Source organism: Lates calcarifer, linkage group LG2, assembly GCF_001640805.2.
Source record: "Lates calcarifer isolate ASB-BC8 linkage group LG2, TLL_Latcal_v3, whole genome shotgun sequence".
NCBI lineage: Eukaryota > Metazoa > Chordata > Actinopteri > Centropomidae > Lates > Lates calcarifer.
The window spans coordinates 15,918,688-15,988,741 of record NC_066834.1 but is presented as its reverse complement, the minus strand read 5'-3'; the positions used below and the strand labels follow the sequence as shown (position 1 = coordinate 15,988,741).

Sequence of the window (70,054 nt, the reverse complement as noted above, 5' to 3'; positions counted from 1 at the left end):
CTAAAAAAGATTTTTTTTATCCCCCCAACACACACACACAAACATTTTATATTGCTCTTGTGTTAATATTTTTTATTACATTGTCATGTTCATACTGTTGTGTATATTTTTTAGAACCTTATCTTGTTTTTATTTTTGCCCTTACTTGTATTTATGTCTTTCTAACTTTTTCAATCACTTATGCTGCTGCAACAATGTAAATTTCCCCATTGTGGGACTAATAAAGGATTATCTTATCTTATCTTATCTTATCTTATCTTATCTTATCTTATCTTATCTTATCTTATCTTATATTTGCCTCTTTATGTAACCTGTGGTTGTATTACATCATACCATATTTTTGATAAAATATAATGAGCTCCAAATGGTAATTGTTTCGATTTTCTGACTTCTAGATTCAGTTTATCATCATTTATTTATAGTATTTACTTCATTTATGTGAATGCAGTCATGCTGGTCGTGTTTCTCTCTAAAACCAAAAATGACAGACAACCCCCCCACCCACCCCCCACCCCCAAATGCTGGTTTCCTCTCATCTTCCTCAGCTCTGGCTCTTTCTGGTGTTTGCCCTCTGTCTGGCCTAGTGTTTTTAATTGTACAAATAATTGATCATTCTTCAGTCCTGGCAACATTACTATGTACTATATATCACAAATCTACATATTTGTCAGTGCAAATTAGTTGTACACAAATGTGATTTTTAAAAGAGTACATCCATTGCAGAAAACAGGATGTCATTACTGCACTATCACAGCTAAGGAGTGCAGCTCACATAAAAACAACAGAGACTCTTCAGGTTCAGTAATAGTGGAGGCACGTGTCCTTAAATAGCTGGAGCACTTCAAACCCACCAGAGAGGAGGGAGAAAATCGACTCTACACGCACATTTCAGCACCGTCTTTAATAACCATATGGAGACAGGACGCGGCTGCATTTGTCGTAGCCCGGAGGAGGAAAGCCATTACTAGATAGTCTAATGTGTTAAAATCTAACAGACTGCAGTCATGGAGTCTGGGCCAAGTTTCCCATACAAACATGGCAGGAAAACGAGCCAATCCCTCAACACCATATGTCTGATACTTGGAACAGATAGAGTAAAGTTTTGTCTTCCCAAGCATAAGTAGAATATTTATGAGTCTGACACCTAACCTAATACGTCTCATCATTACAAATGTATTCCATACCAGAGGCGGAAATGAAGCCTCTGCACAGACATGTCTCCAGGCCTGTCAAACAAAGAATTTAATTTAGAAGAAAACAAGACAATATTGGGTGATACATCTGCTAACATGAAACATCTCAAGTCTAATTAAAGTCAACCTTTCACCTTGAATGTAGAAGTGGATTGTATATTCTCTATATTGCCTGTATTCCTTTTAATGTAGCTAAATATAAAATGATTCATTAGGAAAGGCTCCTTCTTCCTTACCATGATGGACACCAGGCAAAAGTCAAACCTGATCTTCAACGTCTTGTTACTGAGTGAGAAATGGTGAGAGTGCCGCCTCTGTGAGGGGCTGTTGATGTGTTTATGGACCAAGCAGCAGCTCAGACTTCCTGACCTTCTTGGAGTCTCTGGTTGGTGTCCTGGAAGGGGTTTGGTCTGGGGACTTTAGTTCTACTGGAGGACCTTCAGTGCACACTTGGGGCATGACTGGGAGGATCTGAAGATAGGCAGTGCACTGCTATTGGATGTCTGTACTAGTCACAGACTGGCCATAACAAACACCATGTTTGAGTGTAAGGTGGTTCATAAGTGTACCTGGTACCAGAGCACCTTAGTCCAAAGATCAGTGATTGATTTTGTGTGTGTGTGTGTGGGGAGGAGTTTTCCAATTTACCAGTTTTGCAGGTGCAGTATCATTTATTTCCCCTACTCTTTAAAATACAGAGTTGTTGTTCTCTTGTTCTCCACAGTATTGTTTTCTTCCACTGTCCTTACATTGAAGTACAAGTAAGAACTGGTAAGTATTTTATTGGCTAAGCAAATATATTTATATAGCCCCAATTTAAAACTGTTAGATAGCAATAGATGTGTGTGTTTTAGCACATGTTGTGTTTTTTTAATGTGTGCAATTAATATAGGCACTGCAAGTACTTGCTATTCTGCAGCACGAATGTAGATTTTTATGTAATATTGTTATTTGTACATTATTGTATTTGTATTTGTAGTTTACGGTAAAGTCAGATTAGTCCTGCTGCTGACAGGACCACATGTTGGGATCCACAATACTGGTGACTAGAACATATCTGTTGTCTTTGTATGGTATTTTTGTTGGTGAAATAAACATTTTAAGTCTCCCAGACTGAAAATCCAGCTGCTAAATGGCTTCCCCAACAGTTAATGTAATAATATTGATTAAAGCAGTTTAAAAGTCACTGATAGACTGCTGAGAATTTTCAAAAGAACATTATCTCAGCTTCTCATTCATGATTAATTTGTATTCCCTACACCAAGTGAGCAAACAAAGGCATATTTTTGCATATTATTTTCCATTTACACACATACTGTAAGACTGGAATGAATACAAACCAATGACTATAAGAAAAATATACTGAAAACGCTTTCTCTTGGTTGGGAAAAAGCAGGGGAAAGTATTCTTGTAATCAGATTCAATAGTTCTGTGTGTTTGCTTTGCTGTTTTCATAAGATCTCAGCTCTGTCTTGAGTCACAGATCATGATCTCAATGAAACTATCTGATGATATGAAGGCTGAAATCAAGAGAAACATTCACCATATCAGATATCTGCCCAAGTGGTCATTTTGGAGCTACACACTTGATCTAAAAATCAAACACAATATTTACACATGGCTGCGTTTGAATTCCGGTTCCTCGGTCAGAGACATAGCATCGTCGTACTTGTGACACAGGAGATTTAATCTGAAATTCCATGAGCTGATACAATCAAAGCAAGCTGAAAATACTGAACATATTGACATTCCTCTATCGAACCCTTGTTCTGGAGGTGAAGTCTCAGCAGTCCTGAGTGACCATATCACAGCTGAGGGATTTCATTACAATCACAGTGTTTCTTATTATTCAGTCCTCCTGTGTGGACACATGAATTGAGGCCAACTTTAAAAAGCTAGAGCTGTGTTGATGACTCTGACATGTACATATAAATACTATGGACCACGGCTGCGGTTGATTAGCCTAAAAAATCTCCTCTCCTCACCACTTCTGAAAGATGTGAAGGAGAATTGATAAGGACTTGTTCTTACGTGATGAACTTGGAGCTACAGGCTATAGTTCAATAAAGTTTCCTGTCCAACACAGAAAGGATGTTTTCAGAGGACACAGAGGACATTAGGAAACAACAACAAAATAGCTACTGTTAAAAATAACAAACATACAGGATTGGAATGAAAGGAAAATACAAGTAGAGAAAGTTTACACACTCATGCTGCAAGGAATTGTGGGATGGTATTCTCTCCTATTCTTTTATAAAGGAAGGTCCAGTGTCTGCACTACTAAAGGAGATAAGATAGGAACACTGAAGCTCCTTTCCTGTAACAGAATTTGACCAACCCTTAGCATGGCTGCCACTGAGATACTTCCGGGTCATTTCACTCAGTTTGAAACCTTACTAAGCAAAAAGACTTTTCAACTGCAGCCCAGGTTTTCACTTGGAAGACATGGAAGAATAATGCCTGGATAAAGGAGATGATATCTCTGGTCCTGCTGCCTCGATCATCCATCGTTAACCCAACACTCTTATACGAGTGCAATGCTAAAGTTTTTACCATTTTAAACAAACATAGTCAATATCTGTTCAGAACAGCAGCAGCATCACAATATAATTATTTTATTTATTTATGGTTTTATTAAGGTTGCAAAGAGATGTAAAATTTGTGGTAAATTTCCAGAAACTTTCCATTGGAAGTTAAGATGGGGAATTTTGTTAATATTTTACAATTGATGATGGATAAATGAATAGGAGTAGGCTAGATTAATAGATGAACACTCCACAATCAGCTGCTAAATCAAACAATAACCTACAGTCTTGTAAGAACAGAAAACTGACAGAAAGCCTAAGAAACAGCATCACAGTGGAGCTAGCTAGCACCACGAGGGCTAGCTTCTTAAACTGTGAAACTGACTGAATGAAAAATATTAGCTAGCTTACATTTAGCATTTTAGCTGCTTTACTGGCTAGCTAGCACCATGATAGTTAGTATCTTGTCAATGAAATTGTGTTAGCTAGCTTACATTTGGCTGATATATGATTTACTGGATAGCTATAGCTACTGTAACAGATCTGATTTATTTTTTACAGGTAAAACTTTAATAGCACAGATATATTGAGCCCAGTAATCTGATCTGAACTGACTCAGCTGGATTTAGTCTGTGACCTCAGATGCAGTAGTGTGGCTGTAGCAGGACTATTGAAATGATGAATGCACAGTGCAGGGGAGAAATTCAACTGAATTTACATTAAATCTGGTTGTTTTGACCAAGATTATGCTGCAGGTTTTTTTTTGTTGTTGTTGCTTTTTAAACTACATTTATGTTCCCTGTCATAGGCTAACCTGCAATTTTGCAAATTTACAGTTTATTCCTGTTGATTCTCACAGAAAGCAAAACTTTGAAAATTCCCAGAATTTATAGGTTTATATAAGCCTCTGTTAGCGTTTTGTTGTTTACTTCCATGCATTAAACTGGTAGTTTTGCTCTCTTTTGGTCAGTTAGAGTGGGAGATCTGGATACTACACCCCACTATGCAGCTGGTCCATGACCTTTCCCTTCCTTATTTTGGATTATGGCTCGGGTCTCCAACTCCCTCCATCGGATTTGTGAGTTGCTTGGTTTATATTGTAATGAATGTTGCTTTTGAGTTTTTGTTATGATAAAGTCTGGATTGAGTCATGTTGAGGCTGTAACACTGCCAGCACTTGGTTAAGGTTTCAGGAAAGATCACAGTCTTGGTTTAACACAGAAAAAGTCCACTGTGACATGAACCATAACCTCAATAACAGTATTTCTCAAAATGCTGAATTGTGAGACAATCCCCTCTCAAACCTGATGACTGTTTCCCCATCATTTAGTCACAACAATGTGAGAGTAAATCAGCTTTTATTGCTCTAACCCCCAGCCTCCTGTATTAGCATAATAAGATAAAAGCTAAGTTAGCCAGACGCTGCAATAAAAACAGCTTTACATAAATGGCAGCTCTGCACTCAATGGCTTATGTTCACAATAGAGCAAGGATCACCGACTGTTTTTGTTCACAACAGTCACACACACCAATAACAGTGTTTTGTCGTCATCAGGGTGGGTTAGATCAGCAGCAGGGGAAAACAAATTTCCCTGACTCATTGATGCCGGGAAGAGGACGAGAGCTCAGTCTCTCTTCTGCATCAGACATGGACTAGTCTGTGTTTGTGTCTCCACCTGTTCTGTAACATCTCCAACATCCCTGATATTGTTTTTCTGAATGAAGGCCCAAGAAGTGTGAACCCCAGATATTGTGAGGTTGTGTGTTTGACCTGTAGTTAGGTGAAGTTTTTCTGATAAATTGATCAAGTACGAGTCCCTGGTGGCAGATGTCAGTGAGCTGGGATATACATGTAGATTAGAGGTCCTGATTTTTGGCAGCCACAACTTTATTGTCTTTTTTTCCACCCTCCTTACCTCCACTACGTCTCTATATGTTAAATCTGTGGTGAGTGGATGAGTTTAAAGCATTTAGAGGTTTGTCCTGCAGCTATAATAATCAGTAATCAGTGTAATCAGCAGTGGATTACACAACTATTAGCATGTGAAATGTGTTGCTCATAGTGATAAACCCAAAGAGAATTACAGTATCACATGGACTATGCTTTTACCTTAGTGCTACTTCCACTTCCAGTGCTCTCATCAACCTGGCTTCCAGCAGCAGCTTACAGTTAAAGCGGCCACTGCACAGTACCTGCTCAGCATCAAAGGTTTTTACTTCCTGTGTCCAGAAACATCAAAACCCTGATTCATCAAAGCTCCACAACAGAAGGTTACTAATCTATGTTATTAGTATATATACATACATAACAAAGAGTTTTGGTAGGTACAGTCCTGAAATAATCTAGAACTGATATTGTTTGGATATAATAAAATGTATACCATGGTCACCTGAGCTAATGCCAGTCACAGCTGTGACCAGCGAAACAGATTTTAGTAGATTTAGAGTTCCTCGTCCTATTCATGACTTCTCTTCTATTCATTAAGATCCACTTCAAGTCAGAATGTTGACATCCTCAGTCAAGATGAACCCAGGCTAAAAAACAAACAACAAAAAAGAGAAAATGTTACTGTGACAGTGGGAGAAACAAAACATTTACCACCAAGACTTCTCACTTAATCAGCTGGAAGAAGAAGAAGAAGAAGAAGAAGAAGAAGAAGAAGAAGAAGAAAGAAGAAGAAGAAGGAAGAGAGCCAGGCAGCCAGGCATCTGGTTTACTTTGTTTAGCCCGATGCCAACACAGCAGGATAGCTTCACATTTTTTTTCTGCTAAGTATAATATCAATACTGTTATGTCCATGTGTTTACTGGAAGTATTATTGGTTATTATTGATTGGAGAAGCATCACCTGTCAGCATCTAAAATCCTACAGAGGCGATAGAGGTTTTCAAAACCTGTGCCAATCAAACCCCAGCAAAACAATTATATCTTTTCAAACACTACAAAAATGAAAACAAAATAATTGCAAAACCCTTACTGAAATGCTGGGTGAAGGTCATAAACCCATCTGCTCTAAGAAATAAATATGGCGAGAGAACACAATATATAGTGGAAATGAAATGGCCTTTTTCATTGCCTGGAAAGGACCATTAGAGAGGCTGCTGGTAGAGACTGCTTTACAAGTTCCCTAAATGAGGAGAAAATGCAAACACAGAGCATTCATTAAAGCATTCATATGTGGGCTGTTTAGAGGAGGCTGTGAAGTGTAATTACGTGTGATCTTTGAAGTAAGTATGAGACATTAGTACTGGAAAGCCCTGGTGTTAACATTCAAGACATATGAGCTGGAGCTCTAACAGTAAATATAACAACAGGATGAGCATCATTACCTTTAATCAGCTTATCAAAGTGAGTAAGTTAGCAAATGTGATCACTTTTACTGTAACAGCTAATTAGGTTATAATTACACTGAAAGCCCATGACCCCCATCAGACAGCATGTACTGTACAGAAGCATGAGCTGCTGCTGATGATGATGATTGAAGGTTTCATACGAAGCAAGTGCCAGCGTTAGCTTTCATTATTTTTTGGGGGGGATCAACTTTTTATTGATTTTCACAACAGTTTGCAGTGATAGCATCAGCTACTCACGGTCAAAGTGTCGTTTTCAACACTAGTTGAAAACTTAAGTTTTTGTTTTTACAGTTTTACATTCTTTTCTGCCGAATATAAGAGGGGAACTTTCTCATTTCCTGGAAAGGACATACATGAATGCAACACACACACACACACACAATAAGAAGCTGTACTCAAATTATAGAGGAAGTCCGAGGCTTGTGTACTTCTGTGCAGCTACTTTTCTGAGAAGCAGCAATTTGCAAATAGTAATCTGTTTGCATGTTCAGTCATGATCTGTTCTGTTAGCAGGAAAATTTACAACTGCAAAGACATGAAATATCAGTTTCCATAGTGCAGCTGTGTAGCTGTGTAGCCCTAATATTTGGTTATGGTTTTGACTCTCAGAGTCAACATATGTAGGTACACCATAACCCCTTAAAGCACTAGAATAAATCCAGCTTCAGCTGGCCTAGTGCTGCTTATGTGGCCTTGTGTAATCCCTGACCATGAATCCCTAAATCCCAGTGTAAATGAGGGCTGAATAGTACATAGTAGCAACAAACAAAAGATATTTCCTGGCTCTCTGTTAATCTGCTTGACCTAAGACTCTTAGGTCAAGCAGATTAGTAACACAACAGAGTAAACACTGAACATCAAACTAAAACATTATAGTATAACATAACAAAGCAAATATCAATTTCACGACTATGAAATGTTGTTGAGCTTTGTCGGTGAGTAATTTCATGTCATGGAACAACACGTTCCAGAGTTCAGAACAACTCAGTCACCATCAGCAAAATAGTGGCCAAGGTTCGAACAGAGGGACAGAGGGGGACAGAGCTCTTTGTGGCTGTGCATGTACCACCTGTTCCCAGGCAGTCTAATTGGACAGAGCCAGAACACACACACACACACACACACCAGCACTGTGTGACATGGCTGAAGTACCAACCCATTATGTTGGGTCCACTCTGCCTCCAGCTGGTGTCTAAGGTGCTGACTGATGAGCCAGAACCACGACTTGATCAGCACCAATTCCACATGTGACAGTGATCGGTTTCATTAGGTGTCAGAAGCTAAATGTGACAGCCTCAGACCTCTTGGTTCAGAAAGCCAATAACAGAGTCATGCTATAATGAAGCTGATGATGGGAGTCAGTAACTCTGAGTGTAATTAGAGGCCTGAGGAGCAGGTAGCTGAACAAAAGAGTCCCATTGCTTTAAAGCAAGAGTCAGAACAAAGTGAGCCAGGTGAGGCTTTGTTGCTTTTCTTCTCAGAAACCTTCAGTCCTCTGACAAGAGGCCTGTTAATCACAGTCAATTAGTTTTTGAAGCTCTGGGGACACAGAAAGAAACAACCAACTAATGCTGTTTTATAACGACGTCAGTCTACAGGCTGACGGTTACTGCACTACATTTGCTGCACTTTGTAATAGCATAATTGCTCTCAGTCAGTCAGAGACACTCAAACCCTGCATGTGCTGTCACAGCCTTTTCATTTTCAACCACACTTTTCACTGAAGACTAATTGCAGGTGAAAGTAGAAAATACTGAGAAATACTGACAGTGTGGCCTGTGCACTATTCATTAGACCTAACAGGTTTGGACATTTGTCAAATGTCCACAATAAAACTAAAACTATTTTTATGGTTATTTAGCCTACCACTAGAGGGAAGTGGAAAATATGTTGGTCATTTGTGTGAATCAGGCCCTTAATATCTCCTTTAACACTGATGAGGATGGCTAAACCATCATCTAACAATAATAAGCATAATATAATTCATGCAAACATGTGACAAAAAGTGTTTTACAGAAAAGAAAAAAGATTAAAGATTAGAGTTAAAAAAAGATGTGCCTTAAGATTTTGTTTAAAAACAGGTTAATTCGAGTTCCATAAACCCTCAGGCAGACTCTCCCTACTCTCCCACTGCACATGTTATAACCAAGTCAGACACATAAGACAGGACAAGTCCATTCAAGGATTTAAAGGCCAACAAAAGAATCTTAAAATTAGCACTGTGACTGGTTTGGTCAGCACATGTACTGCTAAATTCTGCACAAGCTGTAACTGGTGGAGCTTCTGGAGGAAAGTATATTCAACAAAATCACCTCAACTCAACATTCACTTTTTAGCTTTTTCTGACCTTGCCAGTGCATCTCACAGTCTTCATCACTAAATGGAGCTGTGGAAGACCAGTCACTGGATGAGAAGGCCACTCCTGGAAAGAATCTGGGGGAAGAAAGTGAATTAACAACGAAAACAGACAAAAATATACTGACTTGGACGTCATATTCTAAAAAAGAGACATCAACCTACCAGCTTCTTGCTAACGGCTGCTTCTTTTTTGTTGTGTGTTGTTGGACCAGACCAGAGAAGCGTGTCCTACAAGGTGACAGCAGGTACAGCCAGATGTTAAATGGAAGAAGCTGCATAAAGTCAGAGGTAGTAGCACAGAGAGTCACCCTGAACGCCCCCTCTGACCTGCGGAGTTCCCCAAGGTTCCATCCTCAGTCCTCTGCTGTTCTCTAATTAAATGCTTCCACAAGATAGATATTATTGGCAAACTCAATATTCATCATCATTGTACCGATGACACTCACATCTAAACAAGACTAGGTAAAAACTGAGTACATGGCTGCATCGTATGTTGGTACACAAAATTATGAAATCGTACCACTCCGCAGTGTCCCTCCTGGCGGGAAGCTGACAGTGTTGTCAACCAGGTGTTAACCAGCAGAGCATTGGTAGTTTCTGTTTTTGTATGGTTTCCTGTAATGGGCATGCAGGTCCCAGCAGGCAGGTAGAACTCTGCAAACACCTGACACCAGACCTGAGTGCATCAGAGCAAATCACTTCGACAGAGTGATGGACATTGATGTTTACAGGCAGAGCTGAGTAATGCTGATCCTGATTTTCCTATGTAAAGCACTTTGTAATAGGGCTGCACCATATTAGGAAAACATGCGATAGCCTTGTTGAATGTTGCGATGACGATATGACTTGCAATAAATTAACAAATACTTAAGTATGCAGTGTTAATGTCTTTCTGCTTTGAGCTTGCTGCTAACATAGACACATGAAATTCATTATATCCATTCAGACAACATGCCCTTATTGAAAAAAATGCATGACATTCACTACCTAAATCTCCATGCGCTTCCACCTCAGCTACTAGCATCTACACTGGGGGCAGGTGTCTATGGCTGTAGGGCTCCATCTGATTGGTCAAACATATTGAGAAGTAGATCGTGAATGCAGAGCACATAGAAATATGCCACAGTTCAAACAGTCTTTTGCAGTATACATATCATATGTTGATATCGCGATGACGGTAAATTTTAGATATCTTGTGCAGTCCAACTTTTGAAAAGTGCACATTAAGTAAAGTTTATTATTATTATTGTTGTTTGTCAGTAGAGGTATAGTAGAAAATGCATTTTAGATGTAAATTCAGTATCAGTAGAGTCAGTAGAATTCAGTGTGTGACTATAACTTTGTGTTCTGTGAGATGGTGACACTTGTTGTTCATTTCCATCTGCCATGGTTTCAGGGGACCTGCGCTCTGTCCTGGTTTGTGGCAGCATTTCATTTCTCACAGCACCTGGTCTCCAGAGGCCCCGTGGTCAAACAGATTACACTCACCCTTCATACTCAGTCCCATATGCACAGTGTGAACACGGAGTGCTGCCTAAACCTGATGGGAATGTGAATAGAGAGATGGAGCTGGGTGGAAAATAATAAAGTTGTGTTGAATGTGTAACTGCAGGTAAACAGGCAGCAGTGTTGATGGGCACACTGGGTTTTTTTTTCTCTCTCTGTGCTGTTGTCAGTGTGTTTGGAGGAGATTCACAGCAGCATGATTTAAGATAGACCTGTCAGCATGGAGACACACTGACTGCAGACAAGCATGCAGCTATGCTCCGCCAACCACAATGCACACACACATACACATACACACACGGCATAACATCTCAGTGGCTTATGCAAATTGAACACTATCGCACGCACACACACTCTGACACACACGGCACAGCAGAGCGCCTTGGTGCTGGTTTCAGGGCCTGAGGCGAAGCTCTGTAAAGAGACCAGATGCCATTCGAATGCTATTTACAACACTTGAGTTGGGACTTTTTCAAATAAGCACCATCTCTGCAGTTATCAGCTAATGACAATCAGTCAAGAGATGTGGAGTGGAGCCAGACGAAAGCAGCATGTAGATGCAGAATGAAGACATCCTGAGAATGAAATGTTCCTCTCTCCCCTCCCTCCCAGTCCATCACAAATGCTGCAGAGCTTAGCAAATGTCAGAGGGGAATTTAAGAGGCTAATCGGAGTGCATGTCATGTCAGGAAGGAATGTGGGAAACTATTTCTTTTCAAATCACCTACCAGTTTGTTCAAGCGCCGAGACTGAGGAAAGGTGTTAAAGTGCCAAGCAGGAGAGATGCCAAGAGCTGCCAGTTAGCGTTGTGTGAAAAAAACAGATCTGAGCTTTGGCATTCCACTAATTCTTGACAGGATTTAGGAAAGTTTTCATGGCATATGTGGAGCTGATATAGGCTGAGTGGGGAGACGAAATGCTACAGAGCATTTAAAGTATGGAAGCCACGTTGTCAGAACATCTCTGATACTGTTTGCTCACAAACCAAAGTTAAGAGCTAACATCCAGTACCTCGGATAGAGATGGATCTTTTTTGCCCCCTTCACTGAATGTCAGCAGTCACTGCTGTTTGTTCGTGTATGTTTTAGGAGTCTGAATATTTAGTGGTAAAACGACATGATCCTTGTAAAGCACAGTAACGACCAGACCACAGCCCTGTATATACACTCCCTGGTCACTTTATTAGGTTCACCTATACAATCCAGTACAAGAGCTCTGCCACATATTCTCCCTTTATCAAGCTCAAAATGGACAGTTTTTGTTAAAACATTCTGTTTGGTGTTAATTAAGCTGAGGTTATAGTCAGTGGTGGTGGTGTACTGGGCTGCATTATATTGTTTTTCTAGTGTTCCTCCCCCCTCATGTTTGTATCTCTCTGTATAAAGTAGTTAATTTCTGCCCCGCAACCTACAACCTCAATAATAAAAAAAATAGAGAGAGATTAATACCTCTCTGACAGCGACATCTCGAAACTGAACACTATTATCTTTGTAAAGGTAAAATTCATGGCTGAGCTGTTGTATTGGATCGTATTAGATTTCACAGGTTTCCCTGAAAAAGTGGCCGCTGAGTGTACAGTTACTGCAATAACTACATGTAGAGTCAAGGGTGGGAGATCTCTATAGCTCTGTTTGTTCCTGTATACTTGGTCACTGCACTATTTCAAATGAATTGTTGTTGTGTCAATAAAGCTGATTCTGATAGTGGTGGATATGAACATGTTTACATCATTTACATCTCAAAGGTTATTTAGGCCACAAAATGTTATGACAACAACACACCGATACACAAGTGACACTATTTAGTTGGTATCCTGTGTTCACACTCTTCAAAGTGCAACATTAGACTCCTTCAGGGTCTTGTTTTTGCTGACCTCCAGTGATTTAACTACTCACCTTGCTGCAGTGATGGTGGATGTGATCAGAGGTGAAACAGGCCTGATGCTTTTTCAACCCCGAGACAAAGTGGAACACTGCTGCTCAGCCGCTGTTGGATCGTTATTTAATCTGTGACAATGCATGATGCAAGAGAGTGGATCAGAAACCAACCAACTTTTAACCTGAGATAAAAAAAGAAAAGAAGAAAAAACACTGTATGAAAACAGGTAGATGCACTTGTAGATGCACCTGTAGATGAAGGCTTTGTGCAGCAGGACTCTGATCAGGATCAGGTCTAGCAATCCAACCTGAGAAACTATGCCTGACATTTGTCATCAGATCAGCCAAGTGTCACATACACCAATGGTGTAATGGCTGATAACTGAGCTATTGTAACAAGTTTGTTTTGCTCTGTAACTCTTATTTGTGATTACTCTGTGTTGATTAGAGCGAGTTTATCCCAGCATCCATTGCACAGGGAGCACATGTACACATTCACTATGGGCCCTCCAGAGGACGAGGCATGTCCAAACTTCTTGTTACAATATGTTCATATGTTTACATGTATTAAGTCTGTTGTGCTTTGGCAAGGCTGCTATTAAATGACAGTGGTGAGGATAAGTTAGTTCAGTTTATGACTGATGGAAACCTCCTAAACAAAACAAATAAGAATCTGTTGTCAACCTGTCCTGACATTCTTTCTAAATTACAGCTCAAAGTTTCATCTCGGACAGACAGAATATTTCACTCTGACTGCAGCTCATTGTCTTCCTAACAAACACACCTGACTTCCTATCTGTAAAGAAGGATTATGCTTCTGTACGGCAGGGTACTCTCTCAGAGCCTGTCCTCACAAGCAGTTACTCTTTTTTTCAAATGCTGGGAACTGTTGGGTCTCTCCGTAAATACAATAATCTCAAGAGTACAGTCTAGACCTGCTCTATATGAAAAATGAGATAACTTCTGCTGGGATTCGGCGCTGAATAAATAAAATTGGAACAATTTACCTTTTCATTTTCTGTGTCATCTGCAGGTATAAAGGTTAACATATCATTAATATGTTTTTTTCTTAAAAAAAAAAACATTTCAAACAGCAGTGTTTTACATGCATATTGCATCAGTTCTTCCTCATTAAGAAGTGAAATGACACTTCAAGATGTCTCTTTGTCCAGTTTCTTCCTGTTCTTTCTGACAGATAAGCTTGAGTTTAGATTTAAGTCATAACGCTCAGTCACTTATTTCCACTTGGACAGGTTCAGCAAAGTGCTCCACGGTTGCTGTCCATCACTGGAATATGATTTCTGTTACTTTTTGGGGCAAGGAACACAGGAGCTGGGACCCAAATGCAAATTTAAAGGCCAACCTCCAGCACATCAGTGATTTATTTGACACAAAGGACAAACTAAAAACTTACAGGCTGGAGAGGCAGAATCAAGAATGAACAAAAAACCCAAAAAGGGTAGGCCAAAAGTCCAAAACACAAAAATCCACGAAGTCCAGACGGAGGGGAGACAAACATATACACAGAACAGAAAAGACAAAAAAGACCTCGACCGAACATAAAACAACACAGGAACCAAATGCATAAGCAAGACTCTCAGAAACTCAGCGGGGCAGACAGGACTATATATACTTAGACTTAGACAGACTTTTTTTTACATGGGATAATTAACACAGGTCGGGTTGAAAAAAGGATGGAAACAGAAGGAATACCAAAATATAACAAGAACACAAGAAATCATGATTTCAAAAACTAAAACCATAAACCAAAGTCACAATTTCCTTACAAACACTGATGATGCAGAATGATGAACAATTTAACAGTCCAAGTTCTCGTTATGATTTACTGTACAAGTAATTGATCCAGCATTAATGAATAATTTGATATCATAAATAAAGCCTCTCTCTCCCTCACATGCAGATATTTCCCTCAGGAGGCAGTAGAGACCAAGAGCAGATCTAAAAGAGGGAACTAAATAAATTCACCAGGTTCCCAGAATTAAATGATAATAATAATGCTGTTCCATAAATGGTGGATGTGTAAATAAGCCACTATTTGCTAACAAGTTCTCCATATCGACTTGATCAGCACACATAAGAGTACATTAAGTATTATCAGTGAAATGTGATTAAATTATCACAAATCAAGTCAAAGCACCAAATCACAGCTGAAGTTATCTGAAGGCACTCTTCATATAGAGCAGGCTTAGACTGTACTCTTTACAATATTTACAAAGAGAATACCTGACCCCATCATCAACTAATGCATCAACAGCTCTGTCAAGAACTATATATTTTGTTTCTGGTATTTACTGACAGACTAATAACTTGTTACATTAAACACAAAAAGATCCCACAAGCGATTATCAAGTGTCTTTAAAATCATAGATGGACAGACGTTTATCCTGAATGTCTGACAGTCAGGCAAAAATATCTTTTTTTTTTTCTTAATGGCAGGGAAACTAGCCCGAGTGTGAGGAAATGGGGAAGGAGAACATAACATAATGCAGATTCCAGGTAGAGATGTAAAGTGGCATTAATAATAGTAATAATAATAGTAGCAATAAGACCAGAAGTAGGACTAATAATTTTAAATGTAACAGCAGGCGTTGAGCAGGATTGTAGCAGCAGCAGGAGCCATGTTATCACAGATCAGACTCTACAGCTCGAGGGCTGAAAATAACCTGCAGAAAAAGACAGGAGGAGAGAGAGGAAAAAGAACAAAACTACAGGGAAGGGAAGATATGGAGTTAGTAATATGCATTTATCATATATGATAAATATTAGTACAGATAGAGAAACAGAGAGAGAGAGGAGCTCAGTGAACTCACAATACTCTAGTGCGTGTTATACTCACTCACACACTTTCATATACATATATATATACACTTGTGTAATTGTTTAATTGTACTTTTTTTTTCTTTTTTTTTTTTTTACTATTTTTTTAAACAGAAAGAAAAGGATTTCAAACACCCAGTTGTGAACATGAAGCAAACCTGAACAACCGGAGACTAAAACTTTGAATGGAAGCCACGTAACCAATAAGAATTTATTGTCACAAGCACAATTTGTTACACAAAAATAATGGGTCACATTTACACAATTTTGTACAGGTCTAGAACTCAATGTACAATTAACAGACTAACTAAATACCAATAGTTAAATATGTACTCACATTGCACACAATATCATTAAAACCTACACGAAAACATGTACTGTGTGAAAGTAACACGAGTCGACATAAAAATCACATTATTTACAAAAAAAACATCAATTTGAGATCTTTAGCAAAAGGACTCGATGTCTGTTCAAGGTTCTCCCATCCGTCTGTCAGAGACATTATACAATCTATCATGTAAAAGCTCCCCTACTAGAAAGTATTATTCAGTCTCTTAATAGTTGAAAAGATTATAAAGTAATTAAGTCTTGTAGCGAGAGCTGAACACCAAATACACTAGTAAATACTGCGCTTTGCTTAGACGGTATGGCGGTTTTTCCCTTTTAAAGCAGGCTGGTGAGATTAGCAGTTAGCTTCATGAAGTGCACTTTAAGCCTTAGCTTAGCAACTGTCTGCAATGAGTTTTTTTTTCTTTTTTTTTCTATTTAGTTTCATTTATACACAGAATCCTTCTGTACTCTCGTCAGGTTTTTCTCTAGAGTTCTGGACATCACTACATATAGTTTACACAATAAGGTTGATGGAGAGAGTGAGGACAGCAGCATGTGGAGATGAGAGGTGTCTTGACATCTCATCTCCTCCTGCTGTTTGGCAGAGTCAGTGATGGCGCCCAAAGAGGCTGCACCAGGCAGATGGAGGTGTACATCTTCAACACTCACAGAAAATCCCACTGTGTCTGTGCAAAACAGAGAGTGTTGGGACTTCTCGGCTTGTACATCAATAGTGTTGTCGACTGATGCTCTCTACAGTCGCTGCAGATATTAACAAAGGAGGTAACTGGTCACTTATTGGTCCTATTGTACTGCGAGGACATCGTGTCCGGACTGAAACCGGAGGCTGAACACGGGACTAAAGACTGAAAAAGCTGCTGCGTGTCCACTTTATTCTGTTCTCTCTTGGTCATTGTGAAAATATGTGTACATGCGCACACAGTCAGCACACTAACACAATAAGTCTGGACTCATATTGAACGTGATTGAGTTGAACTTCAGCTCAACATAAAGCAGACTGGTTCTGTCCATAATTTGGCACTGGTAATATCCTCTAATAACAGGAAAACAGCTTCTGTGTCACATTATATACTGATAGGTGTGAGCTGTGTCCAGCAGGTCTAATGTGTGTTACTGTCACATTGCTGTCTGCACTGGGTGACAGTGTGTTAACCTACATATATATTAACTACAATATACTGCAATTTACTGAAGTAAAGAGACTGACAGCGCACACAAAGAAACAAACAACAATGTTCAGCGTGCAGTTTCTCCTCAGTCACAATCCCAGTTGAGCAACAACTCTCATAAATTTGGGAAACTTGTCTGGAGTGGTACAGACATAAATTCCCCAACAGATAAGTAATGTTTAATTACCATGGTGTTACTTGGACTATTTACAGTTAAATGAAATATGTACTGTGGGGTAGAACTGTCAGCTCTACACCAACACATCAAATAACATATAAACAACATCTAATAACATATGTCCTGTAAAGTCAATAAATAAATATTTAGATCAGATTTCAACTGTCCAGAAACAAGCATTAGTTTTTCAACCATCATTAAAAGTTATTGCTATGTAAAAGTTCAAGAGGAATTTATATTTATGATATAATCACTCTGTGTTTTACTTCGGGTTGCAATTAATGGGAATAAACTGGAAATTTGCTAAATTATATTATTATTATCATATTACTGAGGTAAATATATGTGATCTACAGTGTTAAGGTTTAACCAGTAAATAATAAATCAAAATCTGTTTATACAGTAGCTAACTAGTCAGTACATCAGATATGCTATATATAAACTAGCTAACACCATGTTTATGTTTTTTTTTATTCAACATTCCTGTGATTTTATTGTTCAGTGAAAGAATCGATTTAAGTTCTGCTCACAAATAAATCAAAGTCAAAAATGTCAATTTTTACAGTTTGTATTAGTTTGCTGCTTCTGACAAAACAAAATGTTTGTATATGAAACAGTTTGTAGAAATTACTTTAAATTTCTAATTCAGTATTTCCTAAATTCCCCCAGCTTAACTCCCCATGGAAAGTTTCTGGAGAATTTCCAGAAATTTAGTGGGAATTTTACACCCATTTGCAACCCTAGTTTTACTACAGATGTAATTATCAACGAGCCCTAATACACTCCAAAACAGACAGCAGTGGATGCACACATGGTTCTTTACATGCTTGGCTGCAGTGTTCAGTATTTGTAGTTGGCACAGTCAAAAATTGTGCTCACCTGCATGGATGCTTGATTGAAAAGAGAGGAAGTATAAAATGTTGGATACCAGTCTCTGATAAATGCAGCTGTAATCTCTTGACTGACCTCCTCTGGTCATACTGACGCTGACTGCAGAGAGCTTCAGTTTCAATGAACGGTCAAAAAGAGCGTGAGACAATGTCCTTCATTGTGGTGACAGACAAACAGCGTCCTTCCATCTGAAGGAAGTGTTCCTCTTTAACAGCGATGAGGTATGTGTATTTTCACAGATACATACTGCAGGCATCGGAGGCCAAACTTTGTGTGGACTGTGTTTGTATGTGTGCGAATGACAAGTGCACCCAGACATTCACCGTGCTGCACGTCAGCCGTGTGTTGGTGATCCAGCAATACAGGAAAAATGAGACAGAACATGAGAGATGACAGCAAACATCAGTCCAGTTCTGGGGGGGGAGAGAGAGAGAGAGAGAGGGGGGGGGGGGAGAGAGAGAGAGAGAGAGAGAGAGAGAGAGAGAGAGGAGGAGGTGTGGGGGGAGGGGGTTTTACTCAGAGAAGGGTGGGAACATGCCAAGGTCAGCGAAGTCCTCGATGTTGTAGTTGGCTGTTCCCTGGGTGGGATCTCCAGCCATGGGTAACATGTCCTGCAGAGACACAGTGAGGGGAAGGTATCAGAGATCAGGGGTGTGCTGAGGACACGCAGCTCCTATCAGACATATCACATATCTGTGTATGTTGGTCGGCAGCCAGCGGCCCAACACACCGCTGTGACACACCACAGCAGAGCCTTTATCTGAGTGTGTGTGTGTGTTACCTGGAAGACCTCTGTCTGGCTGGGGTTGGGGTGTGTGTGCTGTTCCCCAGCCTGCTGGGAGTGATGTTGGTTCTGCCACTGGGACCAGACCTCGCTGGGACGACCCTGGAACTGGGCTCCGCTCTGACTGCTTTCCCCTGACACATCTGGAAACACACACACACAAGATTACAGTCTTGTATAAAACTACCTCTGCAAGAAAAAAGGTCCAATTAGACTTAAATAATTAAGTTTCACTAAACAGTTAAGTAAAATAATCTCAGTTAGTGTTGAACGATTAGTTGAGTAAATAATAAGAGAGCTGCAGGAATGAGTCCAAAAACCAGGAAGTAAGTTAGCATGTTAGCACTTCCTGTTCCCTTGTCCCAAAGTCAATGGGTTTTTGGTTAAATGTCTGAAATAAGGTCTGTGGTTTTAACACAAGCTCAAGACATTTTCAGGTTTTATAAAATAAATCCATAGTAGACCATGTGTGATTTTTTAAAGATTTTAGGTGTCAATTTTAAAAAGGCGGTTGCTAACGAGTGTCTAAATGAGACTACAGAGGTTGTCGGGGACGTTAACATGAAAACTGATCTACTCACCAGTCCACCTTTACAGCCTCGTTGTGTTTATACTCACACTCTTTCAAACTATCACTAACTTTCTAAGAAGAAAGGCTTTTGTAGAAGCTTTTTACTTGTGGAGATTGTGTTTAGGTTTCAAACATCAGAACAGTGGTGTTCATCTGTGAAGATTATCTGATGAACTAAACCTGTGAGGATCAGAAACTTTAGTTGGTCACAGTTTATTTTCTGTAATAATCCAAAACCCAATGAAAAAATCCCATTAGCCTTTTATTGAGGGAACCAGGGTGATGCTAACATCCGGGTTGGACATCCCTGCACCACTGTATTAGACACAAAATTAATCACCAACAATTTTGATTAACCATTGCCGTGAATTAGAAAGCAAAAATGCACTCAGCTTCTGGTGATGTTACTTATTGTAATCTTGTAATCTTATTGTAATTAGTCAGACAAAACTCATTACAGAGGGAAACCCTGTTGGGACATTATTTTCTGTCATTATACAGACTAAATTATTGATTGAGTAAATGAAAAAAATAATGAATTCATTATCTATAGCACTAATCTGTTAAGGATTGTGGGGGGGGCTGGAGCCTATCTGAGCTGACAATGGGCGAGAGGCGGGGTATTGCCAGTCCATCACAGGGCCAACACATACAGACAAACAACTATTCACACTCACATTCACACCTACGGGCAATTTAGAGTCACCAATTAACCTAATGCATGTCTTTGGACTGTGGGAGTAAGCGCTCTTTGGTGTTGACTCCTGCTGAGATTTATAATAATACTCGGATTAGAAAACGCTGCAGCAAGCCATCATCTACACATAAAGTGTTGACAGATTCTCTAATATTTCCCAGTAGAGAATCTGTGAGTATGATGATTTGTGAGATGTTGATGGAGCTCTTTCAAACTGTCACGGTTCACATTCTCAAAGAAAAACAAATGATGTTGAACTTCAAGAAGTTTTAGAACACACAGTTTTAGAGCATACAGTGTTTAATAGGTTTTTCTCCCACACTGGCAGATGCCCGAGCAGTTGTTATAGTCATAACACAAGCATTAGATAAATCCTTGTCTGAGGAGGATGACATTTCTCTTTCATGCTGTGCCGGCTGCAGAGGGCCCAGAGGCTTCACCTTACTTTTCATCTAATATGTAACACACTAACACTGTTGCTCTCGTATGATTCATGACATCCACGGTACAACTTAGGTGGGTAGAAGTGCAGAGTGCTTAACTTTGACCCAAAGTTCAAAATATCAGACATTTCATGTGGCACTTCTAACAACCTGGGGTTAATCTAACTGCCAGGGTTTTAGGAAAGACAGAACTCACCTCTCTCTACACTGTCACCCAGACAGGATCAGAGCAGAGCAGCCAGCTCCAACAGTTACAAACTGCAAGCGGGAATCTAACAATAAGTCATGTCATGGTCACCAATCTGCTGAGGACACTTTCTGTTCTCATTCACTTGATAAATCCAACTGCTTCTACTTTTCTGTTACTTTTTAACCATGTTAGTCCACTGTCAGTGAAAGTGGTGGAGAGAATATGTCTGTCTTTTAATGTGAAGTATCGGCATCAAGTGTTAAGTTTCACTGACACTAACATTAACACCCAGATCAACGTGTGGCAGAGCAGACACACCTGCAAACAATTAGTCACAAAGATAAAAGGCAACCGTGGAGGAAATTAGAGATGTCCTTAGATAAACCTGAGGACGGGCAGATCAGGGTGTATTTTAATGGATCAGTATCGGCTACATCCACCTCAGCCTGCTGCCTACAGTGGCAGCATGTTGCTCCATATGTGAATCAATATCAGAGTGTGTGAGTGTGAAGAATTATATGGGGCAGCGGTGAGAGACTCAGGATTCTGACACCTTTGTTGGTGAGAGCAACGTACAAAACATTCTTGTTTGACACTTGCTTGTCGTCAGGTTTTTTGGACAAGGGATGGGCATAATTAATCAATGATCAATTGTTGATCGCTAAGAATTTTGTCGACCCCGTGGAATTTAATCAATATGTTTGTATCAGTGAGGTTGTGTAGAGTGTCTTGAAGCAATATAGTGATTTTCACTATGTGGCAGCAACCAGCAGGAGGCGCAGTTAAAAATTAAACAGAGAAAACTGAGCTGCCTTTGAGCTGTCGTAGAAATCGAAGGTGAACATAAAGAGAGAAAGATAAAGTTTGGGAAAATTGAACTAAATAGGCTAATATTATACACATATTACTTCATTAACATTTGATATGTTTGATAACTTTTTTTTATTGTGTCTAAAAGACTCAGTTGTGTTCATATCATGCGCTGTAGTTTTGGCTTGTTAATTTGTTGAGTTTGACTCGATATCTTTGTTGTTTTGTTTTCTGTTAGTTCAACCTTAAAGGCTTTGTTTAAGAGGATTGTTGTTGGACTATAATTGGACTATAAGTAATGACTAATAAATAATTCACCATTAATTTTCCTGATGATCATTAAAGATAATTTCTTCAAATGCCCATCCCTAGTTTGGACTCTGCTGGCAGATACATATTATTAACACAGATCCGGATCAGGGCTGAAAAAGACTAAATAAATAAATACACAAATAAATAAAATAAAATAAGTAAAATAAAGCTTCTTATTTTAATTTGATCAATTATTCATATAAAAACAGGGAAATTTAAGAATAAAGTTCCGTCTCTAATACAGGCCTGAGTCAAATATGTGCCTGGTTCTCTCTTTATTAACACAGCCTAAGAACAGCAGCAGCACGAGCTTTATGACTTTTTCCTTCTATCTCTCTCCTGCTCGCACAGCAGCTCCACACTTAACTGTGCACAGGAGATATGAACACAGAGACGTGAACGCACATATCCGCACTCCGCCTGTGAGGCTGTTTTGAGAGTCGACTGAGTACATTAAAGCAGAGCAGATTGATAAGCTGTCTGCCTCCCCCTGCTGTTTCACAATAATAAACAAAATGCTCCTCTGTGCAGATACGAGCGAGAGGCTGAGCCGCTGATGAAGAGAAGAAAGATGTATAAAAAAAAAAAAAAAAAATCAAAAACACACATGAAAAAGTAATTAACCAAACACAGAGGAGGATGACTGTGTATACAAGAAGTGGAAAGCAGACAAGATAAGGGAAAACAACAGCTTATCATAAATGAACACTGAAAGCTCATGCGACGACAGAGTGATGAAATGAGCGGCACTGGCTGCAACTGGCTTCATCCTTCAAACAGTTTGACAAGCGGGAGAGAACAATGAATGAGTAAAAACGTAGGACACATAAAAATCTGCCTCAGAGGAGGTAGAAAAGACAGGAAATAAACAAACGAATGAACCTGGAGAAAGAGAGCGAGAGAGAGAGAGATCGTCCATTTGGCTGAGAATGTTTCTAAAGGCCATCAAATAGTTACATACTGGACATGCTTTATTCCTAAAGCTGAGTGGACAACAAACAGAAAGCTGGCTGATGAGCCAGTGGTGTGGCTTTAGGAAAAAAAATGCTGGTCAGTCGGTTGGTCCACATCCATTTTCAACAATAATTGCAGACATGATTTTCAATATTGATTAATCTGCTGATTATTTTCACAATGAATCATTTGGTAAAAAAATGCTCTTCACAAATCCTAGAGTCTTATCTTAACATTCCAGGACCCAGAGATATTTAGTTTATTAGCACAGAAGACAAAGAAGAAGGTGGAACCAGAAACTTTTTGGCATCCTCAAACTTGTGACTGCAGGGCCCCAGACTGTGACCATTTAGTTAGTTTTTCGGTGATTATTCACTGACAACAAACTTATGTAAACACAGATCAGCCTCAACATTTAAACCACTGACAGGTGAAGTTAATAACACTGATCATCTTGTTACAATACAATGTTCCGATGGGAATCCTTGTCCGTCATTCATCTGGATGTTACTTTGACACGTACCACCCAACTAAACAATGTTGTAGACCAAACACACATGCCTGCATGGCAACAGGAGCCTCCCCTAGCAGGAAGACAAACCCACCACAACACAAAACTGCTCAGAAATGTCTTGAAGAACACGACAAAGAGCCCAAGGCGTCGACCTGGCCTCCATAACTCCCAAGATCTGATCCAGCATCTGTAGGGCCTGACTAATATTGTGAAGTCCTTGTGCTGCCAAAGAGCTCTGACCTATCAGGGCATGGACCAGGACCTCTAGGGGTGTCCTGAGGTGTCTGGCACCAGGACATTGGCAGCAGATCCTTTGGGTCCTGTGGGTTGTGGGGCGGGTCCTCACCCAAATCACTTTGCTAGAATGATGCATTCAAATTCTCTGAGCAGAAGAACAGAAGACTTTCAAGTGTGCGCTGTCAGTGTTTACAGCACATAAACCCCTCTTCACATGCACCCTGCCGACCACAACAACCACACTCACAAACCACCATCAAACACTGCTATTGACTTTCTAAGTAGGCAGGGTCTGAGTTGGAATTTAATAATGATCAGTAGTTTGCGGTTTTCTGAGCATATTACAGCACAACTCAATGCAGAAAATCAAACACAACTTCATTAGTGTCAGAAAAAAAACTTTTTGTGTTGTTCAGGCGCACTTATCAGATGAAACCTTGCTGTGTTATTCATGGCAGTCATAAAGAGACTGGTGTGTATGAGCTGTTAACACAGTGTGAGGTGAGGAAAAAAGCTTTGAAGGCCAAAGTGAATAATCTATATTAATGGTGACTGGAACAGTTAATGAGTGATTCTGACTTCGGCTTCCACCCGTTTAATTACCTCTAGACAAAAATAAGCCACTAAGACTTGAAAGCAAGGAAATTGCTTTCTTAAAGTGGACTGAATACATGGTGATTATAACCTGGTCTCTTTTCTTTCCTCTCCCTTTGGTGAGGTGCAGTGGTTATTAATTATATTTAGATACACACTGTATAAACATCTTCTATACAATCAGACACAGATACAACAGTCAAATGGATCTCTCTGAGCTCAGCAGCACACCAAAGTTTTGAAGCTGGGGATTTTGTGGAATATCTTTGGCATCTGAAACTTTCTGACTTAAAAACATCAGTTACATCAGATTGTTCAGAGGTTACAACATGTGACATATATTCACATTTATAAAATGGTAAAGCTCATAATTGTAGCTTACTCGGTTTTCCACATGGTATCACACTTCACAGTGGAAAGAGGTCGAACTATGGAAATGATGCTCAAACTACACCACAGATGTCCGAGCATTGTCTCAGGTCGTTTCTACGATGTGACCACATGTAAAACTTTATATTCCACACAATGTGCAAAATATATTCTCTGGCACAGGGCCTATAGACTAATCCAGGTGGTAGTTACTGTGGTGACATCTCATGTGTAAATCTGTGCATTAACAGTTTAGTGAATGTAAAGGCCAGTTTTGCACAGCCTACTCCAAGAAATACGACCATGGGATCCTGCTGAAAACACGATCGCATTAATCTCAAAAACTAATATTAAAAAAAAAAAAAAAATCTAAAGTGTTAAGGTCACTGGATGGTGACTAGACTTTTCACCAGCAACAACTGACAGCACTGTCCTGACCAACAACAAACACACATAAAACAAGTGAGCTGATAACAAAGTAAAGACCTGAGAAGCTGCTTACTTCAACACTTCAACACAAGAAGCACTGGTTTCCACCACGCAAAGGCCTCTACAACAAGATAAAACCATGTCTTTAAATAATTTTATCTCTTTTCCTCCCTTTGTTTGTTGTGCTTTCTCAGCTGAGTGGTCACAGAGAAGGTGACCACTGTCTGCTCATTTATGTACAAATGAAACTAGAAAAACACCACCAGACCTTTTCAAAAAGGTTGAATGATAATTCAGTATCTTAGTTTAAAGACTTTCAGTGGTATTGTAACGTTGCTCCTCAGTTACTATGTTCATAAGATTAGTCTGCGGGGAGACACAAACCTCCACAACATAAAAGATGAAGACAAAGTCTCACCAAAAGCTGTGCTGCGGTTCGTCAGTCCTGAGTAGGCGTTGCCGCTGGGAGAGGAAGTGGCTGGTGACGACAGGGGACTGTAGGAGGCCGGGTCGGTCTGGTAGCTGTGGCCGGAGCCAATACCAAATGGACTGGACTGGGCTTTGCTGGACTGGAGAGGCACAGATAATGGTTACATAGAGAGTAAATCAGGGTTATATATAGTCAGCTCAAGGTGCAGTATGATACAAGATACAAGGTTCATAGATCAGTGTGTTTATGTTATTTTAACCAAGTTTCCTGAAAACAAAGTATAGTTATTTATTTATAACACCGTTGGAAATGGAACGTGCAAAAAAAACTTTCAAGTTTGAATATTCTTTGTAATTAAGGTAAATTACTTAATACACATTTTTTATACCAATGAAAAACAATCTGACACATCTATATTGTTCCCATTACTTGGACAAAAAACAAAATTAATCTATTTTGCTGTTTGATAAATGTGTTCTGCCAAATGAGTTTGATCCAGCTGCTGTTTACATGTAACACAGCAGGGAATGTTTTTTGCAAACAATGTAAAAGGCCACTTTATGTTCAGGCATAAAATGGTTAATTCCTACAATAATGAATCCAGGGGACTAATTTCTGGGTTTGCTGTTGCTTAGAAACAAGAAACAAGCATTTGGAAAGATTTATTTAAAATTAAATCTTAATTGGAACGCTTAGGGAGGGTTTTTTTTTTTTTTGATGAACTGTATTTCCTGATTCTCTAACATCTAACAGAGGTTTGTAAGTGCAAAGTTAGCTTGACCCATGAGTGGGTGTTCAAGGTTTCTGGCCAAAACACTAGGCAGCGTGTGGGATTACAATACTTCAAGGAAGGATTTTACAGCTTTGGAAAGTTAAAACCAGCAATTATTTTTTCACTTTTCTGATCTGTGATGGCATGCCTCCTGCTGCCCATATGATCCTGCTCAATACCTGCTGTTACATTTAAAATGTATAAGTCTTAATGCTTGTCTTATTACTATTGTTACTATAATAATCGTCATTACTATTTTTATAGCTATCATTCCCCCTGTCTTCTCTCTCCCTCTTAATCTCATCCTACCCCGAGTCTGATTCTGCTCAAGGTTTCTGCCTATTAAATGGAAGTTTTTCCTCTCTACTGTCGCCTAGTGCTGCTCATGATGGGAACTGTTGTAAATATTATAATATAAGATAAGATAAGATAAGATAGACTTTATTTATCCCACTTGTAGGAAATTTACAAGAGAGGGAGAGTATAGTCTAGATCTGCTCTATATGAAAAGTGCATTGAGATAACTCCTGTTGTGATTTGGTGCCTTGACTTGATTTGTGATAATTTAATCACATGTCACTGATAATACTTTGGCGCTATAAAAATAAAAACTGACTTGATTTGACTTTCATTACTGCAATCACAAGATATACAGTAGCAAGTGTTCACGTTACAAAGTCATCTACCAGAAATGGATGGTCCAAACACATGCCCCTCTTTCGAGTACCGTGCTTTTATGGTGACTGCTGCAGCTGGTTGTGGTTCAAAAACAACCTGATGGTTTCATGGCACAGTCAAAAATTCTTCCAAGACCACTCATTGTTTTTGAGAACAGCCTGGGCAAATGGGCTTTTCCAACATTGGGTAACTGCACTGAGGAGCTGCAGGTTATCCAGGTTTTCCAAGGCACATGGAAACCACGTATGATCTTAGTTCTTGATGTCTGCTGTGTTTAGAGGTGGTGAAAACATTCAACCCTCTTTTCCCCTCATATCATCTGGCTCTAGTTATTGTGATGCATTTAGAGGTTACTGAAAAACAAAGAATTCAGTCCAGTGGAATGACCTGACAAGTGCAGCAGAGTGTGTGTGTAAGACAGATGAGCCTGTTAAGAAACATATGCTGAGCACATTCCCTTAGTGAGATTGTGAATCTCTCTCTCTCTCTCACACACACACACACACACACACGAAACATGGCAGTAAGACAAGTCCATCTGTTAACAGGCACCAGACACAGGAGTCTGGGGTACAGGGGGAGCAGAGAAAATTAGTTTGGCAATCATCAGACACGGAGATTGCTAACTTTATTATTGATATAATGGTTTACTTCAGCAACAAACACTGTTTGTGTGAGTATTTGTGTGTGTTACCTGTCCAGAGAAGGGGGGCCGGTTGCCTGACCATGCCACCTGGCCGGGGTTGAGCTGTCTGGAAATCTGAGCTAGATTCTGATTGGATGAGCCTGATGGCTGGATGTCATTCACACCAGGGACATGGATCACAGAGGAACTGTGTGTGCACAAAAACACAAACAAAAACACAAAAAAGTCAAGCTACACTTTCCTCCAGAGAGAGACACACTGCTATCACACCAGCTGCCTAATCAAGTGAGCTACGGCTGCATCCTCCTGAGCGCTACATGAACTAACACACATCACAGTAGCACGTACCTGAAGCTTTTGCCAGAGTGTCCCTGCTGGAAAGGAGAGCTCTGGGAGTAGAGCTGCTGTCCTCCAGCTGTAGAGGAGGGGACCATCATCTTCTTATCTCCCGCTACACACACACACACAGGTGATGAAAAGAAATGCAAAGCTAAACCAACAGCTATCAGGATGTGGGTATGAGGTTTGTGTTTGTGTGTGTGTTTGTGTCGTACAGCCAGAGATGCCAGTGTACATCTCAGCAAAGCGTGGGTCTCTCTCCTGGGAGAACAGGGCTTCTGTCTTGTCGATGTTTTTCCCTGCCTCGTGGACTCCACTGCTGACGCTGGCCACAGGCACCTGAGGGTGAAGGAGGGCATATGAGTTGTTTGGGTTGACTTGATTTAGCGTATAAAAAACAATAACACAATCAATCCACAGGCACAAGCAAGTACAAACAGATGTCTCACACGCTGGGATTCCTTCCACTGTTTCATGCAAATGAATATGTTCAGTTTTTTTGCTGAGTGGGCAAACAAGAGGGAAAAGATGCTTTGTCAAACATTGCTAAAGCCGTGATTACAGGACAATTCCTGTTTTTTTTTTAAGCCTGGGACTTCAAACCATGCAGTAAAAATCCTCTCTTGTATAAAACCTGTGTATCAAGCAAATAAATTACACAAAGTCACATCCAAGTACAAAGAAATGTGTTATTTTCGTATACAGTTTCATACTGTTATATGTTAATTCAATATAATATGCAATATAATACAAGGCACATCTCTTCACATGAAGGTGTATGATGCATCACCTTTACATTTAGATTATTTAGTGATTACTCCACTCATTTCAACTAAAATTCAAAAGAATCAGGAGGCATCTTCCTGAGTAGTTTTAGAGCAGAGGGGTCACCTGGGAGAGGTCGTAGGCAGTCAGTCCATCTCTCTGGTGAACCTCCAGCTCTGCTTGCTGCTGCTGCTGTAGCTGCCTGCGAAACCCAACACACAACATTTACACTATTAGTATCTCAGACAACAACAAGGAAAGTGTTTCTTGGAGCAGGAGACCCTGAAATACAAACTGAGTAAACCCAGAGGACGTCAGACAAGGATACAGGGAAAAATAAAAAGTCTGTACATTTGTGTAGAATCTGATTAAAATCAAACATTGGACAAAGAGTCAAACAATGTACAGTGGTTTCTATATTTACGTGACGTGAGCTGACAGGTAACTCCTGATTGGATGGTTTTAGTGATGTCATCCTGGTCAGATAGCACTTACTGAACCTGATATGTTTAATTATCTTATCTTATCTTAGGCGTCACTCGGAAATAACGGATGATGAGCTTTATCAGCTGAGACTGCGACTGTACCTCATATAACATGAATAATGATGGACAGGCAGAAACACGACAAGAAGGAGGTGTGTTTTACTTTGTGGTCGGTATATATCATCTATCACTCGCTTCTTAAAGAGGAACTGCCGAATTAGACAAAACACCTGTTTCACTGCTGTACACTTCAAATGAACTGGGTTGTACAAAGCAAAACCTGAGAATTCAGTCGATTTTAAAAACCTGGCATAGATGGACAAAAACTCTGCGTTAGCATTTCTTGATTTCAGATTTACAGACAACACATAACTTCTATCAGCCAAACTAAGAGAGAAGTGACCAAGAAAGAACTCTGGCTGAGCTCCAGAGATTCTGTGTGGAGATGGGAGGAACAACAACCATCATGACTGGTGTCCTCCAGACATGATGCTTAGAACTGAGGCCAAACAGTTCAATCTTGGTTTTATCAGATTGTTTTTGACAATCTGAGAGTCCCTCTGGTGCTTTTTTTGCAAACTTTCACTGTCTGGCCACTCTGCCATAGATTGGTGGCGTGTTGCAGCGATGGTTGTCCTTCTTGTTTCTCCCATGTCTACACAGGATCGCACCTCTCTTACCCAAGGTCCTTCTCAGTCCTGTCTCTGGCTCTGCAGGCAGCTCCTTTGATCTCATGGCTTGGTTTTTGTTCTGATATGCATTGTCAGCTTTAAGAATTTATATAGACAGGTGCGTGTCTTTCCAAATCACGTCCAACCAGTTGAATTTACAATAGGCGGTCTCCAATCAAGGTGGAGAAATATCTCAAAGATGATGAAGAGAAATGGGGGGTACCTGAGCTAAATATCAAGTGTCATAGAAAAGGGCCTGAATACTTGCAATGCAATTTTTCCTTCTTAGTAAATTTGCCAAAATTCCTAAAATCTCTTCACTTTGTGATTGTGTGGCTTTGAGTGTAGACTGATTTTTATTTTATAAAATGTGAAAAAATTGAAGGGGGTATGAATACTTTCTGAATGCACTGTATATTATAGCTCCTGTCAGGTGAGGAGTTATATTACATGTAACCAGAGGACACTCATGACATGAGGACTGTCCAAACATGCACCACCTGAGTACACACAGCTGTTCACTGTGCACACTGAGCTGCTCTTGCACAAATTCAACAAAAAGCTCTTTCAACACTACAAGGCAGTTGCCTACTGTGTTACCATCTGAACATAACATACATTACATTACATGCACACACATACAAAGAGGCGACACACAGGTATTAATCATGTTATGAGGACCTGGAGAAAACCATCTGCTTCTGAACTTCATCGTTTCCTGATAATCGTGATTCTTTCTCTGTTTTTTCTTTTTACAGCAACCTCATAAATCTAACACATATTCTGTTAATACTCTGCCTGCCACCTCAGCCTGAGGGGACTGTTCACTATGATTCATGCCTGTTACACACATACACCCATGCATACACACTTATGACTGAAAGCTATTAGCTGTATGTTGACATTTGTAATTGCTTGAGCTCACGGCAGTCCTTAACTGACGATGACGGCTGAGAGAACATGAAGGAGGGACAGGACATGAGAGGCTCTATTTTCATTCTGCCACAGGGAGGCAAAATGCAGTGGTGCACAACTACGAGGCACACTTTTCTTCCACAGTATTTTGTTAATTTTATTCAGCGAAATCACAGCCATATAAAAAAAACACCTAAAATCAGACAGCCACCTTTATTCATGATTTGTTTGTCTTTCCAATCTAATTTTCCATTTTTGAACCAGCTGACATATGATCATGCAGACGAAGTTTGCAGAAGTTTTTCTGTTTGACTTGCGATAATGCTAGCTAGACAGAATAATCTTATCAGCTCTATTATCCATAGCAGTTTGTAGGTAGTCTATACTGACGGCCTTTTCTTTTTCCTGTGGTGAATCTCTACAGCCGTCTGAAGGAAGCAAATTATCTGTTCTATCTGCCATCTCTACATTTTCTACCACAAATCATCACACCTTGTGGATACTGACACAGTGAAAACAGTTCAGTCTCAGGAAATATTGTACATCAATTAAAACTTCTTTCTCCACTAAAAATCCCTCAGGACTGTCTGTTCCTTTCCTCTTCCAGAGTGTTTCAATTCCTCTGAGACCTTAAGATCCAGACGTCCGATGACTAAAATCCTTCAACCGGTTAAAGTTTACAGTTATAAGTTTATAAGGCTATAAAAAATAACTGTGACACGACTTGAAACAGTAACAACGTCGTGGATTGGCAATGTTTTAACACGCAGCCGCCTTGCTAGCATCTACCAATGGCCTGTATGTGAGGCGTTTAGGAGACATCTGTGAGAAACATTATTATCAACAACTCTAATTGTCCTTTGGGATAAATAAAGAGATTTATTACATTTCTTTTTTAGAACGGAAATGACCATTATTTTCAAAACTGATTCATGTATATAATGAACAATGTCCATCACAATTTTTCTTAACCCAAAGTGATGTCTTCTAATTGTTTGATTTTTTGAACAACCAGTCTAAAACCAGAACAACCAGAAACCAGAAACATATTCAGTTTACAATGATGAATATTCAGAATTTTTGCTTGACTAATGACAACTGCTGTTGTGGATTAATTTTGTGAATTAGGTGGCTAATAACTTTAGCTCTGCTCCAAATAATTTATGAAAGAACCAACAATTGTGATATTATATTTTGTCAATATTGCTTTTCATTCATCATGATACATTAGCTAACATTAAAATACATTATATTCAGACATTTATGCTGTGTTCTTGAAGCAGTGAAATAGTCTGCTGCCTTGTGTTCATGTTTGTTTTTCAGAGCTGAGCTCCAACATCCAACAAGGCACAAGACAAACAAGAGGCAGCTCTGTGGAGCAGAGCAGTTTACTGGGACTTTCATTTAACATGTTGTTAACAACATGGAAATCAATAAAAGTGGGTAAATATTATCCCTGTTGCCTTCAACAGTCTGGGGACAGACACAGTTTCTTTTCAAAGGTCTGGATAACATCAGTATTAATCCTGACAGTGCTAAGGCAGCAGAACGAGGTGAGAAATGTGAGTCACTGACGTCTCAGGTCAAATCAGAGCAGAGGAGAAACTCATTTCCTACCAAAAGATATACTGAGCTAAGGATCAAACTCATCTGTACATCTGCTAAGAGTCTTGTGTCTTGTGTATAATAAACCTCAAACAAAGTCTATAGTTCATATTAATGAAACAAGAAAAGTCATAAAATGATTACAGCAGACCTTTCTAAACTTACTAAAAGTAAATTTACTTAAAGGAGGAGCAATGTTACCTTAACTCAACCACTGTGCCCTTTTAATTGCTGTTATCAATAAATCTCAGTGATGTTTATTTTGGAGGTAATGTGATGAAATGTAGCTCTGGGTCTGGTACATCTTCTATCTGTGCAGCTTTTTACACAGTGTGTGTCTGGTATGATAAAGTTTACCTTTTTTTTGTGCCATAAAATATCTAGCAGCAGTGATGACTTTATTTGTCCCCACAGGGCAGTTGGTTTCTCTTTAGAGTCTATCGGTCTTTAGGGAGGCGGTCTAATTCGGTCACAGCTCGGGTTTGGTTTTTGGCTTTGCTGTCTTATCTTCAACAGAGATTCAGTTCTAGTTTTGTATGAGGAGAATAAAATTATACATCACACACCTCACTGATGCTCTTTGACTTTGATTTTACATGGTGTTTTGTATATGTGTGTTTGTGTGAAGGTGTTAATGAAGAACCTACTTGACGTTGGTGTTGGTGCAGATGATGTACTCTATCTCATCAGAGTACGGGTTTTGGAAGGTGAAGCTGCTTGTTCGGATCAACATCCACTCTCTGTTCTTCATTCGGAAACGATACATCACCGACAGGACCTGACCCTTCAATTTCACCACCTGCAGAGAAGAAAATCACTGATTAATATTGTTTCTGTCATGACTTAATCATCAAACTGAAGGGAGAATCTTAAAGAGTGGAATTAGCAGCTGATTAATAACACTGATTTCTAAGTTTTGAAGTGAGTGGTTTCACAGTCCCAGTTTCTGCTGTTTCTGGGCGACAGGCTGCTGGTAATAAATACTGTGCTCCTCTGAGCCCATCACTCCACTGACTGTCAGTCCGAGTAATGAGAGCACTGCACTTCTTCCCAATGTGAAATGGATATAAAACGACTTTGAAATGAAGTGCTGAGGAAGGCCAGAGCAGCTGATCACAGATACGAAGAACGTCTCAGTCCAGACAGAGAGCAGAAAGAGAGGAAAGGAAATGATCCTCTGGTAGAATGATGTTTATTTTGCTGACAAATGGGGCGGATACTGAGTTCTCTTTAACCAGCTCAAAAACACCAAATAAGCAGATCAAATGAACTAGATAAATCAAATAAACCAGATACCCAGATTAAATAAAACAAATACCCGAGATATCTCTGGCCAACCCTCCCATCTCCACCCCCTGTGTCAGGAATGTCTCCACAGGGGTTTCCCTCCCACTGAAAGGCTTCTGCACTGCGCCGTGTTTTTGCAGAGTGCCTTAAGCTGAATGAACGTAAAGAGGCATACAGATGATGTACTGCTAAAAAAAGATCTCTGCACATTTAGATCCATGTGTTTTCACTTTATTTGTGAGCTTTCCATCTGTCAGATCTTCATCAGAACATACAAAACTTAACAATAAGCAGACAAAGGTCTTTGCCTGCATTGATCTTTTTCTATTATTTTATTTTTATGCTTTTAGTACTTTAAGAAAGAAAGTCGTTCTATGCACTGAAAACAAAGCAAAACAACAACAACAATAAAAAGAGGAGGAGACGTGGTTTCGCCTTGGCAACAGGAATAACCTGCCTATCAACAATCAGCGTTTATCATTTCAAACCCCTCTGAAACCCAGACAGTCCTATCTCAAAGGCTATTTTTATTCTTTAGCTATATATCTGCATGTAACAGTATCCACAGGCTGATTTTTAACCTTGCTTTGTGAATTGTACAGCACTTTAGGTCAACTTCTATCACTTTATAAATAAAGTGAATTAGTGGGAGGTAACACTAAGAGTACATTTTTCAAATTCACTAATTTATTTTGTGGATTTTAATCAGGAGCACCCAGAAACATGTCCTTCATATCTGGCTCTAATGGTGATTGAGTGGCTAAGTACTTGCTGACATATGCAAACAGAATAATCGGTGAACCCAATCAGTCAGCCTGGCGGCACTCTGAAACCGAAACATGCTCAATGGAGGCTGGCATGTCTGCTAAAAGACGAGACACTTGGCGAATATACTCGAGTAACACGTGTTGATGTATTGTGTATGTGTGTGTGTGTGTGTGTGTGTGTGTGTGTGTGAGCTGGATGAGAGCCAGAGTGTGTGCAGAAGGAAAACATTCCTGGTTATAAAAGCCTAAAGGGTAAAGATCAGACGTTTCATGGATGGATCCATCTCTTACGCACTGATCACCACAGCCTCCACTCTCACATCGTAACATTCAAGTAGGTACTTGCCTCAAACTTCACTAAAATAAACCAAAAAATATCATGTTAAAAGGAAGGTCTTTTGCACCTTGGTAGTTTATTACTAAACAGTGAAACTCTATGTGTCTCAGACAATTTTCTGCACTGCTCAGTGAGAGTTTCAGTAGTGTCCTTTGATGTTTTTCATCATATCCTTGGCGAGAGAAGAGTCTGTGTGGCTCTGTTGTAGCTGTAAAAGAAACAACTGCTTTGCTTTCTGATGTTTTCCTCATTCTGTGGATATCTGAGAGTCACTCTCATACGCCTGGGTTCCATTGTTCAAAGTATTAGTATCAGATTCAGGTCCCGATTTATAATTTTTAGTCATGCAGGTCCATCACTTCTGCCAGTGTACTTTATGTCAAACCAAAATGAAGCTTGGTTGTTGTCTGGTTAATGTGCTCTCTGCAAATCTTTGTCTGTACACCAGTGTTTGTGGAGTCTGAATCTCCTCATGTAACTATGATGCTCATCAATAATATAATCTACCCAATGGTTCTAAAATCCAATATCTGGATTAAGTTGCTTGTGAAAAATAAGGAATCGTAAACTACATCTATCATAGTACAGGTTCTGAGTTAAGTAGGCAGCACCAAATAGTAAATTTTGCTCTTTGGCTTTCTTACACTGGCTTCCCTTTAAATGATTAAATTTAATCTAATCACTTCTAAGACATTACATAATGTGGCTCCGCTCTGTCAGCACTGGCAGATTTCTACAAGGGTTTGAAAAAGTCCAGATTTCTCTAGAAATCAAATCACAACATCAAAATGATGCTCAGGTTATTTGGCGCTACATGTATGTGAGCAAACACTCTCTCTTTTGAGACTGAACAAGAGCAGACTGAGGTCCAAGATAACTAACAGTCCCAGCAATTCATCAGTCCAAGGCCCAGCATCACTGTGGTGAGTGACATTAACTAGTGAGAAAATCATCTTACGACAGTGCACAACACGTAGTGTGTAAAACTCACTCACTGAGATAGTCTCTTAAATAAAAACGCTAATGACCTAGGATTATGTTTTGTTTTCTACATGTGGCTCCTGGCATGAAAAGTTTGGACTCCTCTGTCTGAAACATCCTCAATCTGTAACACTGGTTCAGAAAAGTTTTACTTATTAACTTACAATAAATTTACGTATTTCTCAGACACACAAAAACCCCTTCAGGTCTAACTAACAGTTCCAGTCTGGTCCTACCTGTTGGAAACTTTCTCTAAGGTGACTCTGGTCCTCAGGATGGCAGAACTCCAGGATATCTTTTCCCAGCAGGTCCTACAGGACAGGATGACAGTAAGTTAATGGGAATTAATGCTCATGAAAGAAAAAGATTTGATTAAACATCCTACAGTAGGAATGCAATGTCTATAAATTAGTTTTGTTTATGTAATAAAATGGTTGTCAGTGGCTGGTACAAAAAAATCAACTAGAGCCAAAAACTAATGCTGTTAACAGATAACGCTGCATAGTTTGCAGACATTAGGTCTGAATGTGACTTTGTGGTAAATTGACCACCATGTGTTCCAGCTCAGTGTCTCTACATTTTCCTTAGATTTTGAAATTGAATGAATCATTCATCAAGCTATTAAATGCACGTTAGCTGAGGTGAGAGAGTGATTAAACACTGACTGCAAATCTTCTATTTAAAGGTGGAAGGTAATTACAGATGTTATAATGTAGGTGATTTAGTAAATGAAATACCAGATACTTCATTTGAACTGCAGGATAAATGGGTTGCAGTAAAAGAGTAAAAAGTAAAATGGTCTGTAGGAAAAACAAGAAGAGTTTAGGCGCCTCCTCTGAACAGAACGCACATGTATTTGTTTTGAATGATATAACTCTCTGATTCAGAGGTTTCTTGTTGAGTAGTGGGGGAAACAGTCAACAAAGGCACATGCTGACTGTTCCACAGGAATGTGTTTAACATACCAGAATGTTTTTCAGCCTTGTTTGCTTATTTCCACCGTCACCACAGTTACTCATGTGCATAGCTGGTAATGCAAAGTTCTGCAAAGTCAGGGAATTTATTCGTCATGCAGATCACGAGGAGTTCATCTGAGAACATGGCGTGACTGGGGCATTACAACAGAGCCTGAGCGAGAGAACTCGATCATGGAAAAGGCACTGAATTATTTTAAGGTCAGAGGTCAAGGTGATTGGAAACATTTGGTTGTAATTCACATATGAAGCCTTTAAAACCTGGCAAAAAGGATGGTAACACTGCTCCATTTTTCACACTACACTTCTGTTAGCTAACCTGAGGCTGATAACCAATGACGTTGATGCAGCGCGGGTCAACGAAAGTGATGACGCCATCCGAATTGTGACGTGACAGGAACTCTGTAGGCACCGACAGGCCGTTCATATCCATAGAGACTGGAGAGCTGGTCACCTGAGAGAGGCACAGACATATTCGACATACATCATTTGGGTATGAAGAGACGTATGTTTAAGAAAGGAAATGGAGAGTTGGAGCACAAATACGAGTTTCCACACTCAGTCTGAGACTCTTTAACAAAACAATCAGAAGTTGTTCCCTCTACTTGGGCTCTGACTGTCAACAGTGGCAGAGTGCAAGCTCACTGAAGCTGACAGCAGATTCAGAACAAAACATTAATGTTTAATTAATGGAAACCACAGCGTCCACGATTGATAGTTCTTGCTCAAGTCATAATAAAATGTATCAAATATAAGGGAGGGAAAATGGATAAAAGAAAATACAGTACAATCCCTTGAAGTGATAATCCATCCGAAATCTTCTGTGTAACAAACACTTTAGTGAGTCAGAATCCAAAAGTGACAAGTTTCCTCTATGAGAAAACAAACAACAAAAACCCAAAAAACAATAACAAAAAATATCCTAGAAAACCCTAAAACCACTCCTGCAGCCAGTCCACTTCCTCACGTGACCTCAGATGCTCAGTTTCTTCAGAACATGGCTAAACTCACCACTGTTCCAGCGATCTCCCTCCTCTGATGGAAGCCGTCTAAGAAAAGAGTCTACCGCTAGAGGAGTGGTTTAAGAAGCTTCTATGAACAATTTGGATACTTTTCTTTTTTCTAAATACTAAAAGTTATTGTGTTTTCACATCTTAAACCAGCACCATGTGAGCTGAGCAAAAATACAACATAACCTAGATGACACAACTCAAGAAAACATGAGTTCACTGCAGAGCGTCCAACATGGTTATAGGCGGGTTAGCTGTTTGCTTTTGATTTGCAGTTTCAGATTCTTTCAACAGAATTCTCTGTATCTGATGTTGTTCACAGTGGTCCAAAGAATTCTCAGGGAGTTTGTGTGTATGCTCAGACACATGAAAAATTAGGGGGAACATTGACTTCCTGTTCCCTCGTCTTAAAGTCAATGGGTTTTTGGTTAAATGTCTGAAATAAGGTCTGTGGTTTTAACACAAGCTCAAGACATTTTCATATTTTATTCTACAACATAAAATCCATCAGTAAATCCTCCACTCCTGATGTTTGAAGCTTTTACGTGTCTTAAAAAAGGTGGTTGCTAATGAGTGTCTAAATGAGACTACAGAGGTTGTCTGGGACATTAACATGAAAACTGATCTACTCACCAGTCCACCTTTACAGCCTCGTTGTGTTTATACTCACACTCTTTCAAACTATCACTAACTTTCTAAGAAGAAAGACTTTTGTAGAAGAGGTCACTGGTTGTTTGAATGTTACTTGTTGTGTTTTTGGTGAACTAATTTATCTCATGAATCAAATTACTTCTTACCTCTGCAAAAAACTAAATTGCCCAGCAATGATTTCTTCATTTCTCAAAGTAAACATCTTCTAGACCTCATTCAACACTGGCCTGACTCCCATTGTGATAAGATCTTTGCCAGGTGTGAATGACGTGTGCATTTTCTTAAGAACAAAGTCCACCCAACATGTAGAAAGGTCACATGACTCAGCTGTTTCCTGCTGTCTGTCAAAAACAGATGAGAGGGCTCAACTTATTTTTCCTCCACTGAAGAGGAGGAAAAATAAGTCAAGCCCACACAGCAGCGTTGCTTCAGACGCTCTCGAGAGAATTCTAGAACGCACAAATGAAGGTCATGTGACTCAGTGTGGCTGAGCTGGTGCTAGAGGACTGACTGCATACACAGTAAATAATCTGAGTGTTTGTTGTTTATTTATTTCTGCTTTAGGATGTAACCACCACGAAACAAGCAACAAATTAAACTCATGTATTACTGTTGATATTAGTGACACCTTTTGCTTCCTTATTTTGTGAACAGAGGTGTTCACAAGGCAAACCAGCTTCAGGTCTGTGTTGTTTAACCAACCAGTGATGGATCAGCCCTGCAAAACCCCACCCCAGCTGAGAGTACCCCCCCTTCAGAGGTTTACTCACATATTTTTTGTAGGTATCTTTGGCCAGTTTATGTCTTTATTACACAGTTGACAGTAAACACATGACAGAAAATGAGGAGAGGGTGGGGAAGGTGGAGAATTAGCTGCAACAAAGATATCCAGCTGGACTCAAACTGGGGATGTTGCAGCAGTAAGTTAAAAGTTCAGCAAAGTACTGGGAAGAAAAGAGGAATCAAAATGTTTCGAGTGACTGTGCCGCCACACTCACCTGCAGTCTTCCGATGGCCACTAGGCAGTATTTTCCAGTCTGACCTGCCTCTGTGTCTTCTTCTGGTATAGTCATACCTGAGGAACGACAGAGAGAAAGAGGGAGGTATATTAAACAGGCATTTCATTTAAAGTGTTACCCTTATTTTTCTATTTGCCACTTGAGCAGCAGTGAGAGGTAATCTACTGGCTGACACAGCCGCTGCTGCTGCTGCTCCTGTACAATGATTTATAAGTCATGTTTTCACCATTAAGCGTCCTTCACAGTGCAAGAAGGTTTTCAGCCACAATACCAGACTGTTGACATATTTCATTCAACAAATACTCAGACTTGCTCCTTTCTGTCTAGTACAAATAATTCAGTAAAAGAGAAGCAGGGAAACAGACAACTCAGTTCCATTCTGGCATGATAACTCTTCCACTGTTTGTTTTGTGCTAAATCAAATATAAAGCCACGTTAAGCAAGTCGCAGGAGCAGTGATCTGAGAAAACTAATTTTTCCTGATCAAAAACATTGCACGTTCGACTACTGAAGCTACGTAGCAGCAGCTGCTATCTTTACCTTTAGGAGCACCACTTCAATCGACACACAACATAGTCAGATTTTTTTTCCATCTTAACTGTACTACTGGTCAATTTACAGAAATAATAGTGCGCTATTTTATTTTAATGGAAAAAATTTAAATCTACATGAAAGCTACACTTTAATATGCAGGAAAATGAATCTGCTGTGTACCATAAAAAATAATAATCACAAAATAAGACAGGTTAAACAAGCCAGTGAAGGGATATGACATTAGAGACTAACTAGAAAGATTTTTTTATTTACCACTGGAGTAACCCATTAACTGGTATAACCCTGAAGAGTAGTATTATTTCCTGGGTTTCACTTTAGCATTTTATTAGCATTATTTAGCATAATGTCTCATGATAATCCAAATATTCTGTCACACGTTTCTTTTTTTGAACCCAGATTATAACAATTGTTGAAAAGCCATATTCTAAACCTTGTCTGGATAATCTCAGAAATACCAAAGAGGATCCACAGTTCATCCACAGGCCACAGGGAAGAGTCTACAAAACTATAAATGTAAAAGCTCTATAATCACATCCAGGCTGATCTGGGTGGTGTTTAATATGCAGAATTCACTGAATTTTATTCTGATGAAATGCTTTCCAAAGAGATGAGAGATGATAAAAATAAAAACTATGACTCTGTCCTCACTTGTGGCTACATTCCTCTGCTCTAACACAGTTCAGTCGACAGCCAGTGCGCTGGTGCTCGATGTGCAACGTGTCTGTGTCTGCAGAGCATCCATCTGCAATTTATGAGTGTATGTGCGTGTGTTTCGCCTGACGATTGTTTGCCAGCAGTTTCATGTCCAAAATATTCCAAAGGAGTATTTTTAGTGCAAGGAAGTGAACCATATGTCAATGATTTCTAAACACACATGGTATGTGTGTGTGTGTGTTGTGTGTTGTGTTACACCTGGAGGTATTCCAGCCTGACCTCAAAGTTCACAGAGGAGATGTAGTCATGTTTTACTTGATGTTGTTGAGTTCAACCGCTGGACTTTACCACATCAGCCATCGAGACACCTGGTCTGAGACTCAGGGGGTACATTCCAGTCTTTGTCTCTGTAAACATTGTACGCTGTGTTTGTGTGTCCTGAAGTCAGAGTGCATCTGAGGATTTGTGTTTTCTCAGATCTGCTGTGCCTCAGATAGTGATACACGGTACAGTATGAGGCTGAGGTTAGCATACTTTACATAACAGGTAAGTTAAAACAAATACTTCTCATCACAGGATTCCTCTAATATTCTTCTAAAAACAAGGTCTTCTAAAATTTGAGAAAATATTTTATTAATCTTGTGTTTCTACAGTTAATAACTCCCATGGAAAAAACTGAACTGACAATGTGTCAGTTCATCTCTCAAAACGTTTTTTTTCCTACTGGAGATGTAAGGGTTGATTTATGTCTTGCAGACCTACTTCTAAAGACATTATGTCTGGCGACGTCAGAAATTAAATGTGTTTATAACAGCTCGAAGTGAAACACTGGGAGGCAGAGTGAAAAGCTGGCCATGATGGGGGCCACAACCATTTTTTATCACCAATGTGTGAAAAGATTGTAATGTGGCGCAATGAATGAGCCATTCCCCGACTTACTCTGTTGCCTGTTACACCCTGTAGACTAACTTCTATGTAAAGGATTCAGGGTTGAGTTTTCAGGATCCCAAGTGCCCCGTCACAATAAAAGTCTCTCTTCTGAGCTGCTAGAGCACCAGCAGTGTACTGTCGTTACCTTCAAAATGGAGTCTGTCACTGTTGCAAAACGACCAGTCTGAATGTTGGTTTTGAAGGTTAGAAAAGTTTGGAAATTTACTAAAAAATGCTCAACAACCCACTGACACTAGATTAATTTAACCTCATAATAGCACGAAATGTAATTAAGTAGTGAAGCAGTGAAGAAAATAAGTATTGCTATTGTGACCAGAGATTCAGTTGAGTCAGTAAAATCTGTGGACTGGGAACAGGTGAGATCAGAAATATCTTTGGCCTTTTTTCTTTAATCACAGTGAAACACTGTTAGTATTTGAATGCACTGATGTCAAATGTGTATACTGACAGACCATAGCTGCTGGTAAACAAGCAGACTACATACATTGTACAGTCACTCTGATACCAGAACCAAACAAGCGGTTGTGGGTCTGTGGTTGAATCCAGGTCCTGGTCCAGAGCTGTGCAGCTGCTTTGGGTTAGACCAGGCCACACACTCATGCAGTGAGGTGAAGTTTGGGTAAAGCAGAGCTAGAGACAAGAGTGTCGTTGAGGATGTGTACAAACCTGCAGGGGGCCAGGCTTTGATGTAGCCAGTGCAGTGCACCACAGAGTACTGAGCTTCTCCTTCTTTTGAGGGTCCAAGGCCATTCCTGTCCATGAAATACAGACACAGCAGCATGTTAGGTACTCAGACACAGCTGTGGAAACAATACAGGCCTTCTCAGACATTTAGAGTGGGTCCACATTACCTACAGTAGATCTGTAAGTGCATCTTTCTCTGTCTATTTCAGACCTTTGTCCAGACTAACCAGGCTTTGTGGCAGTAAAGTGAAGAAGACAATCACCAGTTGTCTCGAACGTTCACTGTGAGGGTTCATTTTAAATGTCAGTGTAGCTGAATACACCACAGATGTTGTCAATAACCCTGGATTTATGTTCAGATGACGTCGCAGTTATAAAATAAGGATTTTATCACTTCAACACAGCAGCTTCAGAGTTACTGCCAATTAATCTACAGCATTTAAAGGATTAAATCACTGTTTCATATTTGATAAGTTGCCTGTCAACAAAAGCATAAAAAATGGAAATAAGAACAACTATGTCATGAGTTCGGCTGCATTGAAACATGTAACAGGCCGTCACTTGAGAGACTAACTACCTAGGTGGGAGATGTGTAGCAGCCAAGTTAAGAAGATAACTTTCTGTCATGTTTAACACACATTTTAAATGTCAATATAGCTGTGATACATAACAACTGTTGCATTTTTGGTTGATGTTATCAGATGACATCCTGAGCATGAACGTGGCACTTTGGAAATTTAGTCTTAGTACTTAGTACCCATAATAAAAAAGGAGATTGGTCATGTACTAAGAGGTGGTCCTGTTAAAAAAAAAATCTATGAAAAAAAAAATTTGAAAGCTAAGATCTTAAAAGCTGTTTTGGCTCATTAATATGCACTTTTGAGACAGTCTCTGACTTTAGCTCCAGTCTGCAGTCGAGTCGTGAGGTGACAGGTTTTAACATCTGATCATGAGGAAAAACAAGCTGTTTCTTTTTAGCTTGTAGTTTATTTGTTTCAATTCTGTCATGAAGATCACGCTGCTTGTTTCAATTCTGTCATGAAGAGTCACGCTGCTTTGGCCATTAGCAGTGTCTGTTCACACTGTAAAGACACTGTTTATATAAGGAATATTATATAAACTGCTGTATTGTTAATGTGCTAGCCCTGCTTAAAATCACACTTAGTTTTATTGATACTGATACTGAAGGAGAGATAACCTTGTATTTTCATCTTCACTACAGAGAGAACTCTGCTGTACCGTCTCATCTTTCACTGATTATCAACTCGAGCATCTTCTGAGGATAATATTATAATCACACATTTTCAACCACAGGGTGAAAAAAATATATGGGCACATTAAATGATTCACTTCCCCCAAAAAACCTAGTAGTGTATGCAGATATTCCTGTACCAATGGGACAACCTGGGCAAAAGCAAAACACACACAATGCCTGTAAAAGCAAAGATTGTAAAGCTGAATTGCCAAGGATGCAGGTGACAGACAGGCCCCTTCACCAATTTAATATTAAAGGATATTAGGATATAAAGAATAGCAGGAGGATAAAATGTCATTAGATGAATGGGTGATGAGGGCAGAAAGACGTTATAGTGGATCATAACCATGATTAGAGAAGAGGTTCTTTTACCTGTATCTCTTCCTCATGTTAGACAGACGGTTTAGGGAGATGTGATCCAGAGGAGCACTGCCACACCTGCACACAAAGACGACGACATACATTACACACAGTGGTAAATGATGCCGGACAATGTTTGTTAACTTGACCACAGTTCTTAAAAAACCACGCTGGCCTGTTCCACTAAGAAAACCAGAATCACCATCCTATTTCTTTTTCATTATGAGGCAACTATGTATTCCAATGTCTTAAAACAATTCACCACATTTTCCCCACACACTGCTGCATCATTCTCTGATGGTGACGCTATTTACAAGAATGAAAGTCTCAAAAATGATGTGACATTGTTTCATTAACGTCAAAACTCAGCACAGAGAAAAACTGAATGGTTCTTTACTTTATAGGGAAGTAAATTCAAACATATCATACAGTGAGAGAATAAAAGGGTCTGTGCAGTGTTAAATTTAAAGGACTATGGTATGAAAATTACTGAATAAAACAAATCCACATTTCTCAGTCTGAGAACAACTTAGTGTTTTGGAAATGAAACTGAATCAGTCTCTTCTGAATTCATCGTCCCTGAAGCAGATTTCAGGTAAATCTGATGAGTTACAGAAAAAGTTCAATAGTCAAAGTTAAAGTTCAATAGTCTGATAATCAATAACAGAACTTGCTCTGCCTCTTTGTCTGCTCTACAAAACATCCTGCCAATCCCCCAGCTATCACACAGATGGAAAACCAGGACTCACTGTATAAATCTGAGCTGACAGCTGCAACACAGATAAACTTCTTGTAGAATCATTTCAGAATCAGGGCTGTGACTAAATTTTATTTCCATTATCGATTTATCTGCTGATTATTTTATTGATTAATTGTCTTGTCACAATTTTTGAAACGTCAAAATCACATTTTCAAAATGCTTGTTTAATCTGAATCAGTGTGAATCAGCCTAATCCTTAAGAAATTTAATTAGACTATCATATATGACAGAGGAAAACTTCAAATCATCATCTCTGAAAAACTGGAATTAGAAAACTTTTGGCATTTTTGTTTAATCGATTCCCATATATAGCAGATTAACTGAGTTATTAACTAATAATTTCAGCTCCTCATTATAATAATATTTATACTGTATATACACAGTGAGCACTTCATTAAGAACATCTGTGCACCTGCTTTTCCATGTAATTATCCAATCAGCCGATCATGTGGCTACAGTGCAGTGGGGGAAAAATGTGATCTCAGTGACATGAGTGTTGGTGTCAGACTGGGCTGGTTTGAGTATTTCTGAAACTGCTGATTTCCTGGCATTTTGATGAACAACAGTCTCTGAACTTCCCTCAGAGGGCTGGAGGTGGTGTAATGACGAGGGGAATGTTTCTTTGGCACACTTTAAGCATCTTATCATATCAGTAAATGACTGTGTGAATGTCACATCCTGTCTGATTATTGTTGCTGACCATGCGTTCCAGCATGTGTTGTTGTCCGGCAGATGAAAACATCACCAGCCAAAATATCCGGTGGAAAATCTGCCAATATCTGTTGTGTATGTAACTCTGGTATTTCAAACCTGGGCTTTATTTCCCCTGTAAATGACTGATAAGGACAAAACTCTTTGGTGTCAGTGCAGTACTGATCAAGAACAACTGATCAAGGCAATCACTACCAGACTGCATTGACAAAAACAGTAATTTTACAGAGCAGAAGACAGGAGCTGCTGGAATACCACTACATCCACCATTGGTTAATTTGTCTGTGTTGTTATGTGACTTTCAGTGGTGGAAGAAGTATTCAGGTAAGTAAAAGTAGCACGGTAACTAGCACACTAACAGACCAAGGCAGCAGTGTCTCAGCAGCTTTGGCATTTTGCTCTGTAAAATTACAGTTTTTGTCAATGGAGTCTGGTTGAGATAAAAAGTGATGTCTGGTGAATAAAAATGTCTATCTCCTGTATGAATCCGATCCATAATGTCGTCAGATAATTAGAACAACAATCTGAGTCTGTCAGTGACAAAACCAACCACTTCAGTGGACGTACTTTGACGTGAACGAGGGCAGTTAGTTTACATTGCAGCAGCTGTTGAGTCTTGAATCTTGAATTTTATGACGGCCATATTGGCCTGATATCATGTTTTCCCTGCTCAGTGTATGGAATGAACCTCAAATCAAGCAGGTTACAGACTGAGGGATGAACACGATTGCTTCCTGCTGAGTTTCCTTGAGGCCAGCAGGAGCTTTTCTTTGGAAAGACCAGTCTCGTGGCTGCACATTACATAAGCCTGCCTGGATCCAATAATGGCTTTCCTGAAATGTTAGTCCTGCTCATCATGTTGTGTTCCTGTCAGCCAGTGTTTTTGTATGTGTCACAGAAGTGGTTGTATTTCACTGCTTGCTTATAGCCTCTTTCAGTCTGTCCAAGCAGCATGTTGTTTGAATTATTCAGGATCTGGAATAGCAACAGAACAGAAGAACATGCCAGTCCAACAAATTCTTAACTACATTACTGTGTGGCTCTCATGCAACTCGCAGGCCTTTGTGACAGATCCAGACAAAACAAGGCTACAGCAGTCCCTGATGAACCCACACACTCTGGCACTAACACACACAGAGCGTGTCAGAAAGAAATTGGAAAAGGTATGTTATTTTGTTAAACTAAACATGAGCTCTTGCAAGCTCTTGAAACAGTCAAAGCTACTTTGAAGTAGTTTACAGCCAATGAGTACTGAGGGCTGTGGGGCAAACTGTGTGATATCGTGACACAGAGCAACGAGGAAAGAGACAGATTTAGCATTTAGGGTTTTTAAAAGGGTCAGGAGTTACGGAGTAGAGATGGAGTGACGTCCAACAGACGGCAACAATTATGAGAATATAGATGGCAAGCCTGCAAAGTCTAATTATTGAGTGTATGGAGACAGCAGACATTTACCTCTGAGGAGCAAAAATATTAATGTTATTATGTCAGGATTGAATGGCATGTCACTTCAAGTTCATGTGGTGTGAAACCGGCTATGGCTCCATGAAGATCTCAATTTAAACAACAGCTGTGAGTCATATATCATCCAGGTTCAAAGCAGCTGTTACAGAACAACAACTCTGTCATCCACTCGTCATGTCTGACAAGCTCAGAAAGCCTCACTGGACGTTATCTGCCCAGCAGGGCGGCCTGCCCTGTCAAAACAATGGTGGGTGAAACACTGTGTCATAAGAAATACAACGAGAAACTGTGTCGGCATTTCTCGTCTGAGTAGGAATTTTCTTAACTTTGCTTGATGTCGCTGTCTCCTCCACATCTTCTGTCTTTCCTCATACTCGGGTTTGTGTTTGTGTTTGTGTTTGAGGTGGTGGAACAGATTGGATGTGTTACCATCCTTTGGAAGAACTGTTATTTATTGTTTTTTTTTTTTTCAAACTTTGCATATTAAAGCTGTTGTGGCTCCTCATTTAGCTCTGCCTTCCACCATGTTTGTTCTCACTCTGCATGTGAGCTGCTGCCTGTGAGTGCGTCTCACACACACAAACACACACACACACACACACACACACACACACACACACACACACACATACACACACATCATCATTTTTCCTGTATATCACAAACAATACGATATGGCCCATCCTTACTATCTGATAACGAATGCTTCCCTCAGCAGTTGGCAGAGACAAAAACAGAGCTAAGGAAATGAATACTGGAATTACGTTCACCATGACTCCAAATGCGTCTGCTGAGTCTGCTGAATGTGTAAACAACCAGGGATTCAGAGTGAACATAGCCCTGCATTCAATAACAATGTAAAGGAGCAGTGGTGGTGGGTGGGACTCAGTGAAACACTGTCTAAGACGTCCAGTTGAAGTAAGCATTCAAACAGCAAACAGTAAAGACGGTTTGTAATCCTCACAGACAGGATCTTGAAAATCATCACAGTGACATCTCTGCCATAACAGTTGCAGGTTGTAGAAACACAATATTCATATTATCACATTATCTCTCCTTCTCTCTTATTAGCAGAAAACAGCTTCTCATTTTAGCACTGGTTAAAATTACTAAGCAGAGTCACCAGCGACAGGTCATATCAGCTGTCGTAAATTCCATCATCCTGATGAAAGGCCAAAATAAAATATGTAATATTCTGTTTTCTGGTTGCAGTGCTCTCTGCAAGCTGATAACTGTACTCAGCCAAACATTATTTGGGTGAGAGGACCTTCCACTTTCTAACACAGCTGTACAACCACAAGTGGACCTGCACAAGCACAACAAGTGCAAAGCGGTCTGTCTTGGATGCACAGACTCTGCTGGCATCTTAAAGTGCACCTGCTGTTTTGGTTCATGTATGAGCAGCAGCACAAAAAGCAAAGGGAAGGTGAAGGTGAATATAGATCTGACCATGTGGTGGTTAATGAATACTCTCCAACAGCGTTGTTCCAGTTAATCTTTGATTCATATCAAATCATTAGATTATATTTAGAAACTTCTATATTTCTGGATTTAGGAGCTGCATCTTTTATTTCAGTGTTTCAGATTTCAGAAGTACTGGAGGTACTGGCTCAGACTCGGTGTCAGCAGATATCCAATCAGATCTGGGACTGATCTGGACATCCCTACATTTGTCATTTTGTTATTTATGCTCCTATCATTAAAATGTTCTTGTTAATATTGTAATTTTGATTTCTATCTCATTGCTCAACCCTACTTTTCACTCACTGTATCTTTCATCTAGTTTCCTCGTCTGCCTGTGACTCACCCTGCATAAGCCTGCGTATTATGATTAATTGCGGGAATAACAGCCTGAACGCCACAATCAATCACGCATGAAACACTGTTGTAAAAGTGTCTGTGGGGCTAATTAGACACAGCTCAGCAGGACTCTTCAATGTTCTGTGTAGGCAGTGGCTGAAAGAAAGAAAACTGCCATCGCTTTCTTTGTAAACGTCTAATGACTGTCACTTTGTGAGCTACATACTGCTGACTGCTTGTCACATTACATGAACCCCTGCTGTTTACCACTGTGTACCATTTCCACTCGCTTGCACGTCAATTGATTTCCATGTACGGTTACAAAGCAGAGGTGACTTTATATGAGAGGCTCCATTTGTTTTCAACAAGGTTCATTTTAGCCTCATCTAATTCATTTTACTGAGCCATTATCTAAATCTATTACTGACACAATGTTTCCTAATTAACACTACTGGAGTATATTCATAATTTCTGCAAGCTTCACAAAAGACAAATTAAACCAGTGTAACTACAATTAAAAATGTGAATGCGCAAAACGAGTACCACAAAAATTCCAGGTTAAATTAGTGAAATACAGCAACCGTTTGAAGTTTTTGGAAATCTAGTGCCTTGAACTTAAAAGCACAAGGTAACGAAACACTTGACTGGAGACAGCCCAGCACTGGATGTACTGCTCACTAGCCTGAGTCAGTTAAAAGACACTTAGACCAAGGCAGCGTGGAGAAATAAAAACACACACACCTCATGCGGCAGATGAAGGAGCGTCGGGAGCCCATGCACATCCTCATGGAGGACTGCTGCCCCTCCTTTTTCACTGTTCCTGTCTTCAGGTCCAGAATCCGTCCTGTTAAACACACAAACAGCAGCTCAGATTAGGAAATGCAAGTGCACAGATAACATCAACATGTAGATCACCAGTGAGGGCCCACCAGTGAGGGCTAATTTACCTGAAGGTGGGGAGAAAAAACACACTTGAGCAGACACACAAATTCAGAGCTCAACAGTTGTTTTTCACCTCTAGATGTGTCATTAGGAGCAAAGGAACGATGACAAAACTGTGTTGTGTTACACCTGTCATGACCCCCCTTCCTGAGTGACTCTAGTTTTTGGTTTAATTTGGAAATTATTAGTTTTCTTGTGTTTTCAGTGACTTTTATTACCATTTCATTATCCTCCTGTTGTGTCTTTTGTGTCTGTCATTATTTGTCGTCGAGTGTGCGGTCTCTCACATTGGCTAAATCCGGTAAGATTTTAAAAATCTTTAGTGTGTGCCAGGCTTTAGTTAAAATAAATAATCTTTGTTTGCATTTTGGGTCCTTACCTCTCTTCCTGAGCTCCCTCATGACAACACCTTTGCTTTTGTTCTGTCCCCCGTTTGCTCTATGTCAGAGCTGGTCGACTGTATTGTCAGAACATCAGATCATCATTGTAAGACTGTCACTACCTGGGATTGAAGATCTGCGCTCAATTTAATGTTAGCTTGAGAAACAAAGGTGCAATTTGTAAACATGGAGCTCTGCATCTCATAATAAACAATACAACATAAGTAACAACAAAGTGTTGGTTTATCCAGATGTTAATTATTTTATTGGCAGAACTGGATCAGATGTGTTGTTGAACTTGGTGCAGACAACAGCAGGTTCCTGTCACTGTAGAGCACAGCCAAATTCAAACTGTCACACTTGGAAATCCCCATTCCAAAACTCTTATTTCATTGTTATTGGGTTATTTGTGCAACAAAAGCCCAATTGTTTGGATTTCCAAAATACTACTCACTGTACTAACACATATTCAGATATAATTAGAATGTTAAAATGTTCCTTCACTTACCAGGATTATTTTGCAATATTTAATCAAACACATCATGAGTAGTGTTTTGATGATAATAAAAGGCCCTCATGGGCACCATTTATCAGACTGTGACTAACATCAAAATTCCATTTGTGTGATCGAAGTGCGGAGTAATTTCCTCAACCAATTCTATTTACTGGCACTGAAACAGAGATGAAAAGAGAAATTCCTGCAAAGGCCCAAAGAGACAGCTGATCTCTACAACTGCCAGAGGAAAAATACTGAGGTCTCAGCGACACAGAGAGTTCAGACTGACCCTCAAAGTCTTGATTTGGTTGTTCACATTTTAGAACAGCCAATACTTAATTAATAATTATTCTTAATAATTTCGTTAACTGGGACTTCATTTGAATTCAATTAGACTCTTTCATTCTCACTCTCATTTTGCCTCGAGGTCCTGAAGACCTCAGTGAGCCCTGAGGGTAGATTATGGATGAGTTTGTGCTGGATGGAGGAGAAGAAAAAAAAAGGTGTGACCCCGCAGCTTGGTTTTGTTACTATAACCTGCACAATCAGTGTTCATCATCATTAGAACAGGGCTGATCCTTTCCAGATGGAGAAAGGAATCCTCAGCATCTCGCAAATATGAAGCGGACTTGAACTTCACACGCAAACACACAACTGTGTTGTTGAGGAGAGGAGAGAGAGGAGGCTCGTGTCCATGGTAAACACATAACAGACCACGTTACATCATCAACACTTTGCTCAAAGAACACAACAGGAAACAAACGCAACAAGCACGATGTAGTGTTTTCATTCAGGCTATTTTCTAATTTTTGCTTACACGACAACAAATGCTGGGCTTTAGAGAAGGTGTTATTAGGAAGATCTATACTGCAGCAAGCAGTTTCATCAGTTCCCTAGTCATGGTTTGTGCTTGTCAGCCTGTGAAAACAGCTGAATATTGTCTTCAAGAGTTAAACGATTGGAGGAAAATAACTAATTGCAAATTTTCTGAACAATCTTGTGATTGCAATTAACTTCCGATATCAATGATATCACTGTGGAACATTCAAGCAATATCCTCTCGATTTATACAAACTTATGTGATTTATATAGCTTATGTAGCTTGTGCACCCAAAAGCAAACAAACCAGTACAAACTATACTAATGAAAAATACTAATAAACAAACAACTGAACTGAACAATTCAATTATTTTTCTAAACCCAGGTCCATATTTATCAAACTTTTTTTTTACACTGATGTGAATTAACTGATCCTGCTTCCTCCCACAGTCCAAAGACATGCAGCTAATTGATAACTCTAAATTGCCCATAGGTGTGAATGTGAATGTTTGTTTGTCTATATGTGTTGGCCCTGTGATGGACTGGCAATCCGTACAGGGTGTACCCCACCTCACGCCCAATGACAGCTGGGACCACCATCACCTGAAAACCAGTTTTTATGAGAATTTACATCAAAGCTGGTGAATTAAGGACCAAATAAAGTTTCTTTATTTTTTGCTTGCACCTGTTCTTTTGTGTGCTGGATGCATCTCTCACAGGAACATGTGAACTGATCTCTACAGTTTTGTGGTCAAGATGTAAATTATGGCAATGACATGACATGGCTTCAGATGAAACAGCACTGCTATACAATAGTTTTTACAGTCATTACTGGCAGCAATGCTATTTTCACAGCTCGCAGTGGTGACAACGTACTGCTGCCATTATGACATAGTGACATTTCTACCACAGACCATATGAGAGAGCTAAAGAGAAACCCAGAATGACGCATTTTGAGCAGCACTGGAGCGGTTGCTGCATTTTGAATTTCAGAAAGAGATGAAAATATATTCCCTGCAGTGATTTGACAATAACCAGACAGACCTACAGTATAAGCCAAAATATCACTCCATCCCTCCACACCATCTATCGATCCTTCTCTTCTTTCTTTTCTGTCTACACATCGCCATCTATCTGTTCTCCCATTTTCCCAAAGAGTGTTTTCCTGTTTGTCTTGTATTCACTGCTTGTAGAGAGAGAGAGAAAAGAAATGAGAGCTTAAGTTTAAGCTGAAAGACTTCTCTGCTGGCATCCATCCATCTTAACCCTTCATCACAGACCAGAGCCTTAAGAAACTCCATCACCTGAAACCACGAGACAGAAGATGTTCATATCTGGAGCTTTGAAGTAACTCTGTATCTTATCGGTACACAGCAACTGTTTAAACTCAGGGCTGTTCACACAAACGGAAACATGAAAACAAGTGAAGGACTGGTCTGTTCTACTGGTAATATCTACTAGTATCACACTGCAGTTGGTCTGACCAGATATACCTCTTTGTCTGCTTTCTGAGAGAGTGAGTTTATGTGTTAATACTTAAGGGCGTGGTCAGCTTGGCTTGGCATGAAGACTGGAAGTCGAGGGAGAGAGCTGGCTTGGTTCTGTCCAAAGTTCACAAATACATCTACCAACCGCTCTAAAGCTCACTGAATAACATGTTGTCTGTGTAGGTTCTCAGTCATTAAGGTCATGGTGGTCTTGAGTGCTAGAGTTGAAGGCAACCGGACTTCTTTTAGGCTTCTTGAAGATGTTTCACCTCTCATCTGAAAGGCTTCTTCAGCTCTAAAATCTGATGGAGGAGTCCCAGGTATTTACCCTTTGGTGGGGTGGTCCTGAGAGTTGTTGACCCACCCTGCCATCTAAAGACTGAGTTATAGGTGGCTGATGGTTGGTGTTCTTAGCCACCACCTCTGTTCAAAGATGGTGGTTCCAGTTGGTGTGTCAAACCATCTGTCTTCTGAAGAACATGTTCTATCTTCCTTGTTTAAGCCTTAGAAATGTTAAAATGACCATTTGTGAATTATGTGCTGGAACCATTGCTGAACAACAGCCAGGTGCAGAGGTTGTGTGGAGTTGTGTAGAGATGACTAAAAACTCTGCTCAACAACTGTATCTGGCAACCTAAGCCATAATCAGCTGTTAGTTTCAGCATGTGAAGCCACAAATGAATATTTAACATCCTATGTGTTTAAGTAGAGATTATGCAAGTGAGATCAAATGTGTTTATTTGTGAGTTTAGAGGTGGTGGTAGGTGTCAGGCCAACTGTTTCCACCTGTCTCTAGTATTTTCGTTGAGTTAGGCTAACCTGCTTTAAAACCAGTCACCACTGAACTAAGAGCAGGGCCTATCTGAGTTTCTAGAGCTATTAAAAGCAAATAGTGAGCACTAGCTAAGAGAATGCAGAGATCACCACACGATTAATGCCCCACAAAAAGATTCCAAAACAGTAAAATCACTTATTATTCCCACAGTGAATATAGACAGCAACAACTGGTATGCAGGAAACAATCACTTGTTCCACCTCTGGGTGATTAATGTTGTTCAGTCCTTTCCATCAGCAAGCTGGAAAAACATGCAGTCCTACACCAGGCACACAACAAAAGTTCAAACAGTGAGCAACAGAAGACGGAGAAAAAGCCTCCAAAAACGTACTGCTTTGGTTCCACTGAATGAAATTTAACTCTGAGAACTGCTGGGACTTCAAAGGCTTGTGTATGGGTGCATGCTCATGTGTGTATTTCCATCTGTCATAGCTCTACATGGAGATTACTGATTACATGGCCCTGCTGGGTGCTCAGTGAGGTTCAGAGGGCCTATGGGGTCAGATGGACCGAAATACAAACTGAGAGGCTCCGCTGAGGAACTGCAGAGCCTCCAGAGAACCAGGGAGAGGAGGAGATTAACAAGACAGTGTTGCCATCTAGTGAGCACTATGAGCAAGTCGCCCTCAGTGCCTCAAAACACAATATCCAAATCACTTGATAGGAAGTCAGAGTTTATAATCTCTGCCTAAACCCAGTGTGGCCTTAGCCTGAGTTTATATTAGTTACAAGAGCCTTACAGGGGGTACTCCAGTGATTTAATATTACACAGTCGACAGTCAAAACTGAAGTAGAGGCTGAGATATCCAGACTTTAAGCCCTTCCAAAAACACAGAATCATCCATTTCCCAAAATACAGCTCTTTCCTTGGAGCAGGGTTATCAAACCACCGACCCAGAGGGCCAGATTAGACCCATAAAAAAGACATTCAGGACTTCCATGTGATGTGTGTTAATATTCATTGTAAATTCCTTGCTTATTGTTTTTTCCCCAATCGTTTTCTGAAGAAATTATGCAAAATGTATATCCCTGGCTTTTAGATGAAGTCAAAGCAGATGTCATGAGGCCTAACAGGAAATTCACACCAGATGCAACAGTCTGCCCCCACCCTGCCCACTGTAACTCTATAGTCAGTATAGTTTTCAGTCACTGTGGGTGTGGGTCCACACATTTTCAATACAGGTAAAGTATCTGCATATGAATGGCTAAAGGTTTGGATGCATGATATTGTATTTTTCTGATTTTCAAACTCATTTTGGCCAATTCCCGATATATACACACCTTCTTTATTTCATTTGAGAGAAGAGCGCCCGAGTGTGTCCTGTCCTATAACAAACCTATTATTCTCACTGTGATGACCTACTTGCTGTAGATACAGACATTAAATATTTGACTGAAGGAAGGAAATCATTTCAGCTATACAAGATGTAAACATTAAGTTATACTTCTTTTTTAAGTAAAACAGTAACAACAAAACTACAAACCATATGCCCTTGTTTTATAATACAGATTGTCTGTTCTAACCGTTTTATTGTACATATTGCATGTTATTATGTGAAGCACCTTGTAACTATAGCTATAGAAATAATGTTTGTATGTGATGTAAAGAAATTATTATTATTATTATTATTATTTTGTTGACAAGTTCACAGCATACAGACAACAGGGGATTCGTGTGATTTAATCAGCTGTCTGGGTATATTATGTTCCACTAAGCGAGCCAGACAGGAGATAACAGGTAAGCTCAGAGGATAAAAAGAAAGTGGAGGGTCACATCCTGAAGTAAATCTCTTAGAGTCAGTGTGAATGAACATTTGTTAAACTTGGAGCTGACACAAAAACTCTTTGATGAAAACTACTCTACTCTGTTTTGGCAACTCATTTTAGCTTTTGCACCACTAAAGAGCTGAGCTAACAGAAGGAAAAGAAAAGTAACACATTATACATCACTTAATTCTCACTATTTTTGACAGTTCACTTTTTAACAGCAGACATTTTGGATATGTCCTGGCAGGAAAAAACACAGGTGTAACTGATAACATTAAACACAACTGCAGTCCTTTTATGTGAGCTAGATCCAGTTTCCTGGCACTGTGTACATAAGCACACTGGCATGGTTTAGTGGGACATCTGATGGAACTGAGCCATGTTTGTTTTGCCCTGTGCTTTTCTTGTAACAATAGCTAAAAACTTCTGCCATGAAAAAAAGGTTTTCCAAATGTAGTCCATCATTCTAACAGATGAAAAACACACAGCGTTCTCTGCAGCACAGCTCACTGTAGTTAACCTGTTTAAATGGTTAAATAGTTTCAAGCCGATCACTAACAAAAGCAAGAAAAATGGAAAATGTTTAACTGAGAGGTAACTCTTATTGGCAGTACTTCCTCTACCTGTCATGGAGTTCTCTGAGGTGCTGAGCTGTTCCCTCAGCTTGTCCACATCATCGGGGTGGACCTGTTCGTAGAGAGTGCTGCCAAACCACTCTGACTGGGGATGGTTCAGCACCGGCGTCACCGAGTCCGACACGTAGATCACCCGGCCAGTTTCTGCAGCGACCACGAACAGGAAGCCGTCCGCTGCCTCCAGGATCAGATGCTTCAGTTCCTACAGAGGCAGAGAGGTACATGAGCACACAGACATAAACGACCCACAAAAAACGATTCAAAGCCTATCTACAACCAGCTGTGTGTTGCATTAAATTCATCAATTACCCATAATTACAAACAAGTATTAAGAGTCAGATAATGCTGCAGGACGACTGCACCTTCAGTATCTTCAACTCAAAACCCAAGTAACCTACAAAACACAGATACTGAGTTAACTGAGAAAACAGGCTGTGAATCATTTGACAATTACACATTGGCCACGGCCTTCCATTGTCAAAGTATATAATCACGACAAATGAGGACATCAGCCTCTGATTTGTACCAGGGTGTGTCTCAAACCACTCGCTAGATTAGTAGGCAGTCATCTACCCAGGGAGTCATTTTACAAGGGTTACCAATGTCAAAACTGTTCCAGTTTCTTGGAAAGGGAAAGGATGAACAGTAAAAGCAGTGAGCAGCTTTGGTTACTTTGGTCACTGAGCAAAGGTCCAGTTTTAACATACACAATACTGAATCCAGGTCCAGGTGTTGTGAGGCAGTGGTTTTATCAGAATATACCACTAGTGGAATAACTGAACTGAAGGCAGGTCTACTTTCATCTCCCTCAGAGTAGAGGATAGTCCCCATTCAGAGATGGTTCCCCTGGGAGAACACAGACCACAAGTATAGACAGTTACACATTTTTTGTTCTTTAGACTCTATCCCTCAGCACAAACCAAATCAAAGTCAAGTCTCATCTTTAATTTGAGTGGGTTTATGTCAATATTGAAAGATCTGTGTGTGAGATAAAGCCCTTTTACACAGAGTGCCTAAAGAGCAAGGATTCAAAAGAAATTGGACACTTGGATGTTTCTCGGGCAGTCACTCACACTGACTGAGCTGACAGTTGCCATTTAGACTGAGGTGGACTTGTCTGTCGTCACCATGACAGTGACCATGCAAGTGAAGAAGATACCTGGTAGACCAAGGAGCACAGGTCTTGTGGATAACCGTAAAATCATTTGCATGGTGGAGAAAAATCAGATGATTTACATAGTATCCATTATTTTATTTCCAATTTAATGTGCTGAAGAACAAAAACTGTGTAACTGTGAAAATATTTATATTTATCTGGACTGTGGCTCAGATGATCAAACATGTGAAGAAAGAGTAAATATATCCTCAAAGAAGAAGGAACCTGGAGAGAAGATTTATGTCATCCAGTGAAGAGACTGTGAAAGGTTTAACCCACGAGTTTCAAACAAGGTGTTTTTATGTTTCAAAAGACGATAAGCATTTCCCCACATTCAGTCAGCTTTTTAGGGTATTGATGTAAAATGTATGACAATTTTGTGTCGATCAATTTATAGACTTGACAGAGTAAAATTAAAATGAAAACAAGAAAAAGTGCAGAGACAGTGAACATGGTTTTGTGTGTGTGTGTGTGTGTGTGTTCTGGGTCTCTGACAGTACAGTACCTGTTCAGTGAGAAACGAGGGCTTATAGGCCCCATCAGTGGACGTGTTGCCGGTGCCCCTCATTGATTTCATATGAGAGACGGCCATACGCAGGATGGTCAGCTTATCAGGTTTGCGGGCGAGGGCGCTGCAGGTAGGGACCATGTCTGACAGCTCGGTGATGTACTGGGTCATTTTGTTTCGCCGGCGTCGCTCAATCTCACTGTGGTTCTCTCTGAAACAGAGAGAAGAGCAGTTAGACACTTGGAGAGGGTACGGCCAGCCAAACTCTGATCTGTTTCAGTCTAAACTGAAATACTAAGGGAACAACTTTACCATTATATCTGATTCTTTACATCAACATTATGGAAAAACAACAGAAAAATGATGCGTTTACAACAACACACGTCAGCCAGAAAGTTAAAGATTTATCAGAAATTTTACTTTGATTGAAGAGGAGACTTTCCTTTGGACACAAAATTATGCCAAAAAGATGATTTTAGAGACTCCTATACACACAAAACGTACAAACTGACACTTAAAGCTCTAAAGCTGCAGCATTTTAATATTTTGGACAATTTTCATGCCAAAAAATAAACAACTTAAAACATGTTTCTCTAAAAATATTGTTATTAAGGAGAAAAAAATCCTTCTAGTTGTGTTAGCAGCTCCATCAGGCAGGATGCAGCAGGTTTAGCTGCAGGTTTCACAGCTGTTGTTTTCTGAGCCATCACAGAATTTCCCTACGCTGCAGTCAAACAACCCCACTGTACTTATTTTGGAAAGTGGGCCATTCCTATATAACGACCAGATAATTGGTTAGAAATAGAAATAGCTTCATTTTTGTGGTGAAATTTGTTGTTAGTACATTGTCCAGCAATTTATGACTGATTTTGATGTGTACACCTGTTGATTAAACTACTCCCTCATCACAGGGGGAAGGTTTTTGTGGTCTGAAAAGAACTTTCATCGACTGCCAAATAAGTTATTTCTAATACACCAATATAAATTATTCCAATTTGTTGGGAATCACTTGTTAGTATTTCACTTAGTTCAGGATCAGAACAGGTGTGAGGTGTGCAGGTTGTACAGCCTGTTGATCCCTGAGTCAATGGAAAATCCTCTGTGGCCCCCAGCTGGCTAGGCCTACCTGGCGTATCTCTCCTTATCTCCACCAGGAATCTGATCATCATCATACCTACAGAGGAGAGACGACACAGCATGTAACACCATGTACAAATAACATGTACATATGAAAAGCATCATGAAGCAGCTTCATCATCCATATTCTTCACATGCAATGGTTGTCACATATTAATGACAGTAGATGGGACAAAATTTGATGGTAAAAAACATGGACAAAACAGGCTGTTGATGGCTGGTGATAAAAGTCTTCTGTTCGCCTCTGAGTAAAGATATAAAACGCTGCTGTTCTTACATTCTGTTCACTCATGTTGATTTTATCAGTTTATATCAACTCCTGAACTTAACTGTTGACTGTTGTACAACAGTAAAGTGCGTAAGGCAGCCACACAGGGGGGTGAGACAATCTAATATAAAAGGTTTTTATACCTGGGTTCAGCTGTTTTAAACAAATCAGGCTTGTGTCCAACCTGCCTGATTGTCTATTCATATGCTGCATTTACATACCACACTAAATTCATAGCACTGAAAATTTTCGATTTGAAAACTTTCTTAATTCATAAATTGAGAATTTTGATTCTTTTTCTTTTAAATTTCAAACAACATTTTACAATTAAGTTGTTCTTAGTTCTTTAAAAAATATTATAGCTATTATTTGCTTCCATGCTATAACCCAGCATCCACAGATTTCAGCCAATAGTAAAAGTAAAAAATAGGTAAATAGGTAAAAAATGAGACCCAGCTGTAAGAAAGGTGCTATTTTCCTTTAATGATTCCTTTAAAATACTGAACTGAACTAAAGTTAGCCCCAGACAATCTGTCATCCATGATATCCTGTTGATTTATGGAGTTTTGACACAGACGACTCCTGCTGTGTGCGTCTTCATACTTTGCTGATGGTACATCCTAAAAAGTGCACCACCACTCCTCCCTTAAACACCCCTGTAACACTGGACTGAGACAACTCTTCCTCCTTTTCCAGTTTAGTCTCTGTACAGCTGTATGTAACTGAGAAGCAGGTGAACTAAAGCTCCTGTCTATGAGACACAGCAGTTAATCATCTATTTAAAGGGAATAACATGTATACAGAGAGTATGTTCAGTGGTAAACCCTTTCACAGTATGAATACAAAGCTTTCCTGAAGCCAGATAAATCATACATGTCCATTATTAAGAGTGCAGTTCCTCCTGTGTTCAGCAGAGAGCAGCTCCTCCTCCTCCAAACTGTCACCACTCAACTTAGAAGAAACAAATCCACTGCCGTGCTGCTCAGAAATAAAGCACTTACTGTGCATCCTACACTTACAATGTACACAATATGACAAAAAAGAAAAGGAAAACAAGTTGAGATAAATTAAATTTGAAAGGACAGTTGAGATGCAGTGACAGAGAAAGACCGGAGTCTCTCTTAAAAAAAAAGGAATACATAACAGAGCTGTATTTTTGATGGAGGGAAAGAAAAAGTAAGTCATGAGGTGTCCATGCAACAGTCAGTGTACAGAGGGTATCTGCAGGGTTCTCAAAGACAAATTTGGGACTTGTTAAGACCTCTTTAATGCAACAACAGGACAAGGAAAACTGAGATCCAAGAATTACATTATGTTCATTTAACAGCTTTAATTTATGGTACCTGCAGATACCCTGAAACAGGAACTGTGTGATCTTTGTGAACTCATTCTAAAACATTTCAGACAGGCCTGGAGCTATCTGCTTTCGGTGGTCTCACCTTGAAAATTTGCTAGGTCCCTCTCCGTCTTCGTCATCAAAGTCCATTCTGAGAAAGAACCACAGGAAACACAGTTACGACTTCTACTGGACAGAGAGCTGACGGTGCTCTCTCACGACTAAATTCCCTCTGATATCTTGGCAAAACATATCATGTGTATTCACAGCGATAGACAGAGGTAGATTGGAATGTATCAGTTTGCAGCGATGAAGTTCTTCCTCATTTGGTTCTACTGCTGCAAAGTGACAAAGTTGTGTCTGCTGACAGATGAACCAACAGACCACAGACTCACTCACTGCTCCACAACTGGGATCACATTACTGTGCTGCAAAGTCTGAAATCAACCATCTGTGCCAGGAATATGCCCAAAGACCATCGCAGTGTAACAGTATTACTAGGCTGCATAACTTTACAAATGTAGTCTTGCACTTCACAGCAACAGAAACAGAGCAGGGATGATGGGAATGGAAAGCAGAGCAGCATGTCATGGAGCAGCACGATGCATGCCCCGTTTCTCCAAACACTCCTGAACCAGGAGGCTCAGATACAGCCCCAGTTGACGGAGCATTATAATAACATGACTTGATGTATGTGTGCCTCTGGTTTTGTTCTGAGTTTCTGCATCTACTGCATGGACACTGGCAGTGGGCCATCACATCAAAAATTCTTGTATGCAGCCTATCAACTATTAGATTTCTTCTGTACCCTTAAATTTACTTTGTAAGCATATTTTTTAAAACTACATTAGTGATAGAAGATGCTGTCTCTTCCATTTTTCTCTTTCTCTGTCTTTCTTCCTTTGTGTGTCTGAGTCACAGCAGACTCACATTGCTAACTTATTGCTAATTAACTTATTTAGACTTCTAGAGGCGACTCTGTGTTAGTTTCAGTTTCAGTTAGGTTTTGGATGCAGTTATTTTAAATAAACGGACTCAGCTGTAATGATGATTTCATACTTTGCTCAACTTTGGCTGTCTGCAGTCTTTTGTCATGCACATGCTTCCAAGGATAAAGCTGATTAGAAACCTAGTTACACAAATATTTTTCAGGTGAAATAGAACTTTGGAAATCATTCTGATGACAGAAACCAGGTTGTCATTTACATGACATTTAAGAAATCAGCTTACTGGAGAACGCAGGCTGTACCTGGTTATTTAAGTGAATCTGAACATACTGCATGGTGTTATCAATGTCTGCAAATGCAAATCTTACTGGATTATGTTCACTTCTGTGCCCATTACCAAATTATTTCATAATATAAAAAAATGAAACTAGAACTTGAGATAACTGGCTCCCTGGTAATGGACTCCTGCTAACTCCTGTTTTCATCCAATCACCTGACACGTTCGCCATCAACCAATCGCTCGTAAACTGTCAAACTTTTAAAATGTTCTCCCTCTGCTGTCATTTCAGCATCGTGATGTTGTACAACCCACCTCCACCCCTTCACCACCTCAACTGCCATCTTCTATCTACCCTCTGATCAGAAGCTTCCCTCTTCTCATCACCACCACCAGTGTCTCGGCTCTGAGGGAAGTTTCCTGTGTATTTGACTGCTTCCCACGGTGATCTACTTCCTGCCGGGGTCTTAGAGCCAAAAGACTATTTCTCCTGTGCGCAATAAATCTTATTCTACTTCAGATTTTCTCATGTTCTCTGAAATGTATTACCACAAAAAACAAGCCATGAAATAAGAAATAAAAGTCCAACATTATTCCTCATCTATCAAGATTAATTATCACTAAAGGACATTTAATTGTAGTGATAGCTGTGTGTCATGGGACACTGAGACGGTGGTGGTGAAAAAAGTTAAGTGTCTGAAATAACAGCTAGATTTGTGAAGATGATCCCCGAAATAAAAAATGCCGTTTTATTCTATTATGGCTGATGTTGGTGTGTCTGCACAACCACAGAAAGACGTACACACACACACTCACTCACACACTCACTCACACACACACACACACACATGCACACACACACTCAGCTGAATAAATAAAGCAGCAGTGGTTTTACACACTGTCCCTGTTGCCTCCCTGTGCCATGTTTATTTGCCATGTTGCCTACATCAGGTCTGTATTATTTATTCATGTTTATATAGCCCTGATGTCTGTGCATGCGTTAAAAGCACTGAAACGTTCTGAACTTATGTATAGTGTCCCTACGTATACACACACACACACACACACACACACACACACAAGTCTAAAGCAGCCCTCCTCATTCCTTTAATGCTATTTCCACACAAATACAGAATCTAAAAACTCCATTTACAAATGGAGTTTCAGTTTGCAATCATTTTCTAAGCTATTAGTCCAAACTGAAACATCAAAACAACAGACACCCATTCCATTGGCAAGCAGAAGAAATGTGCATTACCACATTACTATTACTTCATATGGAAAGACTGAAGATCAAAAAACATCCTGACTGATTTTTTATCACTAATAAAAAACCACAGATCATTGGAAATAATATACTATTTTATTTCCTTAAAACTTAATGTAATTAGTTGAGTGAACTCACACAAGTTCTTTCAACTTATCATTTCAAGTCAAGACAGGACAGCATGTTTATAAGGTCTAAAGTGGTCTGAAAATCAAACAGACAGTCTATGTGGTACCAGGCCTGAACAAACAAGTCTAACAGAAACACTGTTACCCCATTAAACAGTCTGTGATTACTGAGCTAAAGAACACTGCCCAGTCATTAATAAATAACCTGTACCAGGATGTTGATATTTAACACTGGTGTCCACAAAGCTCCTACAAGCTAATCTGCATTAATTAGATTTTTCAACCTGATGATCTTGGAACATCCTGAACAGGTCGTCTACAGCGGGTCAGCAGTGAACATACTCACCCTCCTGATCTCCTCTTGCCCCCACGGCCCGGCACGGCTCCTCCCATCCTCACCTGGCCAGCACCAACTGCTCCCGGCATCCCAACTGTCCCTGGCAACTCGCTGCCCATCTCTGGAAGACACAACAGTAAACCAGTAGAGGGTTAGTACAAGTATCCATCACACAGGAATACCATTAAACTCTCAAGTTTACTTTGTCTACATTGTTTTGTTTTCTGTCTTTGTACAGTGTGTCTGTAACTGAAGTGTTCAAACTTCAAATACAGTTTGATAGTTTGATACAGTTCATGATAATACCAATAGCAATTTTTACACAAAAAAATTTTATATCATGATATCAACAATACAGCAGTGATGACATTCTGGCACATTTGCAAACCATAGTCACCAGTACACCACTTTACACCACCAGTAACAATCAGTGAAAACTATATATAGAGATATTATGATTTATAGTTATCATGTCTTCCATGATTTGTATCTTAAATATTCACATCATCTTGCGCAGTGCAATTCTGATCGCTAGTTTTGTAATGTTGTCTTCTGCCTGCCCACATGGACACACATGCACTGTTCAGCACTGGGGTCAACAGGGTCAAAACAAGGAAAGGAAAAAAACACATATTGTTGGAAATGTAAAAAAGAGTCACATGAGGAGAGTCAGACGTCCACACACAACAATGAAACTTTGGCTATTTCAAATATTTGAGTTAATATCACAACAAACTGGCAACAAGATAATGTTATGATAACAATCAGAGTATCAACAGTCCCAGTACCAATCTCTTCCCTACAAGCAAATGTATTTATGTATTTTGTTTGAACAACAGTTTCAAAACCCAGTGATATTCAACTTACTATCATATAAGACAAACAGAAGTGAGAAATATTCACATTTTGGACATGAACTAAACTCCTCTAGTTGGCTGAAGTACTACTAGTAGCAGAAATATTGGGTTAAATAGGGTTTTCCATAAGTGCTGGCTGCTGGTTGGACATTTAAACATCTTCAGCTGACTACTTAGATTTTTGACATTGCATCTGTTTTATTCAGTGTTTTTACTGATTTACTTGGTCCATTTATTTTAGAGAGGAGGAGATCTGTGAGGAAAATTCAGCTCCCAGTAAAAACCTCCTGAACAATGAACACTGAAGGAATCTGAACCTACAAATAAAACACAATGAGTTGTTCAACAGTTGTTTATCAGGCCGACTACCTCTGTTACCTAGCTGGACATTGTAAGCACTTGTGGAAAACCCTGTGGTTCAGAAAGTCTTATTTCAGTCTCAGTCAGCTCCATATTCCATAGGAGGACTGAGATCTGTGAAACAATCAATCTACACAGATGTACAAAGTGAAGCCTGAGGCGCCACTGTAGTTAGCAGCCTGGATACCCAATTCTATCTGATGAGGTTTTCTTGCACAGGCCCTTTTATAAGCTTTTACTCAGTAATGGCTTTGGTAAAATATGTGCTCGCTGTTCCATTCAATATAAAGCCACTGTGCCGTGTGTCATTACGGCTAAGAGGAATTACACTGCGTGCCAATTCAGCCTCCATCTCCCTCTCATATTTCCCTCCCTTTCTCTCTCTCTCTCTCTCTGCCGCTGCATTATTTTCCTCCTCGCTCATCCACAAATCCATTCTATTTGCGTTTGTTTTCCCCTCCATCTCTCCGCTCTATTCACTCATTCACTCATTCAGCCAGATGCAATGGATAGGCCAAACAAACCCTCCGGTATGCCCCAGTGCACCACGTAACATAGTTAATATTTGATACAGTATGCATTCCCCCCTCCTTCGTCTTTGCTTCCAGAGAAATACACACAGTCAAACTGCAGTGCAGGGCCGTCCAAGAAGCACTGTTCCATCATTCATTCATGAAGTGGGTATGAGTAACACACGGCTCTAAACTAGCATGATGAAGAGACAACTTCATCTGACAATAAGTGTGGTCATTCAGCACACAACACACACACACTACTGACTTACCACTAACAGTCAATATAGGCACTCTATTCCACAACTAATACACAACCCATGGAGCACTACACCTGGGCCAAAAAGACATACACTGTCTTTTTAAGAGAGTCTCATCTCACTAAGTTATGAGGACATTACAGCCAAAATCAGCCATATGTCCCCAGTAGAGCTGCGTAATGAACCTGGTATTGACAATAAAACTATTTACAATTTCCAAATTCTTCTCCCATGTTCCTGTGTTCTCCTCAGATTTAGTTTGACTGAGTGTGTCTGTTGCATTTCATCTTTTATCTCCTCCCACCCTTATTTCATGTCGCTTTGTAATAATTATCCAGTCAAACCTGTTTTAAACTACACATAACCTTTACACAGGAGGCATTCAAGCTGCATCTTTGGTCATCAGTCTCACACATTTCTATGGTTGCAAAATTCTGGGAATTTTTGTGTCACTCAGCACAATGATGCTAAAACAGTAGCATGGAGCACCAACAGTCCTCCAACTGGTCTATGACTGGATAAACTGCACAATCCTTGTGTTTCTTTACATGCATGGCAAGTGTTTCACTGTCTTAAAAGACCCGCACCTACAGTCAATCATAAGCCTGGTCTGAACAAAGTCGCTTACACATCTTCAGGCAACCAAAAGCTAAAAAGCCCTGAGGTCAAATGCATTAATAAGCCTGCTGAGAGACCGGGGGGAATGTTGCGTACTTTCTCCTTTTCAATCATTGCTTCCCCCTCAGACAAGGTTATTTCTTTTCTCTCTCTTCCCTGTCATTCTTTTTTTCTTGCCTCTTTTCCAACCACCAGGTCTATCAAACAGCCTCAGGATATTTAACTTTAAAAAAGGACAATTAATACACAAACACATATTCTAGCTAGTTTCTTTATGACCTAAAAAAAAAAGCAAACTAACACAACTGAATACGGCAACCTCTCTAACAATGCTGTATTCCTGTTCTGTCCTGAAATAATTTACTTTTAATTGTGCTGTTGACTACATAGGCAGGGTTCAATAATGTTTAAATAAATAATTCCAAGCAAATGGTTTGTTTTACATATTTGCAGAGTTTTGTCTATTGTGATGCACAACAAGGGAACACAGCTCAGTGAATTGGAACAGTTTACATGTTTATATGTTTACATTTACATCAGATTTAACATGCATCTGTCATATTGTGATATGCTGACATCAGAAAATTGCTAATATGGGCTCATATTGAAGCTAATTACAACTAGAGGTACTACTGGCTATTACAGCCAGTAGTGTCTTTGATACAGTGTCTTTCTGCACTGTATCAAAACACTTTTTTCTGTTTTACTCTATTTCAAATTTTAAGTATTATACATTTTGTATACAATATTCTTTATGTAATTTTAATAAATAAGCCAAGCAATTTAAATGCACAAGAAAATATAACATGAAATTGGCAAAACCAGGGCTACAAGTAACAATTAACTAATGACTTCTACTGTTTAATATGCTGATTATTTATCTATCTAACAACTTGATTTGTATTAAAATTGTGACTGACCATCACATCTTCCTGGTCAGAGGGAACATGTTTAACAGTCTGGTTTTGTCTAAACCATTTTCAGTTTAATGTCATATAAAACAGAAAAAAGCAGCACGTGCTACTGCCAAAAATGATACGCTGGAATCATAGAACTCTTGATTATGACTTGAATAATTAAATTATTCTCAGTATATTTGTGGAAGAATCACTGTCATTTAAATCAGGAGGTATCTGATCAAATCAAAAAACAAACAATCTGACCAAGTATTTTCTCTGCTGGTTTTTAATACTTTTACTTTTCCATACTGCAGTTTGATTTGTATACTTCATGATCCTGAAATCATCTTTACCCTCTGTAGACACGCAACACTCATTAGATCATTTCACTTGTCATGTTTCACGTGCTCTTACACCAATTGGATCTGGGTGACTTCCAGCTGGAGATAATCCCGCAGTGACACAGCGTCCCAACAACCCTGGGAATCTGGTCTGAGGTCAATACACCTGACAGTACTGCCATACCAGAGGCAACAGTGAGGCTGATCACAGATCAGCAGGCTAACTTTGTCCTCCCCTGGCTACAGCATCAACGGCAGCAGCATTAGGCATGACTTAATTCTAACTGGGTGTCATCAGCGGATAGAGGAGCTGCACGTAGCTCTCGCTGCATGTTTCCGCCAAACATCTGAATGGGTCATTGCATTACAACAGGCACAACATGCAGGGGGGTAACAGTTAAAGCTACAAGTTCGTCTCTGGTCTGAGAGGTGCAATGACTAACAGATCGCTTTATCTTTAAACAAGAGAAAGAGGAAGGATTTTTTTGTCTTCTCACAGTACCCTTCTGTTATCTGACAGGGTTATTTTCTTATCTGTTCATTGTTCATTCTAACAACACCTCATCTCCAACACTCTGTATGCAGCGAAGGTGCTAATAACCAGCGAATTCTTTATTTATATTCCCTTTTCATTTACATTGCCAATGAAGTGACACAGAGCGTGAGGTAGAGGATGGTTGACCTGTTTTCATATGGAGGTCTCAGAAACTCAGACACTCTGTCCTCTACGGAGAATAATTACTTTGCCGCTCTTTCTCAATTTGGTCTGATCCTTTTAGTGTTATTTTCTTTTACCCAAATACTTATTAAGTCCTGGTAGTATTAACTGATACCACTAAATAGTAGTAACTTTTGAGTCATAGCCTCAGACAGTAACAGGCATGGTACATTTTGTACAGTTACTAAATTCAGCTGTAATTCCACTAATTTGTTGCTATGTCAGTTCACTCAGACTATATTAAAATAATTACCTGTATTCTTTAAATTCAGGGTAACTGTGCAGCTCATTGGAAACAAAGTAATGAGAGCAAGATGGTAACAGACTATTGTAGTTGTCACTGTCTAATCTGGAGGTAAGATAAATCAAGTGAGAACTGAGATTTGTGCTTTTTCCTTGTGCAAGCCTGTTTCAGCAAATTCTCACGAGCAGAATCACCATCATCATCATCATCATCTCATCATACCAGACTCCATTTAAACATTTAACAATTTAGAGCTTCTTTGTTCACCGAGACAGCCACATAGCAAGCAGAGCTTCGCAAACGATTTGTCAGATGTGGACATTGATTTCTGGTAAATCGTCAAACACGAAAACGACCAGGGGTCACGTATTTGAATTCAATCAAACTTTTATAACTGGTTCACTTCAGTAAGCAGCAGGGGGACAGATTCTGAAAGTTTAGATGTTATTCAAGTATTACTTGATGTCACAGCTTGCAAACATTAAACGCTATGTGATGTGTTTGCTGTGTTCTCTCCGGTACAAAACCCATAGGAAATGCCTTATCACATCGGTAGATTTTAAAACACGGTTTGGCATTTGGCTCTGCCCATGAAAGCAGCACACACCAAGGAACGTATGTAGCGTAAAACCCTGTCTGTGCAATAAGGAATCAACAGGCGATGCACGAAAAAACAAAAACAAAAATATAACTGTCAACTTGCTTCTCTGTAATGGCAACAAATGTTCAAATGTATCCGATGCAACACATAAGCTAACATATGAGGGGCAATGCGGTGGATATGCAAAATAACCTTTTGTATCAGAGTGGGGAAAGCAAAGGGTCGGCGGAACGAACGCATTAAGGCGAGCTTTACTGAGAGGAACAGGAACAAAAATACAATACCACAGGAGGTATTAATGCAAATAATTACACAACAAACGAGCCGTTTTGACACAAGTTGGTCGCAAAGCTACGAAGAATAGCTGTGTTGTCAGCGGCGGTTCAGTGGGGGGAAGGGGGATGGATGCTTGAGCCAGGCTTCGGCGGCCTGTCGGCGTTTCAACCATCTTCAGCAACGGTCTAAACAAAACGCTGCTTATTTTTTAACCTCCCTTGTTCCAGAAAAGCATCAATAAACGTCACAATTCGCCTCCAGCGAATAAGGCTGGTGCGTGATGACTTACCGGACGGATTGACCGCGGCGGGAGTTGCCATGTTTCCTCAACGGAGAGAAAAATAACAGACCGAGCAGCGATGGAGATGACGCACAATACAGCTACAGAGCCCCCGTGAGAGACCGTCTAAACTCCGCGGGATTGGCACGCGAGGCTCGGTCCAACCGCCTCACATCCGTTAACGCAGAGGAGAGGAGAAAAAATAATGTGGTTTCTAAAACCAGCAGGAATCTGTTTCCGCGTGGAATGAATACACATATATAATGTATGTTTAAGGGAGAAAATTTTCCAAGACCAGACTTAATAAAATGCAAGATGTCTGAATGGTAGCACCGCGAGATTTTAGGGTTGCTTGAATAAATTAATGATATACAGTGCGACTGGTGCTGTGATGAATGCACTGCAAAGATTAATGGCGTTTTAAATGTAATGCTACACAGTGTTTAAAGCTTAGTTGACTTGGTTGGAGTGTTGTTTATGTTGATATACAACTTTTTAATACAGTTACAGTCCACTACACTGTGTCCTGCCCCTGTCATGAAGGGTGACCAGTCCTGGTCCACTGTCTCTTCCGTGGACTTAGTGAACTACATGCCCAAGGTGACATGAGCAGAGACTTTCTGACACAAAAAGTTCATTTAAAAGACTCTAAGTTGATATAACCAGTTTGCTAAGATGTCAGCCTGAATATAGACGT

The 70,054-nt window shown here is 39.8% G+C and overlaps 1 protein-coding gene across 2 annotated transcripts; it reads right to left on the bottom strand.

Annotated features, from left to right (window-relative positions):
- Nucleotides 1-18,685: 18,685 nt before the first annotated feature.
- On the bottom strand, nt 18,686-69,700 carry arnt2 (aryl-hydrocarbon receptor nuclear translocator 2). 2 transcript variants are annotated; one of them, XM_018692873.2, is made up of 20 exons: nt 69,367-69,700; nt 63,401-63,512; nt 60,539-60,586; nt 58,821-58,868; nt 57,692-57,905; nt 56,019-56,232; nt 49,411-49,513; nt 43,947-44,012; nt 42,302-42,387; nt 39,455-39,531; nt 37,115-37,249; nt 36,058-36,132; nt 33,097-33,248; nt 28,900-28,975; nt 28,224-28,347; nt 28,018-28,120; nt 27,718-27,856; nt 25,562-25,712; nt 19,021-19,166; nt 18,686-18,850 (listed from the first exon to the last, which is right to left on the bottom strand). In XM_018692873.2, exons 1-20 carry the CDS (start codon nt 69,395-69,397, stop codon nt 18,752-18,754), a joined length of 2,199 nt encoding a protein of 732 aa, XP_018548389.1. In that variant the 5' UTR covers nt 69,398-69,700; the 3' UTR covers nt 18,686-18,751. The 2 variants fall into 2 exon arrangements, with proteins under 2 accessions (XP_018548389.1, XP_018548390.1); XM_018692874.2 differs by lacking the exon at nt 58,821-58,868.
- Between the last annotated feature and the right edge of the window lie 354 nt (nt 69,701-70,054).

Bases quoted from the DNA above. Each gene is read 5' to 3' on its own strand.
- arnt2 (XM_018692873.2), bottom strand. From the start codon at position 69,397: ATGGCAACTCCCGCCGCGGTCAATCCGTCCG. The intron at 42,388-43,946 runs GTAAAAGAACCT...TTTCATGGACAG, and splicing joins AACATGAGGAAGAGATACAG to GAATGGCCTTGGACCCTCAA. The intron at 37,250-39,454 runs GTGAGTGTGGCG...TGCCTCTCTCAG, and splicing joins TGGCCATCGGAAGACTGCAG to GTGACCAGCTCTCCAGTCTC.